Source organism: Bactrocera oleae, chromosome 2, assembly GCF_042242935.1.
Source record: "Bactrocera oleae isolate idBacOlea1 chromosome 2, idBacOlea1, whole genome shotgun sequence".
Classification (NCBI taxonomy): domain Eukaryota; kingdom Metazoa; phylum Arthropoda; class Insecta; order Diptera; family Tephritidae; genus Bactrocera; species Bactrocera oleae.
Genome location: NC_091536.1, coordinates 60,444,442 through 60,514,864, shown reverse-complemented (window position 1 = coordinate 60,514,864; position 70,423 = coordinate 60,444,442). Strand labels below are relative to the sequence as shown.

The 70,423-nt window shown below is 35.0% G+C and overlaps 9 protein-coding genes and 2 long non-coding RNA genes across 16 annotated transcripts; 4 read left to right on the top strand and 7 right to left on the bottom strand.

Annotated features, from left to right (window-relative positions):
- The first annotated feature begins 15,020 nt into the window (after positions 1-15,020).
- On the top strand, positions 15,021-15,856 carry LOC138855717 (uncharacterized). The gene is made up of 2 exons (XR_011394790.1): positions 15,021-15,251; positions 15,324-15,856. It is a non-coding gene; the product is annotated as an uncharacterized lncRNA (long non-coding RNA).
- A 352-nt stretch (positions 15,857-16,208) lies between these two features.
- dmt (dalmatian) lies at positions 16,209-21,717 on the bottom strand. Its single transcript, XM_036378468.2, has 7 exons — positions 21,294-21,717; positions 20,999-21,223; positions 20,851-20,928; positions 20,457-20,792; positions 19,715-20,397; positions 18,612-19,643; positions 16,209-18,276 (listed from the first exon to the last, which is right to left on the bottom strand). Exons 1-7 carry the CDS (start codon positions 21,307-21,309, stop codon positions 18,022-18,024), a joined length of 2,625 nt encoding a protein of 874 aa, XP_036234361.2. The 5' UTR covers positions 21,310-21,717; the 3' UTR covers positions 16,209-18,021.
- A 1,230-nt stretch (positions 21,718-22,947) lies between these two features.
- On the bottom strand, positions 22,948-23,673 carry LOC118683894 (uncharacterized). Of its 2 annotated transcripts, XR_004979709.2 has the most exons (3): positions 23,533-23,673; positions 23,337-23,463; positions 22,948-23,273 (listed from the first exon to the last, which is right to left on the bottom strand). It is a non-coding gene; the product is annotated as an uncharacterized lncRNA (long non-coding RNA). The 2 variants fall into 2 exon arrangements; XR_004979708.2 differs by having other exon boundaries at positions 22,948-23,463.
- On the top strand, positions 23,484-26,535 carry Ada2b (Transcriptional adapter 2B). Of its 2 annotated transcripts, none has more exons than XM_014236544.3 (4): positions 23,484-23,697; positions 23,895-24,767; positions 25,160-25,309; positions 25,401-25,667. In XM_014236544.3, the coding sequence occupies exons 1-4, from the start codon at positions 23,584-23,586 to the stop codon at positions 25,515-25,517; spliced, it is 1,254 nt and encodes a 417-aa protein (XP_014092019.1). In that variant the 5' UTR covers positions 23,484-23,583; the 3' UTR covers positions 25,518-25,667. The 2 variants fall into 2 exon arrangements, with proteins under 2 accessions (XP_014092019.1, XP_036234266.1); XM_036378373.2 differs by having other exon boundaries at positions 23,489-23,697; positions 25,230-25,309; positions 25,401-26,535.
- A 1,107-nt stretch (positions 26,536-27,642) lies between these two features.
- On the bottom strand, positions 27,643-32,297 carry PolI (DNA polymerase iota). 4 transcript variants are annotated; one of them, XR_011394789.1, is made up of 4 exons: positions 32,135-32,297; positions 29,427-30,434; positions 27,867-29,366; positions 27,643-27,789 (listed from the first exon to the last, which is right to left on the bottom strand). XR_011394789.1 is itself a non-coding variant. In XM_070105457.1 (3 exons), exons 2-3 carry the CDS (start codon positions 30,411-30,413, stop codon positions 27,924-27,926), a joined length of 2,430 nt encoding a protein of 809 aa, XP_069961558.1. In that variant the 5' UTR covers positions 30,414-30,434; positions 32,135-32,297; the 3' UTR covers positions 27,643-27,923. The 4 variants fall into 4 exon arrangements, 3 of the variants coding, with proteins under 3 accessions (XP_069961558.1, XP_069961559.1, XP_069961560.1); XM_070105457.1 differs by having other exon boundaries at positions 27,643-29,366; XM_070105458.1 differs by lacking the exon at positions 32,135-32,297 and adding an exon at positions 31,281-31,390 and having other exon boundaries at positions 27,643-29,366.
- A 915-nt stretch (positions 32,298-33,212) lies between these two features.
- ncd (non-claret disjunctional) lies at positions 33,213-35,843 on the top strand. Its single transcript, XM_014236528.3, has 3 exons — positions 33,213-33,546; positions 33,659-34,410; positions 34,475-35,843. Exons 1-3 carry the CDS (start codon positions 33,348-33,350, stop codon positions 35,675-35,677), a joined length of 2,154 nt encoding a protein of 717 aa, XP_014092003.2. The 5' UTR covers positions 33,213-33,347; the 3' UTR covers positions 35,678-35,843.
- A 553-nt stretch (positions 35,844-36,396) lies between these two features.
- On the bottom strand, positions 36,397-38,453 carry LOC106618686 (3'(2'),5'-bisphosphate nucleotidase 1). Its single transcript, XM_014236529.3, has 4 exons — positions 38,211-38,453; positions 37,890-38,087; positions 37,580-37,838; positions 36,397-37,522 (listed from the first exon to the last, which is right to left on the bottom strand). The coding sequence occupies exons 2-4, from the start codon at positions 38,004-38,006 to the stop codon at positions 36,981-36,983; spliced, it is 918 nt and encodes a 305-aa protein (XP_014092004.1). The 5' UTR covers positions 38,007-38,087; positions 38,211-38,453; the 3' UTR covers positions 36,397-36,980.
- A 2,509-nt stretch (positions 38,454-40,962) lies between these two features.
- SmD2 (small ribonucleoprotein particle protein SmD2) lies at positions 40,963-41,611 on the top strand. Its single transcript, XM_014236549.3, has 2 exons — positions 40,963-41,107; positions 41,166-41,611. Coding segments are annotated over exons 1-2 (360 nt in total). The 5' UTR covers positions 40,963-41,105; the 3' UTR covers positions 41,524-41,611.
- On the bottom strand, positions 41,600-42,545 carry LOC106618702 (protein D3). Its single transcript, XM_014236547.3, has 2 exons — positions 42,225-42,545; positions 41,600-42,151 (listed from the first exon to the last, which is right to left on the bottom strand). Exons 1-2 carry the CDS (start codon positions 42,375-42,377, stop codon positions 41,672-41,674), a joined length of 633 nt encoding a protein of 210 aa, XP_014092022.2. The 5' UTR covers positions 42,378-42,545; the 3' UTR covers positions 41,600-41,671.
- Positions 42,546-46,066: 3,521 nt separating this feature from the next.
- LOC106618687 (protein D2) lies at positions 46,067-48,019 on the bottom strand. The gene is made up of 4 exons (XM_036378375.2): positions 46,992-48,019; positions 46,804-46,913; positions 46,253-46,751; positions 46,067-46,199 (listed from the first exon to the last, which is right to left on the bottom strand). Exons 2-3 carry the CDS (start codon positions 46,900-46,902, stop codon positions 46,260-46,262), a joined length of 591 nt encoding a protein of 196 aa, XP_036234268.2. The 5' UTR covers positions 46,903-46,913; positions 46,992-48,019; the 3' UTR covers positions 46,067-46,199; positions 46,253-46,259.
- A 21,037-nt stretch (positions 48,020-69,056) lies between these two features.
- Positions 69,057-69,957, bottom strand: LOC106618692 (protein D3). Its single transcript, XM_014236537.3, has 2 exons — positions 69,660-69,957; positions 69,057-69,592 (listed from the first exon to the last, which is right to left on the bottom strand). Exons 1-2 carry the CDS (start codon positions 69,795-69,797, stop codon positions 69,113-69,115), a joined length of 618 nt encoding a protein of 205 aa, XP_014092012.3. The 5' UTR covers positions 69,798-69,957; the 3' UTR covers positions 69,057-69,112.
- Positions 69,958-70,423: the final 466 nt, after the last annotated feature.

Below are 70,423 nucleotides of genomic sequence, written 5' to 3'. Positions count from 1 at the left end.
ATTTTAATAATCAGGGAAAGAGAATAACAGAAAAATCAGCGAAAATGAGAGAGTCTTGCATCATGTCATCCTTGCTCTGGCTAGTCCTAGTGCCTTAAGTTGTGAACGCCGTTCGTTAAGGGTGAGCTCGGTAGTGAGTTGATCCTCTGGCCGACTCAACCCTTAACTTTCGGTCGCCAACACAGTCTCCTGTGGTCCGGGATTATTTTTCACGGCTATACACGAGCGCCGGCAGAAACATCCGGGCGTCGTCGTCGTAGCACCCACGAGTGACAACGCACGCAGCAGGACATCGTCGTCTAAGCCTACACGAGCGCCGGCAGAAACATCTGGCTGTCGTCGTCGGTGCACCCACGAGCGTCAACGCAAGCAGCAGCACATCGTCATCCAGCGGTAGAATCGCCGCCGAAGCCATCATCACCACAGGACACAAAACGTAAGTCATCCTAAGTCGCTTAGCACACAAATTGTACGGAAATTTAGTAAAATACGATTTGTAAATAGAGCCCCACAGTTTACAAATTTATTGTAACGAACCCTGGACACGGCGAGTATACCTCAGCAAATCTCAAGAAGCAAGGGCAGCAAAAAAGCTTCGTTACAAAACAAAACTGTATTTTTGCACTTAGCAATTAGACAGCAATTAATAAGCGTCTTGGCTTATTTGAGTAATTGATATTCTTTTTCGTTCAGCTAAGACCACCCACAAAATGTAAACAATAGCAAATATTATATAAAACCAATTACTGAATAATCTAATATTGTAACTGACACTCCCTTTATTGTAAGAATTAAGCAAATAAGAAAAAATTTATAAATAGGAGTAAATTGAAATAAAGAGTTCAGTTATCCATCAGGACCACTCAAACTATCTTTTTTATTTCTTCCGCGCTTTTGTGGAAACTATATATTTTTTTTAACACTTCCTAATCGAAGGAAGTTAATTGGCGCTCAACAACGTGGGGCATGTGTTGCATGTGATAGTGATATCCTCGGCAAAAAAAGAACGAGAATATAACAAGTATCCCTAGCCGAAAGCAATAATACAGTGACGAAAACCCAAATTTCAACAAACAAGTATCCTCTTGGGAGGAAAAAAGGAAAAAAAAACACAAAAACAAAAGAAATGTGAAATGTGTGTTGCAAAAATAACTTTAAAAATGAAAAACAAACTGTAACGAATTCAAAACTAGCAGTCAACAAAGTGAAAAATTTAAATAAATAAAACATAAAAAAAATAAGAATTAAGTCGATTAAACGAGGGACAAAATTCCAAGGTGGCTACAACAAGTCTGTAAGTTGCATTTCTCTTATTATTAATTCAATATAAATAAAAAAAAGCATGTTCTAAATAAAGGCTCTGCCAGCCATATAACAAAAAATTGTGAAACCGCGATTCACCATCGTAAGAGGGACCCTCCGGTTTATAACATAAACTCAATTCTGCGATTTTGAACTCCAAACCCTCCAGAATAAAAGAGTTTCCTTTCCTAGAAAGGATAAAAAAAAGATAAAAATAAAAATAAACAAGTAATGAAGGGCTAAGTTCGGATGTAACCGAACATTTTATACTTTCGCAAAGTCAAATGGTATACTCGTTTTAGATTTCTTTGTGGATCTTGCCGCCTTGTTCTATGTTGACCGATATTTTCGATAAAAAGTCAACTATAGGCATTGGGGTCCACATATTCAGTACCTAGGGGCTTGAACAGTTTTGGTTCAATTTAGATAATTTTTGGTCACAAGGGAGCGTACTTTAAACGTATTATTCATGCAAAGTTTTATGCCGATATAATCATTGTTGCTTGATTTGCATACTGGAAAGTGAAAAAATCAGATGGAATTTAAAATGATGTTTTATGGGAAATAGGCGTGGTTGTAATCCGATTTCGTCCATTTTCGTAATATAACATAGAAATATGAGAAGAATATTATGTACCGAAATCGGTTAAGCAGATGCCAAGATATGGGTTTTCACCTAAAAGTGGGCGGTGTCACGCCCACTATCTAATTTTTAACTTGGTTCCTATAAAATCATCTTCTACCATCCCAGAGATAAAAATTTCAGTGAATTTTGTTATTATAGCTTCAGTGGTATAGGAAATATGCACATTAAACTTATTAGGAGCGGGACCACGCCCACTTTGAAAAAAATGTTAACTGCGGATGCCCCTCCCTAATGTGATCCTGTATACCAAATAAGAATCCTTTATCTTATTGTGAAGCTTAGTTATGGCAATTTATTTGTTTTTGATGAATGGCGTTTTGTGGGCGTGGCAGTGGTCCGATTACGCCCATCTGCAATACCAACCGTCTTACGGTACCAAGAAACATGTCTACCAAGTTTCATAAAGATATCTCAATTTTTACTCAAGTTACAGCTTGCACAGACGGATGGACGGGCAGACAGTCACCCGGATTTCAACTCATCTCTTCATTCTGATCATTTATATATATGTAACCCTATATCTAACTCGATTAGTTGTAGGTGAAACAAACAACCGTTAGGTGAACAAAACTATTATACTCTGTAGCAACAGGTTGCGAGAGTATACAAAGTAAGGAAGATCTAAGTTCGGATGCAACCGAACATTTTATACTCTCGCATAGTCAAATGGTATACTCGTTTGATATTTCTTTCTATATTTTAATAATTAGAGTAATCATTCTTGTGTTTTTTTGTATACGCTTATAATTTATTTTATATAGAATGAATTACAACTGTATTGAGGAGTATGAAAATAAATCGTTTTTTGACAATGAATAACATTTTTTATTTATTTTATCGATATTATTATACTATAGCTTATTATTATATAGCTTAAAAATAATAAATATTAACAACTTTAAATATTATATTATTATATTAATTTGTATATAATGTTTACAATATTAAACATAAATTTATATAGGTTCTTATATATATATCCAAATTGAATTTCTTTTCTCCTTATACTATTTAATTTCTATCATATATTTATACAACAATGTCTTATATAATAAAAAATTATACATATAATTTAAATTTTCTTAGTTAGATTATTTACATATTTTTCTTAAAATTGTCTAGATAGATTAAAAAAATTGCTATACCATTTCTTAATATATATTTGAAAAATATATGAAGAACTATTGCAATAAGTCTGAAAACTTTAGTTGGAAATAGAGACACAAATACTGTCATGATTGCTGTGTACTGTCTCAAAAGTAATTGCATTAACATGGGAAGGATCCATGTTTGAGAATGCCCAATCAATTTGTGTACCGGCAGGTGTAGTTGAATGTGCTACACCAAGCAGGGAACTAAAGTTTTTTTCTTGGAGCAGATTTCGAATTGAATTCCCAGTAGACATTAAAGAAATGTTGAAATCTCCAACAATTAGCACATTTTGATTGCATAACTCCGAAGTAGGGACTTCCTGAAGTTCTACAATTAAATGTCTGACAGAGAAAGCTGAATTTCTGTATAGAACCAGAATATTAATACTGAAACATTTAAACAAAACCGCTTATAAAACTTTGCGGCCTGAATAAATTTTCTTTACAGCCTTTAGTTCTATAGAGCTAGCAATACTATGCTTTGCATATATTATAATGCCCCGTTTATTTCTTTTGCTTGTTTCCGTGCTATCTATTCTCAGCTCGTTAATTGGAGTAAATCCTGGTATATCAACATTTTCGCACGGATAACTCCAAGTTTCTACAAAACATAAAATATCTGAAGATAGCATCAAACAGTCGCTTTTTATATCATTAATGTGAGCATGAATAGGAATAATATTTGATGTCCTGATGTTCGGGAATTCATAAAACTGAAACTTGTTGTCAGCTTTATTGTGTTTAATTCCTTCAGTTCTTTAAATACAAGATCCGATTCAGAAAATTTGTTAAGAGGAATAAAATTTCCTATGATGAATAGACCTTCTGCAGTAGTAGCTCGACTGCAAGCGACATATATTGAAGCTCTAGGCATTCTGGGTCGAGTATGAACTACAACTTTATTACATGTGGCACCCTGACTTTTATGAATAGTTATTCCCTCAGCCGGAACAAGTGGAAACTGATTTCTTTCAATTGAAATTTGTTCATTTCTTTTATATTGAAAAGATTTTAAAACTTTTTCAATTGGTGTCCAAGAACGTTCTAGAGGATGAGGCTCGTGCTATCAAACCAACAGAAGTTTCCAAAAATTTAATTCACAGAATTGTTGGAAAGGAACATTGGAAATCAATATGCAAAAGTTGTCCAGCTGCCCCATTAACCAAGCCATCACACGTGTTTATATTCACTGTAATCATATATTTGGCGGATGTTTTTAGTGTCAATTCATAGGGCAGTCCCTGCGTTTCAGAAGTTTTGAAAAGTTTAACTCTTTCCAAAATATTCTCATTTTCACTTATACTGAGTCTTTTGCAATTGAAAGGATAGCTTTAGTTGGGATTCGACTGAGCTTAAGGGCATTGAAATTATTTGTCTCTTCATTGGACCAAAATAAATGTATGGCATCATCAAGAACTTCTTTGAAATTAACTACTCGAGTTTCAATGAGTGATATGTCCTCATTTGCCATAGTACCAGATGCCATATGGTTTAATGCAATTGCAAAGGCCTGATCCTTTCGTTGTCTCATTATTTCTGTTAATTCAAAGTATTTAAATAACTCTCACAAAGGGGAACCAACTAAAGTGCTGTATGCATCATTGGGATTAAGTGCTTGATATATTGCAGATATCAAACGACTCTTTCCTACACCTGCACCGCCGCCAATGAACTCATAAAATGGGCGGTTTGTTTTTAGCTGGTGCGTCAAATGTGTCAAATAGGTTATTTGCTTAGTATTTAGACTTTGAACTAAAGAAAATAATTCCTCAACTGGAATTAAAGGGGGTAGTTTAATAAGTCTAATATTGCAATCAGATTCAGTGCCATTATCTGTTGAATCTTCACCATGCAAGTCCAGAAAATTTATATTTGGGTTTATTTCTGGAAGGGCCAACACTCTGAACTCATTTTCCACTATAGGTAGTTCATTTTAAGCACCTTCCTCTAAGTCTATTTCATTATAAAGACTTTCTAGAACATTTTCAAGTTCTCTTTGGTCAAAAACATCATATTTTCTTTGATTTTCCTAAATTAGAATACGATGTGTTATGCAAGTCTGCTCATTATCGTTTACAATGAGATCTTGCTGTTCATTCCGCCATGGATAGTAAGGCATTACCATTTCGCAGAAATACTCAACTCTGGCCAAATCTGTGTTAAACCTTCTATACCGAATAATATAATACAAGGTTTGGTACGTTTCTTAACAAAACCGCTACCGTCTTTAAGAGGCATGACAACCCCGCTTTCTGGTAAATTATCGTTTTCCCTCTCTTCTTCTTCATGATCACTGTCTTGTGCTCTTCTACTAGATTTAACATATAATATTTATACATAGATGCAAAATCAGCTAAGCAAAGAGTTTCTAACTGATCGGATCTTTGAACATAACGGTCTAAAATACCGGCTACGAATATTTCAGTCGAACCTGAAGGAAGGTTCTGAAGTTCTGCTCTAGGTTTCACCATTCGAACACGTTCCTTAGGTCGAGAGGTATTTATAAATATTTCTGCATTACTTGCTTCCGAAAGACGGAGCCCAATGCAGCAATATACCGTTTCTTGTGCAGATATTTCTGTGCCTGATATAAATTTGTGACCTATATGTTTAAGTTTTTGCTTAACAGTATAATTTCCAGCATTTACCTCTGATATAGCTTCATTTAAAAGCATAGAAACTCCCTGTTAGACTTGTTATATAATTATTTATATATGAACAGCAATCACATCCAGTATATATTGGATATCCATATTTGCTCTATGGAGTTCCAAAATCAGATTATTATAAGCGTTTATAAAAGATCCTGTAATTTTCTTTTTAGAAAAATTTTGGGTTTTGTTAAACTTGATCTAAGGGCTAACAAATAGTCATCAAAAGACATACTTATTCTACTATCAAATTCTCTTAAATTAGAAATGTCTTCTGTAGTCATATTTGAATTTAAAAGTTTTGAATTTTGAAAAAGTTTTCCTTGTGTCTTTCTGAGTTTTGACTTGTTTCTGTAAGAGGTAACAGTATTTACGTTGAAGGCATTGGTGGATATGGGATACCAAAACGACAAAACTGTTGTCCTCTTATTTCCCTAGTACAAGACCGACTGTGGTTATGCTTTTGAGAACCCAAATAATTTTCTAAGTGGCTAACCGAGCCATCTGTAGAAATATAATTGTCAATAAAACTAATGACATCAGGGAATGTCTGGGGATCTTGAAGATTGATCCAGGGAGCATTATTAAGCCAATATATGCCATGTACATGCGGGGAACCTCTCTGTGGAAACTCCACTCTCCAGTAGAAATTTGTGACAAAATGCTCCCCAAAAATGCGGGCATTATCTTTAAAAAGCTTAAGAATTTGTCGATAGCGGTAGTCAAAATATCTAGCACAAGTAACCGCGTCTGACCGAATTAGGCGATATCTATCTTGGGTTGTTAAACTGTTGGCTTCCTCTTCCGAAATATCTTTAGAATCAACAGTTTTAGAGAGGATGACCAAATAATGCCGATAAAGTGATAAAGAAGGTTGGAAGCTCAAATTGGCGAATCATAGCGATTGCCTTTTTCTTCTCAGCTTCCCAGTGCGCAGTGAGCCTGAAATCCAGTTGTCATTAATACATATGTATATTGTGCTCACGATACAGAGGAGTATTCACTAAGAATTGCAAAGCTTCCATAATCTTTGCGGGGCGTATGGTATCGATCATGTAATCATGATTGTACTCCGAACGTCTTCTTAAGTGAATTTGTGTCACATGAGCCTCATCAAAGGACCTTGGTAGAGATGTCACAATATTATTAACAGAAATTGGTATATTAACAACAGCACCTTTAAGAGAACTCTGACCTTGATATCCAAAGGACGGATTGTCATAAAAGGCAATCTAGGCATTATGAGACGTTCTTCAATTATGGTTAAATCTTTCAAACAATCCGGTATTTCAGGAAAGTCTAGACCGTTAGCTAAACATATTTTTGGAATGTTCTTTTTAACAATCGCATATTTGCAAGTGGCACAAAAATTATAATTTCCATCTTCCGAAGGAAAATTTTTGCATTAAATAGAAGGAGGATGCAGCATTCGGGTGACCTTGCACAATAGTTTCGAAATTTAATTTGCGAACTTGGTGTGAAAACCATAATCCGCCGCAGCAAATACATATTTCAGTGGGGTCCTTATTTATATTTTGGAAATAATTGTGCTATCACGCTCCTCTCTCCTTGTTTCAGGATTTCTTCTTGCATGTTCTCTTTGCATTTGATCACGAATGCGCTCTAAATTCCTATACTCAGGATTTCTTGCGCGAAATTCTCTATGATCTAGTCCTAGTGTTCCTACTCTGCTCGACAAGACCTACGACCTCGAGTATTTCTTATTTTCTCTTCAGAGCGAATTTGGGGAATTTGCCGTCTTGTTCTAGGTTGAACAGTATTTCTCATTTGCACAACAGATAGAACCTCGGGGTCTTGGCGCCGAGATATATGACCTCGAGTATTTCTTATTTGCTCTTCAGAGCGAATTTGTGGATCTTGCCGCCTTGTTCAATGTTGAACAATATTTACAACTTGCTTCACAGATCAAACCTCGGGGTCCTCGCGCCGAGACCTATGACCTCGAGTATTTTTTATTTGCTCTTCAGAGCGGATTTGGGGATTTAGACGTCTTGTCCTATGTTGAACAGTATTTAAATTTTGTTCAAAAGACTGTACCTCGAGATTTTCCCGCCTGGTTCTATGTTGTTTTATATTGATAATTTGTACATCGGAATCTAATCTACGATTAGCGTGACTTACAGTATCTTGTGACTGCTCACTATCTCTATATAAAGAGTTTGCACGAAGAACTCTCATACGTCTTCTATTCTGAAGACGACTTATTAATACAGATTTTCTACTTAATCTTGTCATAATTAATAAATAATAAATGGCTTAATATATAAAATACTTATATAATTCCGTCCGTCCGGGTCTGAAAAGTTGGATCCTAGGTGCTGCTCTCTTTCAATGTAATTGAATCCTTGCTATGACTCATTTCCTGTTCGGTGTATAGGTACTATGGTATACTGGTGCACATATATATATGTGTTTGCTCGCCACTGTATATAATACGGTTTTGCTTACCACTGTATATAACAATAGTTTAAACACTATATAACTAATACACTGAAATTAGTTAGAATACAGCACTTTGCTGGTCAAGAAATCTAGTCAAACTGAAACTGAAACTACAAACACAGTGTACTGATATTTATTCTACTCTTGCAACATGTTGCTACAGAGTATAATAGTTTTATAATATTATGGTATATTTTTGTACACACAGCTTACGAGAGTTTTATTTATTTATTTTATTATATGAATTTCAATTAAATGTCTTACGCATTGACCGATATTTTCGGTAAAAAGGCAACTATTGGCAGTGGGGTCAACAAATTCAGTATCTAGGGACTTGAATAGTTTTGGTTCGATTTAGACAATTTTTGGTCACAAGGTGGCATACTTTAAACGCATTAGTCACGCAAAGTTTTACCCCGATACAATCATTGTTGTTTGACTTGCATAGTGGAAAGTGAAAAAATCAGATGGAATTTAAAATGGTGTTATATGGGAAATAGGCGTGGTTGTAATCTGATTTCGCTCATTTTCGCACTATAGCATAGAAATATGAGAAGAATATAATGTACCGAATGGGGTTGAAATCGGTTAAGCAGATCCTAAGATATGGGTTTTCACCTAAATGTGGGCGGTGCCACGCCCATTGTCTAATTTCGAACGCGGCTCCCATAAAATCAGTTCATACGATCCCTGTGTTCAAATTTAATGATATCGCGCTTATAGTAGTTTTAAACAGTACCATTATATAGGGAGTGGGCGGGGTTGTCAGAGGTGTTAAAAACATTTGTTCTCAGTGAATTTTGTTATTATAGCTTTAGCAGTTTAGGAGATATGCACATTAAACATATTAGGGGCGGAACCACGCCCACACCCAAAAAAAAAAAAATTAACCGCGGATGCCCTTCCCTAATGCGATCCTGTGTGCCAAATACCAGCATTTTATCTTATTGTGGAGCTTAGTTATGACAATTTATTTGTTTTTGATTAATGGCGTTTTGTGGGCGTGGAAGTGATCCGATTACGCGCATCTGCAATACCAACCGTCTTACGGTATCAAGAAACATGTGTACCAAGTGTCATAAAGATATCTCAATTTTTACTCAAGTTACAGCTTGCACAGACGGACGGACAGACAGTCACCCGGATTTCAACTCGTCTCTTCATTCTGATCATTTATATATATATAGCCCTATATCTAACTCAATTAGTTTTAGGTGATACAAACAAACGGTGAACAAAACTATTATACTCAGTAGCAACATGATGCGAGAGTATAAAAAGAAGAACAGGAAGTTTCCAAAAATCGAGCCGAAAGTAATAACGGCAAAAAAACTAAAAAATATGTATATATTAAAAAATAAAATAAAAAACTGTATGTCTAAAACTTTGAAAGTTTTAATAAAAAAAATAAAAAAACTAAATGTCCAATACCATGACAAATGACAGGCGCCTCAGACAGCAAAAGGGAATAAAATCTTAAAAGGTAGAAACAAACAAGATAAGGAAAGTAAAAGCACAATATTTAAATAGGAACTAATTGATGCACACTAAAATACGAAAGGCTGTACTATTGTAATCATTGCAAGGGCAACCATAGAACTGAAGGGAATCAGCCAGTAACGCAATGAGCTTATATGTAAGGGGCAGCCGTAGATATAGGTTGGCCGTTATTTCTCTTCCGCTTTTTTGCTCTTCATTCAATGCTTTATAAAAAGTGTTACAGTGATCGGATTTAGTTAAAATATGCGCCGTTTTGTTCGTAAACTTGTTGCCAACGAGATGCCAACTTCATTATACCCCTCTCGTAGAAGGCTGCGTCCCTATTGGCAAAAAAACTCGGAGAGCTAATTTGCCATCTTGCCATGGACAGGAAAAGATGGTAACCACTTGGTGCCAGGTCCGGACTATAAGGTGGATGCGATAAAACCTCCCATCCGAGCTCCCGTAGCTTCTGACGAGTCATCAACGAAGTGTGTGGTCTGGCGTTGTCCTGGTGGAACACTACACCCTTCCTGTTGGCCAATTCTGGACGCTTCTGGTTGATCGCCTGCTTCAAGCGGTCCAGTTGTTCGCAGTAGATGGTAGAATTAAGCGTCTGGCCATATGGGAGCAGCTCATAGTTGATGATTCCCTTCCAATCCCACCAAACACACAGCAAAACCTTCCTGGCCGTCAATCCCGGCTTGGCCACTGTTTGGGACGATTCACCGGCCTTCGACCACGACCGTTTTCGCTTGATATTGTCGTATGTGATCCATTTTTCGTCGCCAGTCACCATCCGCTTCAAGAATGGGACGAGTTCGTTCCGTTTCAGCAGCATATCGCAGGCGTTGATTCGGTCCAGAAGGTTTTTTTGCGTCAAATTATGCGGCACCCAAACATCAAACTTTTTTTTGTATCCAGCCTTCTGCAGATGGTTCAAAATGGTTTGGTGACCAACTCCCATCTCCTGGGCGATGTCACGAGATGCCATATGCCGGTCTAACTCGATGTATTCCATGATTTGATCGGTATTTGTCGTCACAGGTCTTCCGCCGGCTGGCTTATCCATGGTGTCGTTTTCACCGGCTCTGAATCGTCGAAACCATTCCTCCGCGGTTCGAAGTGATAGAGTACCATCCCCCAAAACACCATTAATCTCACGGAACGTTTCTCTAGCGGAATTGCCTTTAACGAAGGAAAACTTTAAAATAGCGCGAATTTCGGCGTTAGTGAACTCCATGTTTACACGTCTATAGCTGTTGAACGCAATATCCAAACTAATCATGCATAGCGTTGTTTTGTAGGTTCTGTCAAGACCTTTCAAATTATGTATAGTGTTGCCAGATACGAGCTCTGTAGCGCTTTGTACATAGCCGCGAAATTCAAAAGACAAAAAAGCCGAAGGGAAATAACGGCCAACCATATTATGCTGCATTTACTATACTGAGAATTAAAATGACAAATGATGCTAACGACATTTTATCCAATCACGGAACGGTTCTTAATTTCAATGTCATTTTGGGCACAACTCGATTTTGCTTACGCGCCCATATTATCGAACAGGAGATGAGCATTTTGCGACAGGGCACTTATTCAATTATTGAATACTATAATAAGGTTAATGAAAAATTAACTTTACTAATTAATAAAACGAAAATGACTTACGGATCGGATAGTGCCGTAACTGAATAAATGCTTTGGCAAAAGCACAAGAATTATTCAGACAACGTACTAACTTCAATAGCGAAAATTTCAATAATAATTTACGTTTTCCACAAACCCAATTTCAAAAAGGGTACAATCAAAGGCCATTTCAACAAAATATTCAGCAAAGACCTATCCCAATGGATGTCGCTCCAAGTACTCGAATCCAAAACCGACCACATTATAATGTAAATAAGGAAAACTACAGATAAACGACCATATGCCAGCGCGCAACTAAGTAATCAACCATCAAATAAAACACAAAGAATAAATAATATTAAAGAGGATAATTTTTTAGATCAAAACTAACTCTGCCATATATTTTCCTACATGACAGGGTTAATGGCCAAAACTTTAAAATACTAGTAGATACGGGAGCATCAAGTTGCTATATAAAATAAGGAATTTATGAGAATAAAAACGAATTAAATATTATATATATAAAAAAGTAAAAACAATTAATGGATTTTCGATAATACGTTATTATCATTTTATTACTCTATTTGTTAAAATGCAAATTTTTAACGAAATCGAAAATTTAGAAGCAGACTTTTTAATTGGATACAAATTTTTGAAAAAAATTAATGCAGTGATCAACTTGAAAGAAAAAAAGTTGATAATAAATAATGAAAAGGAAGAAGACATAGTAAGCTGAATATTAAGGTGAATCTGAGCAACACAAGAGTAAAGGAAATTTAAAAGATGAATACATTAAAGGAAATGTAATTATTTTGGGAGCAGAACCTCCTAAAGCGCCAGCTAAAGATTTATACCAGCACAATGAAGATATTAAAAATAAAAAATGTATTGTGGAACAAAAAAGTTCTACAACGCCAGCCGATGGTAATACCGGCAACAAAAATAAAAAATATAATGTGTATAAATAAAGAAACAGTTTAATATTTGTTATGATCCTTTAGCATAAAATGCTTTTGTGAATAAAGAAATCGATAATCTTTTAAAAAACGAAGTTCTGCGACCAAGTAAAATTCAATCTGGGTGGTACCAAAAAAGGGTATCAATGATGATGGCACACCAAAATTAAGAATGGTTGTGGATTTCAAAAAACTAAATGAAATTACTATTTCGGATACATATCCAATACCAGATACAAATGTTATACTTTCAAATCTAGGAGGATCACAGTATTTCTCCACAAGCCTGAGGACATAGAGAAAACTTAGTAAACAATGGAAAATACGAATTTTTAAGAATGCCATTTGGTTTAAAGAATGCACCAAGTATTTTCCCACGAGCTATGGATAATGTATTAAGAGAATTTATTAGAAAATTCTGTTACGTCGATCATATAAAACATATGAATCGAATAATCAACATATTTAAAAAATCAAATATGTAAATATTATTAGAAATGTCAAAATTTTTTGAAAATGAAGTCGAGTTTTCGGAATATATAGTTGCAAAAGACGTAATGAAAACGGATCCGCATAAAGTTGGAGCGATTTGTAACTTTCTATTACCAAAAACAGTACGACAACTTCGAAGATTCATTGGAATGATTGGATATTATAGGAATTGATCAATAGCTAAACCATTAAACAAAAAATTTTAGTAGAAAATGGACATGTATCTCAGCATAAGTAAAAAAAATTGAAGTTTGATTAGAGCAGAACACAATTTTAGCATTTGAAAAATTAAAACAATTACTAACCAATCAAGTAGAATTAACTCTACTAACTCTAAAACCAGGCATATTATTGAATATAATACACTTGAAAATTTAATGACTATTCTAAAATTCTTACAACCAAATCTTGTAACTGCAGTACATTGTACACCTGAAGATTTATATGAGACAAAGGTTAAACTAAAAGAAACATTCACTAACAAATTTTTATTTACAAAAAATTTCCCCGTGGATATAAAAAACAAGGAAGACCAGGGAACAATAATAGAGCAAACGCATAACAGAGCGCACAGGGGTTTTGACTAAAATATTAAACAAATCTCAACTTTTTACTATTGGCCGGAAATGCATAAACAATTTAAAGAATACATTGTGAAATTTGTAATAAAAATAAATATGATAAACATCCCATAAAAATACCTATTGAAGGGGTCCATATATATAAAAAGGAGGGAATACAAATACACATATATAGATATATTTTGTGCACAATCATTAAAATTCATTACATGTATCGGTCGTTATTCAAAGTTTTTGGTTATTAAGCAAATTGAAGATAATATTAATTTAGAAGATAAAGTGTTAGAGATATTACAAAGGTTCCCTAATGTAAAGAGAATAACAATCCAGTGAACCAGGATTTACTACGGTACAATTTAAGTCCCTGATGCAGAGACTTCAGATTGAAATTTATTTCTGCAACCCAAATCATAGCACCACAAATGGTCAGATTGAGAGGGTATATTCAACAATAATTGAAATATCACGATGTATTAAACAAGAATATAATTTAATCAGCTTTCCGAAATCAATGCAATAAAACTATACACACGGTAACTGATAAGAAACCATTCGAAGTCCTATATAATAAGGTCTCTCATGACAATTTACCAGAAAAACTTTTATTAGCACAAACTAAGATGCTAGAAAGACAAAATATAAATAGATTTAACAAAACATATTTATGTGGAGAAGTTATATATGAAAAATTTACAGGGGAGAGAAATACCTAAGCTAAAGCCTAGATACAAGAAACAAGTAATAAAAGAATATTTAGGGAATAAGGTTACAATTAACTACAGAAATAGTATAGTACATAAAGATAATATTAAATCTTGAATTTATATTTTGAGAAAATGAAACCCTTAGTATTTCTTATATTAATTGTTGAAACAATGACGGACATTGTGGACTATACAAGAGAGGATTATGTCTTATTAGAGGACGGAGACGTAGCTTAATATAATGACTATGGCGACAGTTTTCACATTACTAATTTAACTAATTTTAAAGAATTATTAGTAATAAAAAATACAGATATAATAATTTACAAGGGAATAATCAAAATGAGGTAGCATATATTAATGATTTAGATATAGAACCAGAAATTGAACTTATCGAAACTTTATTAGAACAAATACAAAAGAATGATACAAGATATAAAAGAGGGATAAATGAATTAGGGACACTATGGAAGTGGATATCAGGAACATCAGATCATGACGATTTAGTGTTAATAAATAATAAGTTAAACGAACTAACTGAAAATAACAATAAACAATACACAACAAACTCTGAATTTTTTAAAATTATCAGTCAATTGTTAATTACAAATGTAAATGTTCAAATGTCTTTGAACATGCTTATTTTTAGCATCGACAATGCCAAGGGTGCGAGACATATATACAAAAAAAAATCACATAAAATGCATTAATATGCAATACGCATGCATTCTATTCAATAGTCGATAGTAAAAACCCCTTGATTTAAGATAAAAACATGCACATGTTTATATGTACAGATTATACCCAATTAGTTCTAAAAATAAATTTGGGCAATTGCTTGTGTACATCGAAAACAACCCTTTTCACATAACATAAACAATGAGTAACATACATATTCACATACACACATACACATATATTTAGTTAGTTAAGATAGTTTTAAAAATTGTATATAAAGCCTTCAAAAATAAAATAAAAATCAGAATGAATGTATTCTCAGCTCAGTGAAGATGTTTATTTCTCCCCCACCAGCGGTAAGAGTCTAAAGATTCTTCATTGATTTTATACAGTAAACGAAAAGTCACATGTTAAACTTTTAATGAAAAGGAAACTTTAATAACTGAACTACAAAATATGGTTCATACGATATCTATGGCAAAAATAGGAATTTTAAACCCTGCAATTTTACATTTAGATGAGGTAAAAAATATAATTCAAAATGAACACGGACGATTGACTATAACTGATTTAATGAACATTTCTAATTTTAAGGTATTACAAAATAAAGATGTTATTGTTATATATACATATTAAGTATCCAAAAATTATAAAAGAATGCAAATATTATGAAGTAAGAGCAATCATACAAGAAAACGGTAAATTAGTAATTGGAAAAATAATTGGAAAATGCAAAAAAGACTATATATTAATATAAAAAATTGTAAAAAGAAATGATAAACACCTATTGTAAAATTAATAACACAAATACTTGCCTATCAGATATTTTGTCCAGAAAAAGAGAAAAATCAAAGAAAAAAAATAAAGCAATAGATGTAATTAAAGAATGGGCAATATTAGTCTATGGAAATAACACAGTTGATAGCTATGCCATAAACCAAGTTTACCTTGTTACTTTTGAGAATTATACAAATATTATTAATATAATATATGAAAATGTCAATTGCAAAATTTGGAAATATTTAAAGAACAATCATACTAACAATTTTGAAATTATAGAATATATTGAAAAATAAATAAAGAAATAAAACTTAAAAAATTAATTTTTATGGTACATAATTGTAATGTTAATAATGTACATAATTTATAGGATAGTAAAATTTAAAAAATCTTATAAAACTTCCAAAATAAATAAAAAATTAGAATTTCAAGAAAAATCGTATAACGCTATTTTGGATAAAATAAATAACCTATCAAAAAATGATATTGAATCGGGGACGATTCACCTCAGAGGGGGGAGTTCACGGCAGCCTCCACACAGTAGCTTTACGCTAATTGTAAAAAAAACTGTATCTTTGCACTTAGCAATTATACAACCTCTTAATAAGCATCTTTGCTTATTTAAGTAACTGATATTATTTTTCGTTCAGCTAAGACCACCCACAAAATGTAAACAATAGCAAATATAAAACCAATTACTGAATAAGCTAATATTGTAACGACACTCTCTTTATTGTAAGAATTAAGCAAATAAGAAAAATATATAAATAATAGTAAATTTAAATAAAGAGTTCAGTTATCCATCAGGACCACTCTCACTATCTTTTTGATTTCTTCAGCGCGTTCGCGGAAAACCATATATTTTTTTAACACTTCCTAATCGAAGTTAATTTTTATTTATTGATAAGTGATAATATCAAAAACTCTATTCCTCCATATGTACGTACCAGAGAATGCAAATGAACTCCATATTGATGTACATATGTACATACATAAATTATTAATTATGTAACAATTGAAATCAGAATATTAGAAAAAAGTAAAATATATTTTTTCATCATAAAAATCACTTATACTTGCATGACAAAAAATAATTACGCATATGTGAAGTGTCATTTGTATTTTTTGTTCAAAGTATTTCATTTTTCTCTTTATGTTGGTAGATACGTATTTCTGCCAGATAACGTTGTTATAAATTCTCATTTATGTAAAATACCGGCGAATACTACAGAAAATGGTGAACTTCCTGCTCGGAATTTTTCAGTTCTGTTAGTCGTCCTATAGAGCATCATACAAAATTCAATTTGCATCTTCTCGTCCATTTACGTTCTCTGATTCACCTACAAAATGACCCAGCTCCTCCCATGAGTTTTCAAAACAATTGTTAGAAATTAGTGATGACAAATACAAATCGACAGTACCAACGGATTGATCGCTGTATCGAACAGCTTTTGTACAATTGCGCAATCGGTAGATGACTTGATTGAATGTGCATTTTAGCACCGCAGAACATTCATAGCAATGCCTTTAATTTTCAAATTCAAGCGAAACTGCCAGGTGTAGTCACGACATATAAATCAATTGACAATGTTATGAATGAAGATGAGGCAATGAATTATCCAATTGAATTTTTAAACATGCTTTTCACATGACCAACTTTATGTTGCATGTTCCAGAGTCGGTATATCCATTCGTTTGTTTATCCAAATATTTTGGATTAAGTTTTAAAATAGCTTCAGTAAATGAATTTGATATTCCAATTAAATTTTTTTATTATTTCACTTTATAAGTAGCGAAGCACGTACCGGGCCGCTAGTATAGTAATAAAATTAAGGGAGTTTATGATCTTCAAAATATGTTAATATGATACATTTGATTATAATCCATTCCCGATTTCGTCGAACAATGATGTTGAATCCTTTCATTTTTTAATATCCAACACGTGAAGGCATTTAGCCGGCTTTGATCCTTGCAAGTTACAAGAGTATGAAATGCTTGCTTACACCCAAACTTAGCCTTTCCTTACTTGTTTGTTTTATTTATGTATGGGTTTGACTTCTAACATAATTGAGATATTAACTATCCTATCTTTTAAGTCGGATCAAACTGGACACAAAGTTTTACTCAAATCGGTTGAGCAGTTTAGGATTTTGCCAACGACAAAATGTGGCACATAATTTTTATATATATAGATATCTGATTTTATTTGATCTTTTTACTTAAAATCAATCAATCAATAAAACAAATAGTTCATAAACGTAAAGTGTGTATAAGAAATTAGACGCTATCATTTTCAATATTACAAACTAAAACTTGCAAAATAATAGAAGCATACAAAACAAAAGATATCAAAAATAAATAGTATACCTTTGAAAGGCAAACTCATCAATTAATTTATCTGACATTTTTATATTAATGCTGTCTAAATAATAAGAACTAATGTTATATTATTAAAAAAAAAACAAAATTGCAAGTACGTTTATCCATATTTGTATGTGCAAAGGCGAAAAAACTATTCCACTAGCAGTTCGTAGTTTTCTACATCTTTACACATGCTGTTGAATTCGTTCACAAAGGATTCCATTTCAGTATTCATTTTGGCATTACTATGTGCTTCGTGTCGTGTGTTCTTTGGTCCATCTTTCATTTGCTTGAGTTCCTCTTCTTCGGAATCTGAATTGGATTCTTCACTATCTTCAAACATCACGAAATTTTTACGCGTTTTGCGTTTCCTCTTGGCAGGGCGGACATATGTTCGCAGTGTCTTCTGTAAAAGATAGCGATTTGTCTGATGTATAATAATAAAATGAATGCATTTGCGTATGTTAAAATATAACTGTATATATAAAATTTGAATAACAAATTTTAATGCTAATGTAGGAGCTTCATACTACCAATAAAGATGTTCTTTACTCTTTGAGGCCCTGTGAGCTCCAATTGCTTAGCAAAGTATTTTATTAGCAAAATATTTCGTTAGCAAAATTTCATACTATAGCGAATGACACAGCAAGGATTTCATATCAAGAAGTGAAATTCAATATGCATGATCTTCGCTAAAAAATTATACTAATTTCTGTAAAAATAAACCTTAAAATTTAATACCTTTTTGTGGAAAGTAGGTTCAGGTTCATAGTCATTAAAAAAATCTGTTCCCGGTGATTGCATATTACGATCATCATTGTCACACATCGAAACATCATTAAAAGTTTCATTATTTTGTTGCACCTTTGTTTTACCATTATTCAAATTATTAATCATGGTAGAGCAAAGCATTTCATTAATAAGCCGTTGTTTCGGGCCATTATTGCCGAAAACATCATCGGTTTTTGGTGGAACACTATTATTATTATGAGCAGAGATTTTGGGTCGCCATTTTTGTAGATCCTTGAGTTTCGAGTGTAAATTGTGATTAAGCGGCTTTACATTAGTTTTATTTGGCTCTTCATCGCCGTCAGAGTTGTGATCTAAAAATTCTTCAAAACCGAATAAATCTTCTTCATGGTTATTAGCACATTGTGTAACATCACCAGTAACCGTTGTAACTGCTTCTTTAATTACTTCATCATTCACAGTTTTTTTCCATGATGGCAGACTTACAACTTCTATTATATTTATGGCTTTTAGAGGACTTCGCTTTCTAAGTGTACGTCGCGGATTATGCAACTGACGCAAATTGAATATGGAGGCATTCTCGTCGTTATTCGGCACAGTTAAAGCTGTCGGTGGCATATTTTCTACATTCGAATCATTTTTGGACTCTAGCGAGTTCGGCAATTGACCGCTTGGAACACTGTTAGACGTATTTCTTGTTACGTTGGAGCAATTGTCTTTTATAGTTATATTGGAGACAGTACATATTTGTGAGTCATTAGATTTGTTTTTCTTCGGTGTAGGAGGAATATAATCACTGGAAAATGTTGGCAGGCATGACGTATTTTTGGTGAAATTAAATACTGACGGTAGGTGCGAATCATCGTTTATCCTCCAAGGCGAGGGACACACTGGACGATTTTGTGGACTGGGAAATTTAATGGGCGATAAATCGGATGTCGGTAAATCTCTACTTTGACTATTCACGGCCGGAGTACTAACAAATTTACGTGCAACTTCTAGCAGTCGACGTTGCTCAGTAAGCTAAAAGAAAAGCAGGAACATGTTTTTTTAGAGGCAACTAAAAATATTATAGAAAAAAAAATTGTTCATACATTTTTTTTGTAAGTGTTTTCGACTTTCCTTGTTTCTTTCAACAGCACTGAGCGTGCTAATCGGCTAAAGCCTTTATCGCGTATATGTTCATCCGTTCCTGAAATGACATTTGTAAGAATATTCTGTTGTTGCTCGTTATTAACCACAGAATTATCCTCTACAATAAAACCAGGAGGTGCGGGTAATATGGTTCCAACATCATAATTGTCAAATGTTTCTAATAATTTTGATGGCTTATTGTTAACAGTGTTAACTGATTTGTTCCCTTTTTCCTTAGAGGTCTTATTTTTATTAGCTTCTTTTTTTTTTCTTCCAGATATTAAACGTCGTCGTTTTAAAATAGGTCGTCCTGTTCCTTTATGATTAGTTGCCACTCTTACCTTTCCCTCAGATATTAATTTTTTTATTACATCCGCTGCAGGATCTTGGTGCTTTGCAACCTCAGATTCTGAAGTGTCGGATTGGGACAAAAAATCGAATATGTTTTGTGACGTTGTACTTTTTGTTCTTAAGAGTACTTTTTGCTCCGGTGTCCGCTGAAAAAATTTATGGCTTGACTTATAATTTTTTTTTAACTGGACTTGGCTAGATGTGTCGCGCCCCTCTTCGGAATCATCATTGGAACAAATTACTTGCTCTATTAAATCAGAGTTATTAATTAAATTTTTTGAAGACCTTACCCCTGTAATATGGAATTGCGGAAATATTAGCATTAAAATAATTGATGTTCTAGATTATTACCTTTGGAGTTGGAATGTGGCAAATTTTCTTTATGTTTAGTAAAACGAGAAATGTTACGGTTTTTCATAGAATTGTGGTTTATTGTGGTCCGGTCACTTGAAGACTTCGATAGACTAAGCTTATTTAAACTTTTACGAAGATGCGGAGTAAGTACAACATTTGCTATAATTATGTTTTCTTTGGCGGTTTGAATTTTTGATGGCATTATTCCATTCGGTTTTACATTGTGTTTTGGAAAAGTACCAGACTCTTTGCAAGTCTTCTCATGAATACTTTTCTTCATTGTAGTTCTGGTTTTCATCTCTTCGTCGTTTCTGGAAACTTTCGTTTTTTGAACTAAAAAAAAATTAAGGTTTTCACTTTTATTGTAACTATATTTTTATAAGAGACATACCAATTTCTCGCTCAAGGTTTTCTATTTGATGTGTTACTACGTTAATTCTTTTTACCCTAACTCTTAATGGCTTACAACCTATAAATGAATAAAATATTTTATATATAATATATATATATCAACTGCTACATCTACAATATATCAAAACCTTTTGGCAAACTATTTATTACTGGCTCAGTTAAGTTTTGACGTTCACAACATTTCAGATTAGCTGCCTTTTTAAAAGCTGTAGGTATTTGCAATTGCTTTTTGGAAGCCGAATTAGATAAGCATTGTTCCTGCAATGCCACATTATTCAGACTGAACGGGGGAAATATTTTGGAGTATTTATCAACGGGCAGTCGTTTTAACTTTACAACAAAGTTTCTGCATTCTAAAAGTTGATAGATAGAAATACATGCAAATATTAAGAAGTTTAATAGATCTTAAATATATATTCAAACCTTGATCATTCTGCATTGGATGTACAATAGCTGGTGGGTTTTGAGTACTGAGAAGGTTTGGTGTCGTCAATAATGCGTGGTTTCTATTGTTACACTAACTCTTATGTGGGTTTTGTCTATATATCTTTGCTAAAAACCCGGGTTCTTGAAAATATTTTTACACACTCTACATGCTAGCAATTGCTTCAATACAACGATTTTATTCATTCAAGGCTCCCAAAGAATTATATGTAGTCAAATGATTTTTGTTTTTTTGTAATTGGTAGTCAAATCTGCGATAAAAATATATTATATGCACAAACCGTGTATACGATATTAAAATAGAGCTAAACAAAATTTAAGTTTCCAGGATCAACAAACTTAATACGTATTATTTTCGCTTCTTCTTGGTAAATCCAATTGTACAAATATTCGCTGTTTTTGTTCATACCCAAAGCTGTATTACGAACTAGTGTTGCCATATCTATCTCAACTATAAAAATGTCTTCAGTATGTTACTTTTACCAGAGAATGTAAAAAGTAGAGAAGGTCCAACTACGGACCAGCGTGTGAATTGTCAAACCTAACAAAATACGATGAGCGTGTTTCACCACAGCTAGCTCGGAAGGAGAAATTTTAACAGTGACATGTGAACATAGCAGCAAATTATGCTCAGAAGTTTGCATAGATATTTTCAGTACCCCTCTCAAAAGTGATGAAACACGCTCATCGTTTTTAGTTCCCCTGCGAAAAGTGAAATATTTTGATAAAGGCCGCACTTTGAACCTTCTCTATAATCTACATTCTCTGCGCCTATATCACATTATATATTTGTATATAATATAAGTTCTCTGCCAAGAACACAAAGCGTGTCACCCGAGCAAGTGTGTCCCTTCGTCTTTCCTCGTAATTTCTCGCCCACAATAAACCGGCTTGGGACAGAGAACGTATGATATACGTTCTCTGCTTGGGATACAAAAGAATCTGTGTATGAACTGTCACTTGCTAGCAATTCAGATTTTTAGCAATCTTTAATTGCCTGTCGAGATGTTCAGTAACTGTAATAAAAGGTTCATTTCATAACTGGTAGTAGCTGCTAGCTATCAGGAAGAACATGAATGCACGTTATTGTCATAATGATCAAAATAACGATGAGTATTATCTGTTTCTTGTACCTGTGCTCTCTTCTGCTGGTTTTTTGGATTAAGAAATGCTTTTCCAGCAGAAACTGGCTAGCTAGTGATAGCAGTAATAAAACAAACGTATTTCAGTAAATCATTTGAAAAATAAATTCTAATGGCTGAATCTGCAAAATTATGATAAAAAATATTCGCACATATATCCACCTCACATTTAGAGCTTTCGAGATATTTGTATTTAAAGTTCAAAAATTGTAACAGTAATGCACTCTATTTCACAATGTTTAACACACAAAGTAAAATAGTGATTATTGAACTTAAAAAAACAAATATCTCGAAAACTATAAGTCTGAGGCGGGTATATGTGTATACATCTTATAATCCTGAGGATCTTCTCTATTCGTCCGTACTATCAAATTGCGGCGCCAAAGAAGCCGCTCATTCACATAAAACGTTTGCTTCGCTTCAGACATCTGCTTTGACAGAAAAGTTCGAAGTATGCTTTATCGTTCCCTGCATGGAAATTAAAGCGTTCATTCTGACATCCCTTTGCAGAGAACTTAGCAAATTGTATTTTTTATTCAAAGTATTTCATTTTTATCTTTATGTTGGTAGATACGTATTTCTGCCAGAGAACGTAGATATAAATTCTCATTTCTGTTAAATAGGAGCGAATACCACAGAAAATGGTAAATTTCCTGCTCGGAATTTTTCAGCTCTATTAGCCGTCCAATCGAGCATCATCGAAAATTCAATTTTCACCTTTTTGTTCTTCTAAGTTCTCTGGTTAAAGTATAAATTGTCAAGCAAAGCGAGGAAAGTTGTTTGTTGTTGAATTTTGTAGAAGTTCACTGGCATGCACCTATTTCGATTATATATATATATAAGTATACCATATATATACGACTATAACTGTACCGCATACTTTGTATAGACTTTTGAAAGAACAACTTCTCTTTAAATAGAACATTAATATTTCTGTATTAAAGGTGAGAACACATTTTTTTTAGAAGTTTGCTAGGAAATTCTTTGGAGACATAAGCTGTGAATAACTAAACAAAGAAATTAAACAAACTGGCATCCTTGTTGATATAACGCCATTTGTAAAACATAATACTTACACATTAAAGCAGTTTCGAGTACCAAATAAATTATTTTGTGATTTGCCAAGAATGACAAGTATTGGGGATCTTTTCACAAAATATAATTGTACAAATTGCCAGGACGATATCTCCGGTATTCGTGTACATTGTGCAGAATGTGAAAATTTTGATTTATGTCTTCAGGTGAGTAATTAATTTATATGGAATGTATTCATTGTACTCGTTGAGAATTCGGAAGCGTTCGTTCGTCGAAAGTAGCGAATGACTTGAGCATCCTCTTCGGTATTTCTCATATGACATTTCCATTCTACATATTCCATGGATTGGAAGATTTACAAAAAACAGCTGAAAATGTTTATAATATGAAATTTGGTTCGTAGTGTTTTGCCTCCGGGGCGGAGATTGGCACACATCAAAATAATCATGCTTATCAATTTATGGATACCGGCACCGCAATATTGTCTGTATTTCGAGGCAAGGGCGCTTGGACTGCAAGAGAAGAAATACGACTACTTGATGCTATAGAACAATATGGATTTGGAAATTGGGAAGATATAAGTAAACACATTGAGACGAAGTCAGCAGAGGACGCCAAAGAAGAATATGTGAAACGATTCGTTAATGGCGCAATTGGTCTTCACACTTGGACACCTGCCCAATCACAACGACCCTTGTTAGTTGATCACACTTCTGAGGACAGTGGACCTTTGGGCGCCACAGCTTTACAACGCCTGCCTCCTTTGGACATTACGAATGAAGAAGCTGCTCAGTTAGGTTATATGCCAAATCGGGATGGGTTTGAACGTGAATATGATCCCACAGCTGAACAGTTAATATCGACAATGTCGCTCAGCACAGAAGACACCGAAGCTGATTATTTATTAAAATTGGCTCACGTCGACATGTATACACGTCGTTTACGTGAACGAGTACGACGTAAAAGGCTGGTTCGTGATTATCAACTTGTAGCTAACTTCTTTCGCAATCGTAATTATGCACAACATCCAGGCATGACACGTGAGCAAAAAGAGTTCCGTGACCGTTTTCGTGTCTTTGCTCAATTTTACACATCAAATGAGTACGAGCGACTACTGATGTCCCTCGAACGGGAAAAAGAGTTGCGTATACGTTTGGCTGAGCTATGTCGCTATAGATTCAACGGATTAACTAAAATTGACGAGTGTCGACACTTTGAACAACATGCAGCTATGTCTTTGAATCGTTCCACTGGGCCCTATGGTCATGGAAAAACTGTAAGTCCTTGCTTAAATCTAGGATTAAATTGCATTTACTGCTAATATAAAGGAGTAAAAATTGATATTTTACTATTACACAATATACGAGGACTTGTTGTCATGACGTTATAGTATGCATATGTATGTATATACAAGTATTATTTGCATGTGATAAATAAGATAATTAAGATGATATTTACATATAATGTGTATGTATGTACATCTATTTAAATGTAGTTGGTAGTACTTTTTTCATTTTATATATATACATATGTAGTTATCGCTTAAACTGACAATACACGAAAGATTGAATATCGTGTCGTATTTAGAAGAATTCTAACGACTTGCCTTGAAACATATGCTAGTTTAGCTAGGCTCATTATATTCCATTCCATTTTCACGATATTCAGTTTGCGTGTATTATCGGCACACCAAGCGGCGAACGTTTGAACGGATGTATAAGACAATGTTTAACCACAGGACAACACGCACCTCAGCATTGGAAGTCGTCGGCAGCTAGGCTCTTCCTTACACTCTCCACAACACAGCAGCAGAAAACCGTAAGCCGTAACCATTACACTTCATATATTAATGAAAAAAGCTTTGTTAATAATCATATGATTTCTATATGTATATATAAATATTTCACAGCGAGCTGTCAAACGGAGGCGAGGCAAATCTAAATTCAATCGCGTCAAGAAACACGCTCCACACCGGCGACCTGACCTCCTCCGGCGCATTATTGCACAACAGAAATTACTTGGATAGCTGTCGGGAATCGTCGGTTCATACGACGATATCGCAAGCGGGGATGATAGTGGGAGCGGGCACGATGACTACAACCAAGTTAACGAACGGAAATCTACAGTCATTGATACCAATTCAGCAGTATACGACGACGATGGGAATAAAAAATCAACAAACACCACAATTACAAATAAACGACGTCGCCGTAAGCGGAAAACAACATCTACAACAACTGCTGTTGCAAGAAAATAATAATTTTGACGTTAAGACACTTCCAATGAGTAGTATTTTGCGTGCACAGTTAGATGAATTAAAGCACTTGCAACAACCGTTGGGCACCGATTTATTATCTACAAATGAACAGCAATTTTGTAAAGACTTCAACCTTCCTCCTACGACATATTTATCCCTAAAGACTTGTTTGCTTAGCGGCGCTCCCATTGTTAATCATTTGTCACCCGTTGAAAACTCTCTAAGAAAGTACTTTATAAAAGTAGGTTGGCTAAGTCATTAGACTCACTGAGGTTATGATATTTGTACGCGCATATGTGTGATTTGTTAACAAACTAATGGAAACTCAACTATTTCTGCTTAAGCCGCCAGCTAATATCACGCATCAACAACATAAGGTGACAAGGTGTTTATATTAAAGTAATTTATAATTGGTATAATTCATAATCAAATTATATATATAACATTAGATACATAAATTTCACATATATTTGAAGATCTATGAAAACTCAATATATAATATTTATTTAGCTTAAAATTTAGCAATAATTAGCAATTATCTAAATGCTTACTTGTATCAAGTCTTCATTTTTGGTTTTCTGTAACCATGTTTTTCTAAGAATGGTTAATCCCTAAGAAACGGCCTAGTTTTAAAATGTCAAAATCATTTATGTAATGGTATAAAATTTATTTATTCTTACATGCAGTAGTTCGCTGTTCGTTTAGTGTGAATATAAAAATAGACATATACTATTAGAATTTAGATCTGAAAATAAATTATAATATGAAATTTATGCTATATACATAATGACTTTCTAATAAGCGATAATATCCGTCACAGGGGCTTAATCTTAAAAAGTAAATGGCCAAATTCCAACGGAATGTAGTTGTTTGCAGGCTACGTAATAAGGAAAATATATGGTTTATGGAGATTTTTATTTTGATCAGTATGAATGGCAGCTATATGCTACAGTGGTCCGATCTTAACCATTTGAGGTTGTAGTGTTGCCTTGGACAATAATATATGCTAAATTTCCTGAATTTTAATTTGTCAAATTAAAAGTTTTCCAATCTAAAACTTCATGTTGGTCGGTTGTTGTTGTTGTTGTTGTAGCGACAGAATTCTGTCGAGTTGACAGTCCTTGGCCGGAATAAATCCGGGTCCGTTCCGGTTACGTAGACCCGACTGTCGTGGGAACGGTCATATTGGTCGGTCAGTTTGTATGACAGTTTTATGCAATAATGGGCCGATATGAATTATTTATTATGGCAGCTATATGCTATAGTGGTCCGATATCGACGGTTCCAATAAATGGGATAAAAAGGACGTGTGGAAATTTCAGATCAATATCTCAAAAACTGCGGTACTAGACAGACGGACATGACTTAATGGACTCAGCTCTTTATGTACCCTATTCAGGGTATAAAATTTACTCCAGTAAATAAAACTGCGGATGGGTATACGCATCGATCACTTAAAGTTGGAATTAGAAGCATAATAAAAAGTATTCTATGAATAACGAGCATGAATACAAATAAAAAGAAATAAAACAACAATACGCCAGGGGCAGTCAGCGGACAAAGGTTCCATTTTATAAAAATCCCCTCGGTGTCAGACAGACAGTCCTTTGAAGAACACGTGAGGTACGAAGTGCTATTTTTCATTGATATTACCGTAGGCGAGACACTACCAGGTAATTACACCGAGTCAAGCACAGCTAAAGCTCTTCAGACAAGAAAAACGATGAACTCCACAATACCTCGCTTTAACAGGTCGAGTCGGGATATTCACACCTGGCTGGAACAGGTTGGTTGCTTTGAGACATTCTTTCCTAATGTGCAGTTCAAGACGTCTGGATAACACTTTTTTTAAATTGTCAAAATACTGTCCATTTTAATATTAGCAAAGCAATAATTTCGACATTTACTTGTATTTTTTATTAAAAAAAGTGTTTTTAATTTTCTATGTTTAACAAATGCTTGTTTAGCTTTACAACAATTAATGCAAACAGTTTTAAAAAAATTTAAATGTATGTTGTCAACCTGCGCCAAATTAAGAACCCTGTAAAATAACATTAAGGTTTTATATTAGGTGGAACTATAGGCATATTTCATATGCCATATGGTATATGTAAATACCTAGCCAATCCTTGGATAAATAAGCGTTTCACCAATAAGTAACAACAATCCAGAATATCACTTATTTCTAAGGAAATACCGATATAGGGTATTTTTCTGGGCACCACTGCTATTGGTAGCCGCACCACCAGCTTTAGCTGTGACAGCACTTGCTGATTGATTCGTATGAGCTGTACCAGAGGAGATATTAGTACTCGTTGATCTAATATTGCCATTAGCCACGGCAACTGCAGCAGCAGCTAGAGAACTGCGCCAAGATTCAATCAATTCATTTTGAACATCCAATGGTAACTCATTGAATACAGTTGTATCCACACCAGCCGGGCATGGAATATTGGAGACATTTCCAGTGATGGTAGTAGTGTTCGTAGTTGTTGGAACTGCCTCAGATGCTGTTGATATATCCTCAAGATATCCCAACATTAAGTGAGTAGATTGAATTGAGTCAGAAGTCTGTGTTATTGTAGGAATGTCACAACTTGTCGGTGTACTAGCTGTACTACCCGTTTCGTCCATTGGTGATGGTAATGGCGATGAGGTTGTTGATGATGGCGTCGATGATATTTGTCTTTGCGTTGTAAAAGAACGATTTCCTGCCGACAATCGATTAACTTTCATAAGTAATGACGAAGGAGGTTGTATCGTTCGAAATCGTTGCAGGGGTGTACATGTAGTCGATGCTGTTGTTGCAGTGGAGGATACTACCGAAGGCGCTGAGCTGATAGTACTTGTTGGAATGTTTGATGGACTTGTAATCAAATCTTTTTCACTATCTCGTGAATTTAAACGCAAATCACAAACACGAAGTTTACTTGGGGATGCGACGTCAGCAGTGTCAGTACACATGGATGAATTTCCTAAACATCGTCGTTTTGCCATTAATAAACGACCAATACGACTCTTTTTTGGAGAAGGTTCAATTTCAGTTTCAGAGAAATCTGAGAAATCCGAATTAGTTGCTGCAGATTCAGAACCATTGTCAATAAGCATTGGTATAGGTGAAGCAGCAGTTGCTCGTCGACGATAAAACTGATCACTTGGCTGAAATGTTGTGGGTGACGAACGAAATGCTTCGTCGTTATTTGGTGAAGGTATTGGGGCAGCTGGACTCTCTGATGATGTGGGTACATCAATGTTTGTCAGTGAAGTTATGGACTGTACTTCTAAATCAGTTTTTTTAATTAGGAAATTTGCAATGGACGATGAACCAAGTTTTCTTTGTTGAAACTTTGAAAACGCCAGACCGATAAGAGTAATATTAAAGGGTTTAGTAAGATCAACAACGCGTTCGAACAGGCGTAATATAATCTTCAGCAACTTTTCTTGTGCGCCTTCTGCGAGTACCACCTTTGGTCCACCACTTTCCGTTCCTGTTTGTGATCTAAATAGCGAAGGCAAAATGTTAACTTGTTTAGTTTCTCGATGACTTGTTTTTTTCTGAGGATCGAATTTACGTAAAATCACTTTAATGGCAATTGGTATACGGCCATCCTCTGCAACCTGTTCAAATTTATAAAATCTTTTGTTAAAAACTAAGGTCGGTTAAAAATACACGCGTACCTGTTCCACCAAACGCATAAGCAATAAGCGAAAACGATCTTCAACGTCTCTTCGCACGGATATCGGTCGGCAAGAATCTTCGAGCCCTATTGTTTTAGGTCTGCCGGATGGACGCACTGAACTCATATCTTTTCCAAATGATAAGTCTTTCAATTTTGTAGCCGTTTCAAAGCCAAATTTTTTTCGAAGCGACTCCATGTTACATATTTGCAATTCAGTAATGTTAGCAATACCACTTTCAAGAAGCAGTGATTCGGTTTTTTGTCCGATACCAGTAACTTTATGCAAACTGTTCAAATAACGCATAAACTCGTCCGCATAGTTTGAACATAGAACAGTCTGTTGGTTGGGTTTATGTTGAGAACCTACTAATTTTGCCAACAGTTTGTTATACGATACCCCAGCACAACATGTGACATTTAGTTGTTTATGCAAAGCAAAACGTATTTCTTTAGCAATTTGTGTACCCACTGCTAATCGCTGTGCGCAACCACATTCACAGCTTTGCGAAAGGTTAGCACTTTCCGGATATATATGACCTTCGATTTTGGGAAATATGCTGGAGGCAATAGCAGAACTTTCGACATGTTCATATTGGTTTTTTTCTATACGATTACACACTTGGGCTGTTACGTCCAAATAATTTTCATCGAAACCCAATTTCTCCACCAATGGTGTAAAAGTCAAAAGTGCATCAAAAATACGCTGAGATATTTGTTTATATGGTGTCAAATCTTCGCCATTGACCAATGTTAGTGTAGGACATAGACGTTGTGCTTCCTCAACGGTCATCAATTTGTTGACACCGAATTCACGAGCTAGATAATTGCAAGTAACCACAAGATTTTTTTGTTGAATTCCCAGGGGTCGTGAGCGCAAAGTGGGATCACGTATTTCTTCAACCTGGGCATAGAAACAATCCATGTCTATGTGAATTATAGTGCGCTGATGCGGTTCACTGCGGTTAATAACATTTGAAAATTCCATTTTAGGCTATAAGGCGATTATCTGAAAAAGATTTCGTTTCTTTGTTTAAAACTTCTTCTATTACAAATTATGTACATATGCATATTATTTTTGATAATCACTATATATAACCCAAGAAAGATTAATTTATAAATATTTTGGGAAACCAATATTGAACAAAATATGCATTTCAATCCGTATGGTACGCCGCAGAGTTACCATTAAACAACAACAAATCTGTGGTCCGTTCCCACGACAGTCGGGTCTACGTAACCGGAACGGACCCAACTTTTATCCAGTCGAGGAGTATCAGCTCGGTAGAATTCTGCCGCTACAACAACAAATTTGTGGTAGAGCCCTCCATTTGATTTTATCAATTTTTAAAATTAAATATTCAATATTTATATAAAGGTTTTATACATGATTACTTTCCCGTCATCAGCTACACCCAAAGCCTTTTGCGAGCGAGGTAGAAGACACTAATAGTTTATGTTACACTAACAGACCGTCACGCCATACCTAGAACTACCAGATGTAGTTTCTCTATTAATACGAGCTAAGGTTAACGTCGTGCAGCACGTCAAGGCATTTATCAAAGTTTAACAGATACTAATATCTAATCCTGCTACTTCATCTAAGATATCTAAACCGAGTTCTAGATAAGGTTGGACATAAGCAGAGATGTGCCAGCGTCTCGCATGCCTTATTCCCTGAACTCTCTGCCCATACGGCTCGAATATGATGCTAGTAAGTTATGACCTGTGACTAGGGCACTAGCTGCCCTGCGGTCTATTCGAGACCGTGTGAGTAGAAAGCTTACTATTTTCCCTCTGCTCTCTTGCACATAATTTTAGCGATCCGGCATGCCCCTAAGGCATTCCATCTTACCCTGATCCGTCTGTCAGTCGTTTCGGAAATTTCATTCCATCGCAAACCGTTGATCAAAACAAAATAGCAACAGTTACTCCGTTACTAATTCGCCATTGAATGTTTTGTACTTTCTCTCTTTCATTTTCCGACGTTTGTACGACACAATCTTTCTACACTTCTATTCAATTTCGTAATTTCGGGAAGGAAATAATAACATAAAGAATAGTCAAAGTTAAAACCATAACAATGAGTTTTGCCAAAAAAAAGAACTACCATGTTTCTCAATCTCCTAAAAAATATGACTTGGATAAGAGAGATAACAAATCGCATCTCATAAATATTACTGTTTGCTCATGTTTCCTTCTTAAACAATTATTAACGGAGGAAATCTAACGATTGCGTATATGGTAATGCTGTAATTACTATCTCAATGATTTCAGATAAATTAATTAAACAAAGTCTAATCCAAAACCATTATGAAAAGCACATTTTCAATTTCCCGTTAGCTGATATATAAATATATCTTATATAAAAAAAATAATATAAACATGGGGAAAGTTTGTTAGTGTGTTAGCGAATGTCAGGAATTGTAAGCCCACAAAAGCCGATTTGAAAAAACATTGAAGCAATGTGTGTAACAGATTTAGGTGATTCCTTGGTATTTGAAGTAATTCAATATTAACTTTAATTTACTTTTATAATACCCTCTCCAAAGTATAACATGCGAATGACAAGACGACGGCGATGTATGGAAGACAAAGACGAAGGTCATGGCGATAGCAAGAACGTAATAAATGGCGACAAAGCCCCAATTGTACGAAGTTTGAAAGGAGCTTCACTAGCTTTCACTTTTGTTTTGCTAAGTTTCTTACCTTGGAATACTCTTATTTTTCTATTGACAGGTGCTATTGGTTTTCGTCGCCGTCTTTCCTTACATTAATCACTTTTACGACACCTCAAAAATCTATATTTTGTATTTTTCATCTAACAAAAATTCCAGCTGTGAATATCTGTCTACTTGTGATTAACCGTTCTACTTACTTTATCATTTTTTATATTTCTCCAGCTGTACGTATAATTCAGCTATTCAGCGCGAGTTCAAAAAGCTTAAGTGCGTCATACACAACGAAATTTACAGGTTTGACGATTAAAGTAATATCTTATCTTATTGTGAACCAAATGTAGCAACAGAAACCATTGAGAAATACTACAATGCTTTTTAAAAGTCATGTAAGTGGCTCAAAATTATGAATTTTGATGACATATTATATTTAAACACAATAACATGCAAATCAGAACTTAAAAGTGAGTCAGAGAATATGAAGCGGTTGTTTACAATTAAGGCAATTCATTGTGAATGGAAAATGTCTGTCTAAAATAAAGTAATTTTTGAAGAAAATATGCTATATATAGAACTTAAAAGAACCAGAAGGTGTAGGTTCGACAGCGACATTTGTAAAATGCCGTCGGCATTTCACATTCATGCTACATGTTGCTTTTCTCAACCAGGGACATTGTATAAATCTAGGCTTATAAAATGACCAGGGATTTCCTAGCATATGTAACGTATGAATGTAAAGAATTTTGTATTGCCGTCGGCATTTTCTTATGTATCTAATTACTTATTTGTACATGTAAAAATATGAATGAGAAATATTTGTAATTTGTCTACAATCAACATATGTATGTATGTACACTCATTACTTCATGTGAAATCTCCGTTTACACGGTCAACCAATGACCGAAGCTCGCGTTTTTACTTTCATGTCAAAGAGAAACCACTAAAATGACAGTACATTGGTCATAATTGTCAAGATAAGTATTTAGACAATTATAGCTAAACATAATGCAGGTTTCATTGGCAATATAGCTAGCAATAAGTTTCTTAATCTAGTTCTCGTCAACTCTGTTGTTGACATTTCCGAATCATCCCTATTTGTTCAAATTGTACTAACTTTTGGTAAAGTTTAACGGCGGATTTTCTTTATTGGTTTAGATATACAATTGGTAATTTTTATTTCATTACAAGGTTGATATAAAATTTGCAAATAATAAGTCCTAGCATATCAAGAAGAAGTATTGAAAATGGAGTCAAAGTTACCAAAGCCTTCGGGAATAAAACGTCCAACAGCGCTTACGAGAAATATTTTGCCTATGGACCGAATAAAAACAGCAACGCTTGGTTTGCGTTCAAAATCGTCGAATTTGTCTATATGTACGTTGGATAATTTTCAGCCTCTTTCTCGTGATCTTACTAATTTACCAAATGGATTTCAACGCAGAGGTATTTAAATTAAAGCCTTTAATATGTAGTGTGATATTCTATGAAGTTTGTACGGAAAATATATTATTATTTGGTTTTTTATTTCAAAACAAACACTCATTTAATTTTCCAGAACGTGCAGGATCCCCAGATATAAGGCGGCCAAACGACACAAATAGTATTGGTGTTTCTCGTTCAAAATTACGACGTAGCCGATCGGCTTGTGATATTCGAGATATGAGACCTATTAAGCGTCCCGAATTAACTCTTGCACCTATACCCGCCAAGACAACGCGCCTTGCCAGTGCATGCGTGACTAATAATTCGGCAGTATCAATACAACCATTTTCTTCAAACAGTGCAACTTCCAAACCACCCCGAATAGGCCATGTTGCAGTCTCATCTACCGCAACTGCAAAAAAAATGTGCGCAACAAAATCTCAAAATACTGCAGGTGTAGGGCACAATGGCCCTGGAAGAATTGCCAGTACAAGTAAAGCAACGTCAACAACAGTAACTAAGAAAGGAATAGGGGCGAGTACCACTACCTCTATTTCAACTACTGGAGCTGGAAAATCTATTAATAAACGCATACCGCCTTACGATTTTAAAGCACGATATAATGATTTATTAGAAAAATTCAAAGTACTAAAGGCAAAGTTTGAAGAAAAGTGTGAGCAAATGGGTGCAATGGAAGGTGTACCAGAACAGCTAGAGGAGTCACAGGATCAGTTATTCAAAACAAAAGAGGAGCTAAAAAATATCTATACCGAGAGGGATTGTTTAGGCCAACAAATTAAGTCATTAAAAATGAAAATAGATTCTATTTCGGCATTATGCGTAAAGACGAAAGACGAATTGGACTTTGTAACAAACGAACATAAAGTAGGTATTGATTATTTAAAAAAAATTTGGTTTTTAGTAGTTAAGTGTATATATTTTCTTATAGATCTTGAAAGAAACACACATGACCATTAGTAATGAAGTACTTGAGCTTCGAGAGCGATCAACACGTTTAACAGAAGAAAATATTTTATTACAAGAAGATTTAACTGTTTGTAAGGAACAATTGTTTCGTGCCAATTTAGAACGAAAAGAATTGCATAACACAATTATGGATTTGCGTGGAAATATAAGGGTTTTTTGTCGTGTTAGACCACCACTAGACTATGAACAAGAAAAATTACTATGTGGATGGAATTATATTGATGAATCTACAGTAGAAATTCAAAACTATGAGAACAAGAACAAAAGTGGCGCACATACTTTTTCATTCGATCATGTATTTCACCCTAATTCAAAACAGGAGGATATATTTGAAATGGTATCACCATTAATACAATCGGCGCTAGATGGCTACAATATTTGCATATTTGCCTATGGACAAACAGGCAGCGGGAAAACATATACAATGGATGGTATACCAACCAAGGTCGGTGTAATACCAAGAACAGTAGATTTGCTTTTTGACTCTATTAAGAATTATAAACGCCTTGGATGGGAATATGAGATACGCGTTACATTTCTGGAAATCTACAACGAAGTGCTCTATGATCTTTTGAGCAATGAACAAAAAGACATGGAAATACGCATGGCCAAACATAATAAGAATGACATATATGTTTCCAACATAACACAAGAGACAGTTACGTCAGCGTCGCGGTTACGGGATCTTATGCATGTGGCTAAAATGAATCGAGCTACGGCTTCAACTGCGGGAAACGAGCGATCATCGAGATCACATGCAGTTACTAAAATAGAACTTATTGGCTATCACGCTGAGAAAAATGAAACGTCGGTCGGTACAATCAATCTCGTTGACCTTGCCGGTTCCGAGTCGCCGAAAACAAGCACACGCATGAACGAAACGAAAAACATTAATCGATCCCTTTCTGAGCTTACCAATGTTATCTTAGCATTGTTGCAGAAACAAGACCATATACCATATCGTAATTCGAAGCTAACACATTTATTAATGCCATCATTGGGTGGAAACTCGAAAACATTAATGTTTATAAATGTGGCACCATTTCTAGACTGTTTTGTGGAGTCGGTTAAGTCTTTGCGTTTCGCAGCATCCGTTAATTCATGTAAAATGACGAAAGCGAAACGCAACAGATTTTTAAATACTTCTAGCAATAATTCACTCTAAAATTAGTGCCATGCTGTGGTTAGATTAGATAATGATTTTTCTATTTTTGTACAAATTTTCGTTGCCTGCTTGTATTTTTTGTGCTTTTCTAAAAATCATTAATTCCTTCTATTAGTTTTGTATTTTGTGTTATTATTTTTTAATAAAAAAAATGAGCTCACATAAACTTCTTATATTTGTATACCCTCGCAACATGTTGGTACAGAGAATTATAGATTTTTTCACCTAACAGTTGTTTGTTACACCTAAAACTAATCGGGTTAGATATGGAATTATAATTATTGTACATATATGTGTATATATAACTGATCAGGATGACGAGTCGAGTTGAATTCTGGTTGACTGTTCGTTCGCCTGTCCGTAAAAATTGAAATATCTTTGTGAAACTTGTTTCAAGTATTGGTACCGGCGTAATCGGAACACTGCTACGCTCACAAAACGCCATTAAATAACAACTTATAAAAAGTGCTATAACTAAGCCGAAAATTAAGATACAAAACTGTGGATTGTAGTAGGAAAGGATATCTATGGAGTGAAACTTTTATAAAGTGAAGTGAGTATTAACCCCTTAATTATCAGTGGCAGGTCCAGAACTTCTTGAACCCGAATCAAATGTTTTGTTACAACTGAACTTAGCCTTCCTTACTTCTTTGATGTTGTATTAATTTTTGAAAATAACATTTTTGCAATTGCGATCCCTTGTCGAGTAAAATTACAGATTTCAAATACGTATAGTTATCACTATATAGGGTATTAGCCTTTTTATTTCAAATCGCTGTTTTTCTTAAAACAATGAAATCAAAAATAAATACATTTCATATCCCGAGAACTTGATTTTGATCGTTGTTTTTCTATGCCATGGTAGTGCCAGGGCAAACAAAATGATCATAAACACATCCCAACACGTGAAAAATCTGGTTGCAAAGCAACTCGTGATTTCATCCGAATTCCGTATTTGGGATATCGATAGTACGAAAATAAATAGGGAATCAGGTAAATTACATTTTGGCGCTAAGATCATATATATTTAATGCTTTAATTAGTATTCCATGCCCAAAAAAACAAAACGGATTTGTTTACTTAGTTTACTCAACTGAATTTTGAATTGCTATTAATTATTTTATTTTATGTGAAACCTATGAAATCCGAAAAATTAACAACAATTACAATTGTTTTTTATCAAGTGATTATAAACCGATTCAAAACATTTTCAAAAAAATAGCACTTTCTGAAAACGTACTTAGGGTAATATGGAAATACACACTAGCAGTTATTTTCTTAAAGACATCATAAAGAAAATGTTTTATGCGCGCAAAGTCGCTATAATATCACTAGGTACCTGGCGAGCGATTTCGGAATGTGATATTTCAGGAATTGTTGCTAAGACACCCATCCGATTTTTATAATCTACATCAGCTGCATATGAGTAGTGAACGCCTGTTAAGTCGGTAAGGGTGCCGCCGTATGCTTCTAATACCGCTTCCGGTGCACAAGTGTCCCACCGTTTGCAACCCGGACTAGCAAATACATATGCGTGTGCCTTGCCTTCAAGTAATTGTAATACTTTGTAACCAGCGCCCCCAACTTTAATTACTTTGGTTGGTGAAAGAGCATCTAATGCTTGTTGTACCAGTGGTGTTAAATGTGAACGTGTAGTCGTAATAATCATTTGCCCTTTGGGTGGACTTATATGTTCAAATCCCCCTGTGCCTAATCCTTTAAGGCCCCATATAGTTCTGCCTATATCGCCATTAGAGTGTTTGTAGTAGGGTTGATAAATGACGCCCCCAATAGCACGATCTTTAATTGCTATCCCAATTAGCACCGTGACATGCTCTAATAAACCTTAATAAAGATAAACTTTGAATTGATAAATTACACTTGTTTTTAAATATGTTGTACCTTTAGTGTATTCTGATGTGCCGTCTAAAGGATCAACCCATATCACGAATTCCTCCTCTTTAATCTCAAGCAATTCCTCTGGGCAATTACGTGTAAGGAATTCTTCGCTTTCCTCTGTTACCAACCACTCCCCTTTGACATTTAAGTTTGAGTCGCCCTCCTCACCAATGATTGTAATATTAGGAAATTTTCTCGATAGAGAAGCAATAATACATTGTTGAGCTGATCGGTCGGCCTCTGTTTGTAAGTCGTCTTTGCCCTAATAAATGTATCGGTCATGAATTTTTATATGTATGTGCAGTGCTAATACCTCTTTCTCCACAATACCTAGATTGCCGCGATGCATCACTTCTCGAATGATTGAGCCTGCACGGATCGCAGTGTTGATGGACAAAGCCATGATACGCATCACTTTAGGAGTTGTCATTGTCTGCTATAAATATACTTTTATATTATTTCACAAAAATTTCTGCTTTTGTAACGTAGAGCGTCTGAGGGAACTGTAAGCCTATACAAATAAAAATTATCGTGTTATCGAATGTCATGATTTGATACAATACTCGACTCATTCTAATTCACTATCAGTACTAATTGAAATACTAAAACCTAATATAATTTTAAATGTATTTACAATTTTGGGATTTTAGGTTTGGTATAGGATTATTTTCATCGTGGTATCCAAAAATTTTATAGTTTAACACCAATGTCTCCATAAAATCGTTAATATTGTGAAGACCACGGATGATAGAACAAAATCGAATCGACGATAAATTGCCAGAATCAACTAGGCAGCGATTTCGTAGTTGACAGAATGTTTTTGAGGCGAAGTTTTGTTCAAGATCTACTATATAAGCAGAGAATTTTAATGAATAGAGAAGGCGCAGATGTTAAATGAAATCTTTTTGAGTACTAATTTGTAATTCCAGATGAGGGAACATCGAAAAATATAACACAATGTGCGAAATGTTATAAATAGACACAACGAATATTCCTATATGCACATTGTAATTCACTCTTGAGTTCGATAACTGGATTGTTGAATAAAAGTCTCAATTAAATGGTTATACACTTATCTTTATTTCTAATCCAAACAACTTAACGCTTTACTACTCATTATCCGAATTCACAACTTCTTACTTATATCTTAATTGCTCTTTACACGGTGACAATATAAATGAGTTATAATTTAATGAGAAATCCGTAACAATATTATTGATCAATGCATATAATTATTATTTTGTAGAGGGTGATTGGGTTTTTTATTTATTTTGATTGCTTTGATTCGTTTGGATATGTCAACACTTATTATCTGACAACATGGAACCCATTTGTTATTGTTCAAATTACGAAAATTGTGTAAAAATAAAATGCTTATTTAAAGCAAATATTTAAATATTTAATATAAAATAAATATGTAGAAACATTGTAGTGAAGTGTTAGTGTGTAATAAGTGCATAATATAAAACAAAAGTTAACCATAAATCGAGAAATTGTAAAATAAAATTTGTGAAATTTTCAACTTAAAATGCAAATATCTCGAAAACTATCAGTTTTCGGCGGCAATAATTATATATATTCGTGATCTGGAAAATCTCCTCTATTTAACCATACCCCTCTTAACCCTGAAATCGTGGGATGCTAAACTAAAGTTTCCCCATAAAAAAAATAAATCGTTATGTTTTTGTAGGGGGTCGGCTTTAGAATAACGTCCCAGGCTTTCTGGGATAAAATGGGTATGGGCGGATAGAGGAGATCCTCCAGTTCAAAAATATATATAGCCGCGGGAAACTTATAGTTTTCGAGATATTTACGTTTAAAGTTGAAAATTTCAACTATTTAAAGTACGTATTTTTGCGATTTAAAATGAATTATACACTCATATTTTTCACTTTTATATCCACTAACACTTGACTAATTCGTTTTTAGAAATTTTTTTATATTAGATGCTGCAAAAATAGTGTGACGAACACGGATGATAGAACAAACGACGATAAATTGCCAGAAGCAACTAGACAGCGAATTCGTAGTTGCCAGAATGTTCTAGTAGTAAAGTAGTTAGCGAATTCATAGTTGCCAGAATGTTCTAGAAGCAATGTTTTGTTACAGATTTACTATATAAGGGCTGCCGGATTGTGCAGCAAACACAGTTCTAGTTAGAGTGTTGTCGTGATAAGAGCAATCAAGCTATTAGCAAGAAGTTGTAAGCTCGAATAATGAGCAATAAGTGTTAAGTTGTTGGAATTAGAAATAAAGATAAGTGTGTAGCCATTAAATTGGGACTTTTATTTAACAATCCAGTGATCGAACTCAAGAGTGAGTTACAGGTAGACGATTTATCGAGAAATCCGTTACAATAGCTTTATTTCAATATTTAAATCATTCTTCAATTTTAATAATTTTGACAATAACAAAATGGTTGTGAATGTCAAAACATCAGTGTTGCCATACTAATATATTTTGTAAACAAAGAAAAATAAAATAAACAGAGAGATTGTACCCTAGATACAGGAAACAACGCAAAAAGAATTTCTGCGCGTAAAAACTTTGGTACACCCCGGTGTTGGACCGACGTTATTTTTTTTTTTGAAGCGCGGCCGAAGGCCTCCAACGCAAAAAGAAGTTCTACAAGAAATAAGTAATATTGTCATAGAGGGTATAACATAATACTTAACATCAATGCTTTATAATAGTTTATTTCTCTAGGTTTTGGATTCCTGTTTTGGGGGTATTATCTGTTTTAATTTCTTTCAGTTCAATTACAAAAGATGTCGATAAGGTAACACTGGTTATTTGAAATTTTGCAACCCTTTTGTTATTGTCAGAACTAATAGAATTTAACAATAATTTAATTATTGAATTAAACTATTTTTGCATTATATAATGTAAAATAAATGTGTACAAACGAATTAGGGAAGTGTTAGTGGATATAAAAGTGTAAAATATAATTGTATAACTCATTTGAAATGGAAAAAATGCGTACTTTAAATAGTCGAAATTTTGAACTTTAAACCCAAATATCTTGAAAACTATAAGTTTCCCGCGGCTATATCTATATTCTTTATGTTGTTGTTGTTGTTGTTATAGCGGCAGAATTCTACCGAGTTGACAGTCCTTGGCCGGAATAAATCCGGGTCCGTTCCGGTTACGTAGACCCGACTGTCGTGGGAACGGTCTATATTCTTTATCTGGAGGATCTCCTCTATCCGCCCATACCCATTTTATCCCCGAGAGCCTGGGACGTTATACTAAAGTTTTCCCTTTGTAGGTGCTGAGTTGTACAAAAGATTGAGTTGAATTGAAAAATAATAATCCTATCCCCTTAGACACACCCTGTTTTGAAAAATAATAATCCTATCCCTTTAGACACACCCTGTTTTGCAAAAATTTTGTTTCGTTTCGTTACGTTCCTCGAATGTGGTTAGTCAAAAAGACCGCGTCCTCACTAAATTGGATGAAATTTGCAATCGTTTAACAAAAAACTCTGTGTGGGAGAACTTTTTGTAACTTTTTTACAATCTTTTAAAAAATGTAAGTACTTAATCAATGTTGTAATATTTGCGTTACTTAACTTTAAATTTATTTGTAGGGCTCTTGTAAAACCAAAATCTGAACTGACACCTGAGGAACTTGCACGCCAAGAGGAAGAAGAATTCAACACTGGCCCCCTTTCCGTTCTAACTCAATCCGTGAAAAACAATACACAAGTTTTAATTAACTGTCGCAATAACAAGAAGCTTCTTGGTCGTGTAAAGGCTTTCGATCGCCACTGTAATATGGTTCTGGAAAGTGTTAAGGAAATGTGGACTGAATTGCCTCGTACTGGAAAAGGCAAGAAGAAAGTTAAACCAGTTAACAAAGATCGCTTTATATCGAAAATGTTTTTACGCGGCGATTCAGTGATTTTGGTATTGAGAAATCCTTTGGCGACAGCAGCAGGGAAATGAGATATTTTCTGCGTTCACATTAGTTTATACAATATATATGTAGGCATTATGGTAATCAAGACAGAATAATACAATATTTTTGAAAGAAGACGAACTAGTATTATTTAATTACGAAAATGATTTACAATTGATTGCAAAAATAAATACCTCAGTTGCCTGAAAGCTGTTTGTGAACGAAGGGAACATAATCATCCCATTGCGCTAGATAAAAGTTGCCTGCTACAGGATAACCAAGGCCATAATTTGAAGCAAAATTAGCTACACGGAATTTAGGACGTTCTTCTCTGCTGTTATTTCCAACTCGTGCCTCATGGAATTCTAACTTCCCATTTTGTTTATACAGCAGGAATACATAACGATGCAGTCCTGTATTTTTGGGGGGTCCTGCGCCAACATAAGCGCTTAAAACTTCACCTTTGGAAATGTCATTGACTGGAATGTTAACCACTAACCAGTGTTTGAACTCGCGTAATTTGGGTGCATTGCGACATGGTGCGTCTGGATCTGTCATTATAAGTGTGTAAAATAAGTATTGATCCGCCTCCCATTCTACCAAAGGTTGTGACTTTACTTGAGTTGGTGTGAGTTCTACGCCCGCTTTCACTTCCAAGCCGTCGGTATATGTGACCTGTATGTTTCATAATTATTGAAGTTTAAAGTTTACATACATATGTATTTCAATTTAAAGTTTTTGGCAAGACCTTTAAAAACCGGTTTGGTGCATATGGTACAACATCTGGAACTATTTCATGTTGCTCAAATATTGTCTTTACGTCATTTGTTTCGTTTGCATTTATGTTGGCCCCGATCAGCAAAAGCCAAAATATTTTCATCATCTTTGAGTTCATCATCATAAACGTCCTGTGATGGGTTGACTATATTTTATAATCGATAGAATTAGTTTGTGAAATCTAACAGTAATATACTGTATTTTAAGCGATTGTATTAGGCGTAACTAACAAGTACAGCAGTGAACAAAAAATAATTATACGAGAGCTTTTAAGGTAAAGTTGAGGTAAGCTTTTACTTGGTACGGGGCATTCCATTATCACGGAGGGCGATTTTATATATAATATTGATAACGATCTTACTAATTAACTTATGATTAATATATTGCTCAATCTTGGGTTTTTTGTGGGTTTACATATCTGGTTTGTAGTAACTGCAGATGTATTTTTTAAATGGACATATTAACTACCTGCCAGATTTTCTATCAGTTTAATCTGCCTCACGCCATCCAGAATATAAGAGTGGAGATCCTCTTCACTGACAGCCGGTTCTTCGTTACCGGAACTGACCCGGATTTTATCCGGCCAAGGGCTGTTATTTCGGTGATTTAATCCTGTTTGGATCGGTAAGTGTTGTTAGTGTTAGTGTGGGGACCGAAAGCTAGAGGGGCTCTGTTACAGCGGCTGAGATCGGCTCATTCCTATTCGATTATGTATAATACTTCTCCGCTAGATTATGTGCTGAACAATTTAATTTTATATAGCTTACTGATTTAATAAATAACAACCCTTCGTCGGTTAAAATCGGTGTTGATTCCGGTATTCATGGATCGTGGGGAAAAAATGAGGCTGCCGAATGTTATGTCTAGGTTGAATTTCACTGTTATCGTCCAAAAAGTAAAAAGATGTACTATTTGAATTGTGCAGCTTGAGTGCAAAGTGAAGTCCTCTGCCTGATTGCAATAAATTTGCTTTCAATTTTATAAGGGGCAACTGTACGTAGCTGAAAGTCAGGTTGGTAATGATCGTAATTAAATATATTCTTGAAATAGCTCATAACAGGTACTGAGGAATTTTGATTTCATCTTAACTCACACGGTCTGAATATACATAGAATAGGATAGATAAAAAATGAGGTCTGCACCGCAACCTAAGGACTATTGTGCCCTGCCCTAAGTCACAACGACTTACATAGCCCCAGCACATTGATGAATTCCAAAATACTGCTAGGTGCTATTGAAGCGAAGTGATTTTGGAAACATAGTTCCAAAGGCCTTAATTCTGCGCCTGCAGACTGCTGTGTTTCCGGTTCTATGTCGTAGAACTCGCAAATTGCACAAGAGGCTAGGTTAAATAGGTACTTCTTGAACTTAGTCAGTGTAGAATGAGACAAGCAGCCGGAATTTGTTTCTTGAGAGATTAATTACACTTTTAAACCTGCTGGGCTTGTAACCACCTATTAGCAACCTGGTATGGGGCAGGCCTTGGAGTTGCTGCCAATACTTCTCCCTGCCTACTTTTTCATTCTTGCGGAGCAGCCCCTTAATGGTATGAGGACCAACCTTAATATAGGATTTCAGTTCCTACGATTCTGGTGGAAGCTGCTGAGCGGGCAAGCTCCTCAGCGAGTTCATTCCCGGCTATACCCTTGTGACCGGACACCCAGATAAGATGCACTTAGCAGCTCAGCAGTAGGGATTTAATATCATAAGCAGAGATCGCTTTAAGTGCCGATTGACTTTCGCTGAGTATGACGATACTTTCGTTGCAGATTTATTTCTATACACCGGCTCATAAAAAAGATGGAAAAACTTTCCATAGGTACGTAGAGTTTGGTACGTGGTCCTGCAACTCCTGCACCAATTCCCTCCGACGTTTTCAAGCCGTCGATGAACCACTTGTTTGTGTTTTCCTTTAGCAGTAGATCGTGCATGGAAGCATTCAACTTCAACTTTAAATTTCTTAGTGAAGTTTACCATTTTGCTAATGCTGTCCTTTGGGAAAAGAGTATTTCATCACTTGAGGCCTTCATTTGCTGGGACGAGATTACCTTCCCTCTGCCAAACCCTTCTGTTGCCATTTGAAACGTTGTATGTTTGCCTGCTTGATTAATTACTATGTGAAGCGATGTCAGTTCTTCCAGTGCTGCTGTCTTGCACGTACGCACTGCACTCGACGCGCAGATGTAGACAGATAGTTGATGTCACAACATGAGTGCTTTCGTAGTTTTGACTACGGTCAGGTTCACATGCTGCTTCTACCGAAGAGTGGAATCCAAAGCAATTCCCGCATTTAACCGCAATGGTCATCTCTAACCCTCTGCCTCCAAAAAAAAAAATTCTTGAGGCCGGGACCTTCCAACCTGTCACAGAAAGTGTCTACAATTTATCCCTAGCTAATATAACAATGTCATTCACATATCCCTGGCAGCGAATCCCATTGTTAGTTAGCAATTAAATTAGGTCATCTACCACTATGCTCCATAATAAGGGGGTAGTACTCCACGCTATGGGAAGTCTCCTGTTGTATATCCTACTGTGGTTTCAGCTATCTTAGTGCACAGTACGGCCTCTATCCATCTGCTTACCTCTGCTGCCACATTAATTTTCTGCATGCGTGGAATGTCCTCTCCCCTTTGCGCAGAGGACGGGACCCTTCCAGCCAAACATCTTGGGGGCGATATCCCTTAGCCAGTTGTCGGACCTCTCGTTCTTGCAGTCTGCCTGTAGCATACCTCCCTTGAAGTACACCTAATGGGAGGATACTGGGTAACCACACTCCGTATACACCTCCTCAATGAGAAAATCTTGATAAGCTCCTCTGACCTCAGAGTCTCCGCCGGGTAGTTGAGAGGCGGCACAGTCATCCGTATACTTTTTAAAGCATCCGCTTATCTGCGCTGCCCCTCCACCACCCAAGGGTGAATTCGGGGCGGAGTGTTGGCTTCCGGCCACCTGTGCGTAATTGCCCTTTTGTCTTTTGGAGTTTGGTGGCTTCTGTGATGTTATCTGACCGCTCTTGCATATTGTGTTTTGGGTGGTCGGAGGCGCCGCTTTGGCTACCTCAGGAGTTCTTCTCGTCTACAGATGCCTCAGGTACCACTTTACGCTGTCACCGCTCAAACTCTTTTTTGAAGGATCGTCGTATCCGCTACGACAACCTACTGGTGGTAGAGGGGGCAATCTGCGTCTCCTTTTCCTTCTCTTTCTACAAGAACCCCCTGTACAAGCCCTTGCGACGACCCGAAAACGAGGAGCTGAGCCTGCTGGGAATAGATTTTTGGTGCTGTTCGCTTCAACAACAACGGTTGAGTAGATGTCGCCTGAGCGCTGCTGCATTAGGGCATGTCATCGTCCTCAGGCGATAGGGCATCCAGGAAACTGAACTTTCGTTTTGCTCCTGAACACCCCTTACCTGCAACGATGCTGTCGTTGTTGCCATTGTCCTTTGTCGTTTGCCGTGGTTGTTGTCTTGACATAGTTGTTGTTGTTGTGGTTTTATTTGTGCTCTCCATCTTTGTTGGGAGGTGCCGAGTATGCCGTGCAACTTAAACCTTTGCACCACAACAAGGAGCCTGCTATTCGCAGAAAGATATACAGTGAACAAAAAAGAACTTGTATAGGGAGATGGACTGACTTTGAAGTGACTTCTCTTCTAAACTATTAAAACTTTTGAGTTGTATCCAAAAGAGAGAAAAAAGTCGTTTTATAAATTTCCATAATGAAATTGAAATTTCTTTTCAAAAATCCAGTTTTTTCCAAAAAATAAAAATGCAAAATAACAACATTTTCGAAGACTAAAAAAAACTTGTACAGTTTGCATAATATAAATAATATTTATTCATAGAAATGAAAGATAATGGTAATTGATAAAAGTTGTATCCGGGTGCCTGATAATTATCAAGTTCCATAATTGGAAATCCAGGTGTCTTTGGTGATTCATGGAGCACTAAAAAGTAAGCTTATTTATACACTTGTAAACTTTTATTATTTTAAAGAGACATTCAAACTACACTAAAGGTGACTTCTTTCCAGATAATTGCCTATGCACAGAAGGAACATACTCGTCCCACTGCGCTTGAAAGAAATTTCCTGCAACGGGGTCACCCAATTTATATTTCTTCGCAAATTTGGTTGCACTGAAGTTCGGTCGATTTTGACTACTATTCTTTGGTACGTGAGACTCCTGAAAACGTATTTCGGCTGGTTGTTTGTATACTAAGAAAACATATCGATGGAGACCAGTCCCCTCTGGTGGTCCAGACCCTACATACGCGGTTAACACATCGCCACTACTTATATCCATTCCGTGAATATTGGTAACCAACCAGTGATTAAATTCACGAAATTTCGGATTGCTGCGGCTTGGTGCATCCGGATCTGTCATAATTATCGTATAAAAGGCATCGCTTTCGGCATTCCATTCGATTGAGGGCTGTGCTGCTACCTGTGTCGGTGTTAGTTCCTTTCCATTTTCAGCCAACACGTTCTTGTAATTGACCTGAGCAAATTCTTTTGTTATTTGCAAAGCCATATGCTATTATTTTTCCAACCTTTAAAAATTGCTTTGGGGCCACAGGTATGACGTCAGGCACAACTTTGTGTTGCTTGAAAATATCTTCCGTAGTACCAGATGTTGTAGCTGCAGCCATTGCGTTGCATTCTGAAGTTTGTTTTAAGACACATTAGAGATACAATTTCGAAGCAAGATTATGATTAATAAAATCTTTGGCTACCATACCAAGTCTTTCATTAAGTTTAAGTTCTTCGGCGAGATCAAAATATTATTTATGATTGATAGCTTGATGTAAAAATTTTCGATTTTGTTATTATTTTATTATTATTATTATCTACATTTCAATGATTGAATCTGATGTATGTAAGCATAAATAGAGTTTCCCCAAGGCTTATATTGTATAATACAATATTATGTCACTCGCCATCCTGGGACGAAGATGAACCAATCCGGGTTGTTACCAGAATTTAAAAAAAGTTAAAAATGTTTTTGAATACCATGTAGACAAAGAAAAATAGGTAGTTGGGGCAATCGACAAATATCTCGGGATTATTCTAGATAAAAAACATAGCACATTGAAAGTAGGGCTTCTAAAGCCCTTTGAATATGGACTTTCTGCAGTAGGGTCATTTCCCCAAAGTGGGGTTTACGACCTCACATGGTCTATTAGCTTTACTGCTTGCTGGGGATTACGGGCGAAATAAAAACTATATCAACAAAGGCTCTGGATGTGATATCCGCTGATTATATATTCAAGTGAAGTATGATGCAATGCTTACGGCCAGCCGGCTCATAATTTTAGGCCATTGGAACCATCACTGTGGCCATGTGATTATGCTCGACCTTGTTAGCAATGTTTTCATTCCCCAGTAGAGAAGAATGCACCCATTGTTCTGTGATCGACAGTTTCAACGTCGGAATCCACATATTCACCAACGGATTAAAGGTGAAATAGCAAGAGGATTAAGCTTCTGTAGTAATACATTCGCTGAAGGTAGCTTTAAACTAAATGATTGCAATTGTTTCTTTCAGACCAAATAACGGGCCAAGTGGGCTTCTAATTAGTAAATCCATAAATCTTCAGCAAGCAGCCAATTAGGCTTATCCGTATCGCCTATACTAAATTTGACTGCGTTAGGTTATGCAAGGAGGCAATAACTAGATTCTCAGAGGGTCTATCGTTAAATATCATCCCAGTCATATATTTAGAAACAGTAGGGAACGAAAGGCAGTCGAGTTGGCCCGCTCAGGGGCAGCCAGGAAAAAAATTCCCCTAAGCTGCCCTAGACCACTCAGCTCCTTCAAGAGTTGTTTGTAACGATTGGCCCTAGAGGAACACCTCAGGTCTTGGAACGCTAGCAACGTATGGCATACCACAAAGGTACTTTTGGGTAGTGTTTATAGTACACAGACTTCTATTTCTAGGCAAAATGGATCTTAGTAACATTGTAGGGGTCCTCACAGGGCATCTACCCTTAAGATCCTACTCTCCGAAAGATTTCAGTTCGATTGCGAAAAACTGAGGGGCTAGTTTGTATATATGCAGACAGACGGACAGACAGACAGACGGACATGGCTAAATCAACTCAGCTCATCATTCTGATCATTTATGTATATATTTTATAGGGTCTTCGACAATTCCTTCTGGGTGTTACAAACTTCGTAGCAAACTTAATATACCCTGTTCAGGGTATAAAAATGATGTCAAGTAGAGGTCGCAAAAGATATGATTGATTAAGTGTTGGAATACCATACTTGTATTGGCCCAAAAGAATTTTTTTTGTCACTCCGGGTCAAAATTGCTTTGGTATAAACAAGGTTTGCTATCGCTTTAAAACTCTGTAGCTCCTCTGTTTTTTCTTGCACGAGTGTTTAAAACTAAAACGCGGGGGTAATTTGTTTGTATAATTTATTATTTATTTTCAAATGTCTTTCCTTCTACTTGTATTTGGTACAATAAATTAAGTTTGGAAAACGATTCGCTAATCGTAATCTCGTACGCTGTCCAGTGGAATCAGGAACCGAATTCGAATCAAATATTATATATAATATTAATTGTATTGCGAAGGATCGCTGACACAAAAATATATAAGCGAATGTGAACGGTTGATGTGGCGCTCAGGCTCGTAGACGAAAACGAATGTGTTGAATTGAAGATCCAATCCCTTTAACTTGTGTGGTGACATCCTGTGTAGTGTGGTCGTGTATGTTGTGAGTGTGAGTTGTGTTTCAAGGTGTGGTGTGAGGTATTAGGGTGTGTCATTATTTACCTGGATGGAGCGGTGTACTTGGAGGGGGGTTTATAGTCATTTAAACATCCTGGGCCCCCTAGGGGAATATTTTGCCTAGTATTACATATATGCTGTAAATGCAGTATTGGTATATCCATATTTATCTGTAGGCGATTTTGGTTTTATATCAAAATTTGTATTTTTATGTTGGTACTAGTGCTTAGATAAGATAAGCACTAGTTTATTGTGCGCGACGGTATCATATTGATATACCCTTAATATGAGTTTTCTGGCTTGACGACTAATTATTATGTGAAACTTGTATATTTGTTATTTTTATTGGCGATTATTTATTATTTCTTTATTATCGGCCTATAGGCTAACGACTCCACGTCTGGCTCAGGTATGGCCACATTGGGTGCTCCATTGAAACCTTTGAAGAGGGATTTTGCGAGAATACAGTGATTAGCCGTGAATTGAGAATGCATTTTTTGGAGGTAGTAATGTGGTAAATTCGATATATTTATATTTGTAATATCCATCTACTTTTTTGAAGAACCATTATATAACCATTCTGTTATATGTTATGTTAAGTACGTATGCGGGGTCGAAAAGTTACATATTTGGATTTTTAAAACTAATCTTCTCAAAAGAGACTCTGACTTTGTTTTTTCTACAAATTCGTGGAGTGTTGGAACAATGGGAATTTAATGGCAGTCGTATGCCATACCGACCATTATTTGTTCTAGTTGTTGTGGCTTTGTAAAAGTCTTCACAATACTGATCTTCTGGGGTTGTAATTAATATAAGGGGGAGTTTTCTAAATCCCGAAATTTCCTTAAATGTAAATTAAAATATTCTGCATTTCTGCAAGTTTCAGGTTTGAAACCTTTTGCCAATGCTTGCTATTTGGCTGATAGCTTGGAAGCATATTTGTAAGTCGAGGTAAGACTATAGCTTCTTCTTGAATGTGCTTATCTGCTTTGGGGAAATTTGGGTAATAGGGCGACTCTTCCGTCCATTCCCGTAATGTCAAAATTTTATTGTTTTGATGGCAGTTTGAGCCTATTTTGTGCCCTTGTTCCTAGCTAAGAAGGATCGTTGTGATCCTTGGATCAAAGTTGGTAGAGTTCTCCTCGATGTTCGATGGAGCCACTGCCGTGGGCAGGGTAATACCCTATTTTGTATTTCGCTGTGAAGCGTCTAAGTTTTTTGTTTGTGAACTTGAGCAGCATAGTGTTTCTTGCCAATTTTTAAGATTTTGTTTTATGGGAGTTGTTGTTACAACTATAAACGTGTTTTTTTTGTATAAGCGCTTCTTTGGGGTGAAATAGAAATTTGCTGTAATGATGCATTGAGTGGTGTCTTTGGTGACAATATAAGCAATTTAACGTTGGTGTGTGGCTGCTTGCATCGAGTATGGCAAGCGAAAATGGGCAAACCTCCTGGGTACTTATGGTTGTTCCAAAGTTTAGAATTCCTGAAGCTCTTAACGTGCAGTACAAAGGTCCAAGAGGAGGGCACTTGAGAATGACGAAAACTTTGGAGAAATTGAAGCAAAGGTTTTATGGGACTGGTTGTCGTCAATCAGCTATGGAGAGGATGGCCAAATATGCTGAGTGCATTGTAGCTGAAGGATCAAGGTCCAGGAGTCATGGCCAGATGAAACAGCACAATTCGGGTGCGCCGGTTGAGTAAATAGGCATGGATGAAGATCTTCCATTTCCCACCAATAAATTAGAAATAGTCATGTTTTGGTACTCAAGGACCATTTCAACGAATGGCCAGAAGTATACACAATTCCTAATGAAGAGTCTGAACCATTGGCGGACGCATTCATCAACAAGTGGGTAACGAGATTCGGTATTCCAATGGAGTTAAGTTCTAATCAAGAATGGAATCTTAAGTCAGATTTAAGTCAAAGGATGTACCAGAAACTGGGTATCCAGAAAACGGATGGAATTAATTCCAAACAGAAAAGGACGGCTAAGGAAGTTAACACTCGCCTAAATGACGAGATGAGAGACATAAAAGCTTAGTGTTTTGCACCGAAAATATGTCTAATCGGGACGATGAGCTTTAGGTGGAGGGCAGTGTGACGAAAATGGATGATAGAACAAAATCGAACCGACTTGCCAGAAGCAGCTAGACAGAGAATTCGTAGTTGCCAGAATGTTCTAGAGGCGAAGTTTTATTAAAGATGTACTATATAAGGGCTGTCATATTGTGCAGCACATACAGTTCTAGTTAGAGTGTTGCCGTTTAAAGAGCAATTAAGCTAAAAGCAATAAGTTGTAAACTAGAATAACGAGCAATAAGTGCTAAGTTCTTGGAATTAGAAATAAAGACAAGTGTATAGTCATTAAATTGGGACTTTTATTTAACAATCCAGTGATCGAACTCAAGAGTGAGTTACAAGTTAGACAATTTATCGAGAAATCCTTCTCCTACAACAGTAATGGCACAAACAGTCATCGACGCAAAACCGTGGACCGAATCAGCTGATGTGACCTATCTTATGAGAGCGTAATGTAAATGAAGAGTCACCAACACTTCTACTGTCCGCTTCAACAGACCGTACGGTAGGATATCCGGGAGAAACGAGTGAGCTGAGAGTGAGAGAGCAATCTCCTGCAACGCAGGGTTGCCAATCTCGACATTTTATAGTAATTTAGAAGTGAACTTGAATAATTTGAAATATTCTTAAAATAACTCAAAATTACAGTCGAATTCACTTATTTATAAATAGGTAAACTATTATATGCATTGCAACTACGGGCATAACTTTTGACAAATTTGGTTTAATACGGGCGGTAAGTACGGAAGGGAGGAATGTCGGTGACTGTTTGTGCTATAAGCAGGATCACAATAAAAAAATAAGCAAAGGCAAATTATAAAATACAAAAAAAAAAACCCAGAGAAAAAAAAAATATATATGCAAACTGACATAACATATATAATGTATATGTAGTAGTTGAGGCGCAAATAATAAAACCACGTTCAACTCGTTACTTATATTTTACTTAAATATATAAATTTAACTTACGCTAGAACACGTCTTATCACGTTGATTATCACGGATGATCAATAGAGAAGAAGGCATGGATAAAATCATGGATAAAATGATCCGAAACTCTTGGATTTGAGAGAGCGCTGTCAGAGAATGTTGAAGAGTAGAGAAGGAGCAAATGTTAGCAGTACTAAAATGTTAATTGCTAAGAAGGAACATCGAAAAAGCACAGATGTTTTCTGATATGCGCATAAACAAAAATTGAAATAATAAAAACGAAAGAAATTGACTTCTGACAGGAAAATTTAATAATCAGGGAAATAATATTAAAATAGAATTCAAATATCATTTCATAAAAAAGGGTTATAAAAATAAAAAAGGACTATATAAAATATGATAGGATTTGAACTTAGGCAAAATATTTCACGTTGCAATAAACAAGTCTGCTATACAAGCAGCACCACAGACAATATTAGAACATATTTGTCTAATCTGTGAACTCAAACAGCTATTGTTGTTTACTTGCTTCAATGTTCATATGCCTATATGTGAATATTCTTGAAATTGCCTTCCTTCATTCGCATGTCCAAATATATTTGCATATATGTACACATATGTACATATGTATGTACCTCAATATGTCTTTCGCAAAAAATCAAACATTCGCGCAAGTGACAAAAAAACGTAGACGCACCATCATCGACCAATAATATTCAAGCGAACTCGCGGCATATTTTCTAAGTATTTTATATTACAACGACAACAAATTCATTCATAAGGAACGTGCGTCTGCTTCAAAGCAAAGTGCGCTCGTTCATAACTCTGCGCCGCGCTATTTTTTCTGTGCGCCTGGTAAACCACATTTGGTTTTCATATAGAATTCCTATCGCAAATGCGCGAAAATAAAAATGAATGAAATTGAATTTGAATGTCTTCAGTAAAATTTAAGAATCAGCAAAATTTCAATTTTACAATTTGTATCACTGAAAATCCTACCATCCCCCTCGCATTTGTATGTCCACAAGCTGCTTCCTCACAACATTTGCTAAAAATCAGAAATTGAAGAATTTGTCTGATGTTCAGTTCAGAAAGGAGAATTGGCAACATGACCTATTCGAGTTTAAATAATATTTATATTTTTTCATATCATGCACTATTTATGGCATTAAATTATAAAATTTATATCAAATTGACATTCATATGAAATCATTAACTACTTCTATATATTCTAAGCACAGTTTTATATGTTTACTTATTATCATTGTTTCATAGTTTTTCGATTTAGCCCATTTTATCTAAATACGACGCTATGAAAATGCAGCCCAATTGGTAATCGCAATATTTCAAAAGAGCATAAGCAGAGAATGTAAATGGATAGAGAAGGAGCAAATGTTAACTGAAAACTTTTTGAGTACTAATTTGTAATTCCACATGAAGGAACATCGAAAAATATAACTTCGAAAAAGAAAAATACACCACACAATATGCGAAATGCTATAAATAGACACAACGAATATTTCTATATGAAAAATCGTTGCGCATACCTATTTTGATTTATGTTTTCAATTTCTATGATATGACAAATTTATAATTATGAAAAGCCTTCTGAATTAAAAATCTGTATTACCGGTAAAAACCCCAGAATTCATAATAAAATAAACATTTAATAGGCTATTTTTCCAACTTATGTATGTGCGTTATGTGAGCAATTGCTTATTAAACAAAGGATAACAATAAAACGGTGGCTAAGCGGCCACGTTTCCACTTTTGTGGTGGCTTAGGTCGTAGACGTGGAGGAGTTAAGCTTATTTATTATTTATAAATAAAATATATATTTGAAATAATTATGTGGCGGTGCGCCCCAATCCCTCCTTGCCTGCGATCGTTCAACTCGCAAAAAGCAAAAAGCGTAGACAAAAGTCATTGCTTGTGCGGGGCAAGAAGAAGCAAGCATCAGCGTACGTGTATTTAAGAATGTATGTGTGATTATCACATTTGTGTAAATACGCATAAAAAGGAAATATTCAATAAACCTAAACATATGAACATATTATATTTTCCTGATATATTTTAATTATCTCAGGAAGTAAAATATGCTATTAAAGAAATTGAATTATGATATGCTTAGACTCCAATTAATAAAATAAAAAAATTAAATAAAATTCGTTTTAGGATTCGAACGTATAGGCTCGTATTCGGATTGTGCTTAACCCCTTCGCGCTTACGACCTAAGCCACCACAAAAGTGGAAACGTGGCCGCTTAGCCACCGTTTTATTGTTATCCTTTGTTTAATAAGCAATTGCTCACATAACGCACATACATAAGTTGGAAAAATAGCCTATTAAATGTTTATTTTATTATGAATTCTGGGGTTTTTACCGGTAATACAGATTTTTAATTCAGAAGGCTTTTCATAATTATAAATTTGTCATATCATAGAAATTGAAAACATAAATCTAAATAGGTATGCGCAACGATTTTTCATATAGGAATATTCGTTGTGTCTATTTATAGCATTTCGCATATTGTGTGGTGTATTTTTCTTTTTCGAAGTTATACTTTTCGATGTTCCCTCTTGTGGAATTACAAATTAGTACTCAAAAAGTTTTCATTTAACATTTGCTCCTTCTCTATTCATATACGTTCTCTGCCTAAACATATGAACATATTTTCCTGAAATATTTTAATTATCTCTGAAAGTAAAATATGCAATTTAAGTAATTGAATTGAGATATGCTAATTAATTCCAATTAATAAAATAAAAAAATTAAATACAATTTCAATTTTACGTATTTTACGATTCGAACGTATATGCTCGTATTCGGATTGAGCTTAACTCCTCCACGTCTACGACCTAAGCCACCACAAAAGTGAAAACGCGGCCGCTTAGCCACTGTTTTATTGTTATCTTTTGTTCAATAAGCAATTACTCACTCAACGCACATACATAAGTTGGAAAAATTGCCTATTAAATGTTTATTTTATTATGAATTCTGGGGTTTTTACCGATAATACAGATTTGTAATTCAGAAGGCTTTTCATAATTATAAATTTGTCATATCATAGAAATTGAAAACATAAATCTAAATAGGTATGCGCAACGATTTTTCATATAGGAATATTCGTTGTGTCTATTTATAGCATTTCGCATATTGTGTGGTGTATTTTTCTTTTTCGAAGTTATACTTTTCGATGTTCCCTCTTGTGGAATTACAAATTAGTACTCAAAAAGTTTTCATTTAACATTTGCTCCTTCTCTATTCATATACGTTCTCTGCCTAAACATATGAACATATTTTCCTGAAATATTTTAATTATCTCTGAAAGTAAAATATGCAATTTAAGTAATTGAATTGAGATATGCTAATTAATTCCAATTAATAAAATAAAAAAATTAAATACAATTTCAATTTTACGTATTTTACGATTCGAACGTATATGCTCGTATTCGGATTGAGCTTAACTCCTCCACGTCTACGACCTAAGCCACCACAAAAGTGAAAACGCGGCCGCTTAGCCACTGTTTTATTGTTATCTTTTGTTCAATAAGCAATTACTCACTCAACGCACATACATAAGTTGGAAAAATTGCCTATTAAATGTTTATTTTATTATGAATTCTGGGGTTTTTACCGATAATACAGATTTGTAATTCAGAAGGCTTTTCATAATTATAAATTTGTCATATCATAGAAATTGAAAACATAAATCTAAATAGGTATGCGCAACGATTTTTCATATAGAAATATTCGTTGTGTCTATTTATAGCATTTCGCATATTGTGTGGTGTATTTTTCTTTTTCGAAGTTATATTTTTCGATGTTCCTTCATGTGGAATTACAAATTAGTACTCAAAAAGTTTTCAGTTAACATTTGCTCCTTCTCTATTCATTAACATTCTCTGGTACTAGTTCATTGTTTTGCTTGTCATCTGTTCAGTAGCTCATGAACTCATTGTTTTTTTGGCAGCACTGAAAGTTCATGAGCTCTCTCAGAAGGCAAAGAGAGGAGTTTCGGATAATTTTATCTATGGAAAAAGGAATAAGGAGATGTAAAATACTGCTATTAATATTGTAACGGGATAATATAATTTAGTTGCTGAATTCGGTATTGTCATGTTTAAAGAAATAAGTACAATAATTTAGTTGCTGAATTTGGTGTTACCAGATTATAAGAATTAAGAACAATATTAAGAATAGTTTTTTACATACATAGATCTTTTACAATTAGGTGTGATGCTAGTCGCTACAATACTCTCTTCTTAAAAAAAATTTAACGTTTTTAAGAAGAATTTTAAATTTTACAAGTTAGAATTGAATACAGGTGATCTTATTTTTGAATCTTACTTTTAAAGTTTTATATTGTGTTGCCATTCCTGCTGTGCAAGATACTGGTTTATTAACGTCGCTGTCAGCTACGTAGACTGGTTTTAATCTGTCTATTGAAATAGAAGTTACGTTCCCTCGGTAATCTATGACGAAATATTATTCATGGCGCGCGATAACTTTGAACGGTCCTTCGTAGGGCGATGAGAATGAAATTTCGATATGGCCATTTCGTACCAAAACGTGTGAACAGGTGTTGAGTTCCTTAAAATAAAAAAATAGATCTCTTCCCATGTCGTGACATTTCTACAGGAGCAAGATTTTTAAAATGATTTTTTAAATTCACCAAAAGGTCGGCGGTGGTTATTATTTTGTTTTAAGGAACAATGAATTCTCCTGGTAAACGTATTGGCTCTCCATAAACAAGTTCGGCTGGCGTTGTGCCCATGTCTTACTTCCATGCTGCTCGTAGACCAAGTAGTACAACTGGTAGTGCGTCCAGCCAAGTTTCGCGATGACAAAGAAATGCTGATTTAAATTGGCGCTGAAAGCGTTCGACTAATCCGTTTGACTGTGGATGATATGGAGAAGTTCTTAGATGTTTGATGCCTAGAATCTGTGACAGTGAGTTAAAAAGTTTCGACTCAATTTGTCGTCCTTGGTCGGAAGTAATTCGTTTTGGTACTCCGTATCGAGCTATCCAGTGGTTTACTAGTGCCCGTTTTCCAAAGGTATAGTTACAATATAATAAATTGTTACATTTTCAGTCATTAAGAGAAAACAATAAAGTCTTTTTAATTTTGAAAAGTGAGTCAGATAAGTCAAATGTGATGGAATGAGAATAAAAATCATGACATATACGGTGGAATGGCTCGTTTAGTTCAAAATTTGATCTGCAGGATTTTAACAGTAAAGGTCTAAACTGCCTCGAAAAGCGAATCGGGATATTAAATTTAATTTCAGACAGGAGAAAAGAACTGCAAACTGTTCCATTCAAGATTTTCATTAAGAATATTATGCCAAGCATGTCCCTACGACTAGGAGAGAGGTTTACTTTATTGAAAGCTTTGCTAAAGTCTGTGTATATAACATCCGTATGCTTATGTTCCCTAAAACCCAATGATACATGGTTTACAAATTCAAGCAAGTTTGTTTGAGTCGATTGCCCTTTACGAAATCTATGCTGAGATGAGAAAATTAACGGAGAAATCGAAAAGGTTATATGGTCAGTGATGATAGCTTCAAAAAGTTTCGGTATAACTGATAGTTTTGCGATACCTCTATAGTTTTCAATTTTGGATCTAAATCCACTTTTATGCAAAGGAATTATAAATGACTGTTTCCATATTGAAGGAAATATACCGTGTTTAAGAGAGGAATTAAATATCCTTGTCAAAGGAAAGTAAATATATTTGGCACTGTTTTTTAGGAAGCATGAGGGTATCATGTCTGGGCCGTAACTAAAATATGGTTTTATCTTATTTTAATTAAGTAGGACGTCTTCTTCAGAAATAATTGGAGCGTTAATTAAAGTATTCGAACACAGCACGTGCTGATAAGAAAAAGTTTTGGAAGAATTATTACAGTAGTTTGACTTGAAAAATTCTGCAAACATATTGGATATATTGAATAACATTGTCAGTTGAAATGATATATTTGTATTTCATCGCGGACGGAAATTTGGAAATCCTGTGTTTGGAGTTGACAAAATTATAAAACGATTTTGGATTACTTACAACATTCTTTTTTACTTTATTTAAGTAATTATTATAACATTTTTTGTTTAGGTCAAAATATTGTCGACGCAATACAAAATATTTAGAATAGTCGACAAGTGAACCGGTTTTTTTTAAATGTTTAAAGGCTCGAGTTTTCTGTATTTCAATTTATGTGACTCTTTCGAAAACCACGGACTTCTACTTTTACTTTTATTAACAATTACTATTGGAACATATTTTTCAAATAATTGCGTAATAATGTTATTAAAATGAGAGACACTCAATTCAATATCACCATTATAATTAGGCCATGATATTGTAGAAAGTTCTATATTTAACTTTTTAAAATTAGCTTTTTCAAAGTTGAACCGAGTACGGAAGCACGAAGTTTGATAATTGTTATTACGTACATTGTTTAGGATTTCGACAGATATTTCCAAAGCAGGATGATACGAGTCCTCTGGGACAAGAGGATTACTCTGAATAACAGAACACTTTGAAGAGGTATCAACGTATACTAAATCTAAGCATTTACCAAATTTATTCGGAATCAAATTAATTTGGTTCAGACCCAACTCGGCCATTTTTTCGAAAAACTCTTGAAAACATGACCGATTGCAAATCGGTGCGATATAGTCATCGAAAGCTTTCCATGAAGCAAAAGGTAAATTGAAATCTCCTAATACGGTTATTGAATCTGCATTATTTGCCATCGAAGTAGCACTATTTATTAAAGAAGCATGCTGCATGTATACAGCTAAGTCCGAATGGGGTGGTATATAAGACAGGGTTAAATAAATAAAGCAACTATTAACATAGACTCTAATACATTTAAATTCAAATGAGTCGGTTCCTGGAACACAAGCATCTTCAGATGGGATAGAGAAATGGCAATAGAACACCTCCACCGAGTCTGTTCAGTCGATCACATCTAAATATTTGAAATTCGCTGTTTAAGATCTCATTATCAAAAATGTGAGGTTTTAACCATGTTTCTCTAAGTCCAATTATATGGAAATTAAAATTAAATATTTAATAAATGCTTAGCGAATTTTTACCAATCAGTTTTTTATATCAGTGGTTGCTTTTGGTAATTTAGCAATGTTTTCCTCAGTTTGACTTCTAAGTTTAGGCTTAAATTCGCGTACAAAAGCCCCAGGTGGCCAGAATGAACTATCTAAGAGATTTTTGAGTGTTTCAAGAGATACGTCTATTTTAAACGATGATATACTTTTATCATAATTGAAGTTAAATTTACGGATATTGATATCATCGATTTTTAAACGTGACGAAATGTAAGATTTAATGTCTTCCACCAAGGTATCTTTGGCAAGTCAAGAAATAAATATAGACTTTTTAGGTGGAATAACTATCAAATTATTAACTGATGCTACTAAGTTATTAGGGGGGGCCTCTGGAATTGTGAGACACTTATTACTATTAGATAGAGCTTTTGGGGAATTGAACTCTTTCAAAGTTGACGGCTTATCACCTTGAGGGCAAGGAGAAGAGAGTTTATTAAGTCATTGGGAGGAGACGTTCTTTTCTGTACAGAAGAACTAAGTGTTACTTCATCGGAAGGACGTTTACGCTTAGGAGCAGGTTTAGAGGATTCGTGAGAATCATTCAGGCACTTAAAAGATTTGAACAATTTTTCATAGTGCCTAAATTTTTCAGTGAGGGTTACAAAATCTCGACCGATTTCGTTAAAGCCATTGCGTGTCTCCCTATAAACTTTAAATCGATCGATTTCAATAGATCTACAATTTAAACAGGACCAACGCAATCCCTTATAGTCGAGAATAGAATCTAAGATTCTACCTGTCAGTCCAGCACATTTAATATGGGCAAGCCCATCACAAAGCCAGCATGAAATGTAGCGATCTGACTCGCCTTTAATGTTACAGTTGGGGAAGACATAATAAACAACAAGAATGAAGATCAAATAAAAGAGTAAGTAGAACAAATAATAGATATATAATAAATTAGTGTGTTAATAAAATATTAATAATAATAAATTCAATTAAGAACAAACGCAAACATAAAAGCAATTTTTTTATCAAAGTTTAAAACCAAGACAGTTTAGACGCAACACAGCTGTGAATAAAGAAGTAAATGAGATAAATAATGAGAGAAAATAGAATAAAATAAAACAAAATGAAATAAAAAGCTGACTCGGCACCAAAAATTCGAAAATTTAAACTTTTTAATAATGCACAAAACTTAAGAACATTTAATAGTTAGCTTGCAACTCAGAGTTAAATCTCTAAATATTGTATTAAATCACTAAAAAATCAATTAAGGTTTAAGAATTTTGCAAAATTAAACACAAAAGTTCACAGCAAAAAAATTACAGCTTTACAGCTTGAAGTGTTGCCACCTTTTTGATGTTGACGGATTGCTGAGCAATTCTTGTAATTCTGTGTCGTTTTGCTGTGCTGTGAGATTTTGTGTAGTGACTGATTCAGAAATCGCGTCGACGCGTAGAAGCGTATCTGCAACGATGTTCTGGTGTCCTGAAATGTGTCTGATATCCGAAGTAAATTGACCAATGAAATCCAGACGACGGAACTGCCAAGGAGAGGCTTGTTTTGTGCGTTGGTGAATAGCGTGTTGTAGTGGCTTATGGTCTGTAAAGATGATTACGTTGCGTCCTTCGAAAATGTGCCAAAAATACTTCAAGGCTCCAAATATTGCATGTAACTCACCATCGTAAGTGGACAGTTTCTGTATAGACGGTGAAAGCTTTTTGTTGAAGAATGCTAAAGGTTGCCAAGTGTTGCTGACACGTTGCTGTAAGACAGCGCCTATGCCTTGTCCGGAAGCGTCTGTAAAAATAGCCCATGTGTGGTTATATCTAGATGAATCAATATTGTTGCCTGAGCTAGTGCTTGTTTTGCTTTGTTGAACGACGCTTAAAGCTCTTTTATGCTCTCAATTTTTTGCAAATTCTTAACGTTTGGTCGTTCCGTTTACATACTTATATATTGTATATATTTTCGAAACCCACATTGGCAAATATTCAGCTACCCCTTGTTCTTTGTCAAACAAAAATTGCGATTGCATATAAAAATATAAAAACATATGCAATGAACATAAACATACGCACAAACAATTCGTGCCTACTTATACTGTGCTTACATGGGAACTCTTTTGACGCTCATTATCGGCAAATTCTCTTTTGGTGTCGCTCTGTGAATTCACACGAGCAAAAAGAGTCCAGCAACTCAAATCTAGTTTTTCTATCTTTCATAAAATTTTCGCAAATGTTTGTGCGGTTCGGCTACGCGACACATTTTGCTTGCAATGAACTACAATGAATGTGTTAGAACAATACCTACCCGCTTAATAGTTTCAAAGAAACACTTAAGTCGGGAATTCCCTAATCCACCAAAACGTATTGAATACCCGCTATTAATATTTTCAAGGCCAAATTTATAACAGGAATTTCCTAATCTTTAAGTATTAAAAATCCATTATTTTTTTTCCCATATTTTTTTTTATTTATTATAAAACATCAAAAAAATTAATTACAATTCTTGTTTTAAATAAAATGATATTCGAACTAAATTTTTTGCGGTTGAAAAAAATAAATATGAAAGCATCTTAATATTGTATGTAAATATAAAAAAGTGAAGTTACCATTTTTATTAGAATCCTTTTATGTATACCCGTATATTATTACATTTAATACCGCTATATGTTTTTAACGCTTTAAATTGAATTTTGAGTATCTTAAATTTCTCCTTATTTACAATTTTTCAAAAATATTTCTATGATTCTATGCATACATATTTGCATATTACATACAAAAAATAGATAACAGAATATATATATTCATTTGAAAGTGAAAAGAAATGCTGGAAAGGGTAACAGCGAGCTGTTACGAACAAGATCACAAAGCTTGCCATCCGAGCATGAGTGGCACGGTTCCTTCGTCTTTCCTCGTCGTCCACTCGCCCACAAAAATCCGGTTTGGGTTACAAAAGAGTCTGTGTATGAACTGGGATTATATACAAAGCGCATAGATTTCTTCAACGAGTTCTCAAAAAAGGAGCAGAACACTCAAAACAGGTTGCTAAATTTATTTCAGAAAGTGACAGTTTATTAAGATACTACATTAGATTTTTATAATCGCCAATTCAAAAAATTCTTAATCGCTCTTAGAAACAATTAGACGCTCTTAGAGAGAGGCTCATGACATTTCAATAAAAACTGGTGACTCAGGTGTACCAGAAAATTTTAAAATCTCGGCTTACGGAATGCGTATATTACTATATACTGCTTAGACCAGTGCGAAGAAACAAGAGCTAAGATTTCTGATCAATTAGAGCTAATAAATGCAATTGCACCTACTCCACAACCGAGAGTAGAGCTCATCCACCTCAAGGTGCCCGCATGTGACACAGAAACATTTAATGGAGGATATGAAGAATGGCAATTCTTCCGGGACATGTTTTCAGCCATGTACATCAGCCATCCAAAATTAAAAAATTGTAAAACCTCCGATACAAAACAAAAGATCAAGCAGGCGTAATAGTAAAACAGTTCGCATTAAGGGGGTATTCTAGTCTAGAGACATGAATTTTAGGTAATTTATAAAGTGTCGAAAAAAAGGCAATCAATATTTATACTCTCGCAACCTGTTGCTACAGAGTATAATAGTTTTGTTCACCTAACGGTTGTTTGTATCACCTAAAACTAATCGAGTTAGATATAGGGTTATATATATATAAATGATCAGGATGAAGAGACGAGTTGAAATCCGGGTGACTGTCTGTCCGTCCGTCCGTCCGTCCGTCCGTCCGTGCAAGCTCTAACTTGAGTAAAAATTGAGATATCTTTATGAAACTTGGTAGACATGTTTCTTGGTACCGTGAGACGGTTGGTATTGCAGATGGGCGTAATCGGACCACTGCCACGCCCACAAAACGCCATTAATCCAAAACAAATAACTTGCCATAACTAAGCTCCGCAATAAGATACAAGACTGTTATTTGGTACACAGGATCACATTAGGAAGGGGCATCTGCAGTTAAAACTTTTTTTAAAAAGTGGGCGTGGTCCCGCCTCTAATAGGTTTAATGTGCATATCTCCTAAACCGCTAATGCTATAATAACAAAATTCACTAGAAGCAAATTTTTTTAGCACTTCTATTGACGGTGTGAAAATAGTTGAAATCGGGTGGCAACTCCGCCCACTCCCCATATAACGTTACTGTTTAAAACTACTAAAAGCGCGATAAATCAAGCACTAAACACGCCAGAGACATTAAATTTTATCTCTGAGATGTTATAAGATGACTTTATAGGAACCGCGTTCAAAATTAGACAGTGGGCGTGGCACAGCCCACTTTTAGGTGAAAACCCATATCTTGAGATCTGCTTAATCGATTTCAACCAAATTCGGTGCGTAACGTTCTTTTCATGTTTCTATGTCATAGTGCGAAAATGGGCGAAATCGGATTACAACCACGCCTATTTTCCATATGACACCATTTTAAATACCACTTGATTCTTTCACTTTCCACTATGCAAATCAAGCAACAATGATTATATCGGCGTAAAACTTTGCGTGAATAATACGTTTAAAGTATGCCACCTTGTGACCAAAAATTCTCTAAATCGAACCAAAACTGTTCAAGCCCCTAGGTACTGAATATGTGGACCCCAGTACCTATAGTTGACTTTTTACCGTAAATATCAGTCAATCCACAAAGAAATCTCAAACGAGTATACCATTTGATTTTGCGAGAGTATAAAATGTTCGGTTACATCCGAACTTAGCCCTTCCTTACTTGTTTTACTATAGATTTTTTTATATCAGTTTTTTTATTAATGTTACAAGAGTACAGAAAAAAATTTAAGAAAAATACGTTGAAAATTTAATAAACTTGAACCTGATAAAGGGGGGGGATCTCAAAAAATTGGCACATGAGCATATCCATGATTTCAACCCTCCCAGTCATCTAAAATATGTATATGTCAACATCTCCGAAAATAATTTAAATTTTTAGAAATCCTTTCGTAAATATATTATTAAATAGTTAAACTTTGAAAATATGAATAAAAATCGATTTTTTTGATATTCTACACTAGAATATCCGCTTAATTGATGATAATGTCAATTTCGCTAGGGAAGCTCTAAAAGCAAGATATGCAAATGAAAGAATATTGGCCCATATACAAGTATTAATAAACCTGCTTAAAATTTAAAGGAAATCAAAGTGAAGAATTTTTAAACTATTATCCCCTCTTTCCAGTTTTTTGACGGTTCTTTCGACACAATATATTCTCACCGACAATTAAGACTCTTTCTGGTAAATATATGCACTGCAGCATTGGTACTTTTGTGGAGCAATCGCTCTCATCGCGAAGAAAATACCCAACGTGGCAACAAATGAAAGATTTTCTAACTACCCAGCACGAAATCGCTGAAAGGGTATACACAAAAATTATTATAACCAAAAGCTATCAAAACGACCTCAATATCCTATCAGCCAAATAGCAAGCATTGGCAAAAGGTTTCAAACCTGAAGCTTGCAGATCCCAACTGAAATACCCCCGCTCAAATAGATATAATAGTAGGCGGCGACCTTACACCGCAAGTAATACTTAAAGGTGTTGAAAAAATGTCAACCACCCTTCTAGCCCAAAATACTACAAGGTGCAATTCAAAAGTTTCATGACTTTTATTTAAAAACGAATATTATTATTTTTTTTTTTTATTGGTCGCCTTCAAAATAGTCTCCTTCCGCCTGAATATAACGTTTTGCATGTTCAAGAAGGTTATCGAATGACTTTTTTAGGTCATTTGTCGGTATAGCGTTGAGGATGGCATCAACGTCAGCATAGCGGTTTCTTTTCATGGCCATATGGCTCATATTCAAAGCACCATGTTTCGTCACCAGTCACAATCGATTACAAAAAGTTTGGGTCCTTTTTGGCCTCTTTAATGATGTCTCTTGAATGTTGAATTCTGAGGTCTTTTTCGTGTTGTTTCAAAGTGTGCGGGACAAATCGAGCACAAACCTTTCTGAGGCCCAAATTTTCTGTCAAAATACGATAAATCGACGCTGCGGATATTGATAATTCCGATTCCATATATTTAAGCGATGATTTCGGCTCTTTTTTAATGAGTTCACGCACAATTTCCGTGTTTTTTTCGTTCACAACATCTTTTGGCCGCCCCGAACGTTCGTCGTCTTCCAAGTCTTCCCGTTCTTCTTGAAAACGTTTAAACCACTCGTGAATACGGCTACGGGATAGACAATCATCGCCATAAACTTGTTTCATCATTTGATGAGTTTTGGTAAAAGTTTTACCAAGTTTAAAACAAAACTTAATGTTGGCTCTTTGTTCGATGCTCATTTTCCGACTGACACTACAAATGTAATGTCACATGAAGCGCGATATCTCAATTGTTATACAAGTCAGCTGTTATATAAATTTCATACGACAACACTGCAGAATACACGATTGAGGGATAACAATTTCAGACAAATGGCGCCACTAGAAGCCACGTTGTTTAAAAAGTCCTGGAACTTTTGAATTGTACCTTGTATATTCGGTTGGATTCTAAGTGATCTAGTCATTGAACCAGTTTCCATATCAACAACTTAAGTTGACGAAAATTCATTTACATTTAAGCAAATTTCGGGACATAGAAAACTCCCCCTCAATTTTTTACAACCCCAGAAGATCAGTATTGTAAGACTTTTACAAAGCCACAACTACTAGAACAAATAATGGTCGGTATGGCATACGACTGCCATTAAATTCACATTGTTCCAACACTCCACGAATTTGTAGAAAAAACAAAATCAGAGTCTCTTCTGAGAAGATTAGTTTTAAAAATCCAAATATGTAACTTTTCGACCCCGCATACGTACTTAACATAACATACAGCGACTGCCATTAAATTCACATTGTTTCAACACTCCACGAATTTGTAGAAAAAACAAGTCAGAGTCTCTTCTGAGAAGATTAGTTTTAAAAATCCAAATATGTAACTTTTCGACCCCGCATACGCACTTAACATAACATATAACAGAATGGTCCGAAAAAACTCAATTATAAAATTATTCAAAAATTAAACTAAAAAGGTGGCACTTATCGCATCTATCTAAGCGCTCCTCATATGGGTGGATTATGGGAATCAGATATAAACATCTTCCAATCCTTCTTCACAAAAGTAGATGGATATTACAAATATAAATATATCGAATTTACCACATTACTACCTCGAAAAAATCCATTCTCAATTCACGGCTAATCACTGTACACTCGCAAAATCCCTCTTCAAAGGTTTCAATGGAGCACCCAATGTGGCCATACCTGAGCCAGGCGTGGAGTCGCTAGCCTATAAGCCGATAATAAAGAAATAATAAATAATCGCCAATAAAAATAACAAATATACAAGTATCACATAATAATTAGTCGTCAAGTCAGAAAACTCATATTAAGGGTATATCAATATGACATCGTCGCGCACAATAAAGTTGCTTATCTAATCTAAGCACTAGTACCAACATAAAAATACAAATTTTGATATAAAACCAAAATCGCCTACAAATAAATATGGATATACCACTACTGCATTATCACGCATGCCTCGCTCTCTGCTAATCCAATAGCAGTACGCCGTGATACCTGGGACATTTACAGCATATATGTAATACAAGCCAAAATATTCCCCTAGGGGGCCCAGGATGTTTAAATGACTATAAACTCCCCCCTCCAAGTACACCGCTCCATCCGGGGAAATAATGACACACCCTAATACATCACACCACACTTTGAAACACAACTCACACTCACAACATACACGACCACTCTACACAGGATGTTACCACACAAATTACCACCACATACGATGACACCCCATACATTAACAATAAATAAATATAGTTTAAAAAAACTAAAGACACACGCTTTTAAAGAATATCGAACTGAAAAGTTGAAAATAATTTTAAAAATTAACTTAAACAAATAATATATAAAAAATACTAGTATAATTGAGGAAAGGGCTTAAGGCGCTTTGTGTCATAATTTTCGTATATCGAGCGCTCCACGCTTTTTCCTCAATTATACTATTATTTTTTATATATAATTTGTTTGAGTTAATTTTTAAAATTATTTTCAACTTTTTAGTTTGATATTCTTTAAAAGCGTGCTTTTTTAATTTTTTTATTTTAAACTATATTTGTTGTATATTAATTGATAGTTGTTCGATAGCCATCGCAACACTAATCTTACTTTCAGTAAATATTGAAAACAAAGTATTTTGCATAAAAATTTTTATTTTCATGTTATGATTCTTTCAAACAATTTTTTTTAAGCTATTGAATAGCTTTCATCGCGGGCTTTGAGCGCGGTACCGAATCAAAAAATTCCGCAACCAAACTAAACCCAACACGATTACAAAGTATGCGCAAAATGTTTGCATACTTTTAGGCATATTTTGACATCTCAAACGGAACAAATCAACTGAACAGTCTTGTTTATTTTTTATTAAATTCCATATTTTGATCTGCCATTAAAAAATTTTATCCTAAATATTTTAATTTTTGTTCTGTTTGTTGAGTTGATTTGTTCCGTTTGTTTGTTAAGTGAAACTAATATAAGCGTGTTAAAAAGGGGATTGGATCTTCAATTCAACACATTCGTTTTTCGTCTACGAGCCTGAGCCCCATCAACCGTTCACATTCGCTTATATATTTTTGCGTCAGCGATCTTTCGCGCTACAATTAATATATCTGATTCGAATTCGGTTGCTGATTCCACTGGACACCGTACGGGATTACGATTAGCGAATCGTATTCCAAACATAATTTATTGTACTAAATAGGAAGAAAGATGGCTCGTGAAAGTGGTGGTGCGGATTTTGGAAAGGACAAAGGAACTACAGAGAGTTTTAACGCGATAGCAAACTTTATTACATAATTTATTGTAATTTAGCGTAGTATGCGTGGTGTGTGATGTCGGAATGGGTGGTGTTTGTTGTGTCTTATAGTGGATTGTTTTGATGTGGTTTGTTGGCGTTCAGTGGCGTGCGTTGAGGGAGAGGCGTAACTGATCTAGACACCTTAATTATTATATTATGACTCCGGGAAGGAAATAATATACAAATTGGCGGAGGCCCCACATACACCTCCCATAATCCTCAAAAACGTCAAATTTATCTGAGAGCATTGGTACCTAAAACATGTCCCTCAGTGCATTTTTGCCAGTAAAATAATATCACCAAACCACTTGACTAATTTTACTAAACTTGGTGTATGATTTTCAAACGATTATTTTGGCAAAGGTGGGAGAAGAATTGGATAATATTATGTTTTCCACCAAAACAGTAGTATTAATAGGGAATATCAACCAAGTATGCAAAATTCAATGTGAATATAACAAATTTCACTTTCTAACCGATGAATTATTGCGTAAACAATAAGTCCAGCAAATACAACTAGTCTAGATTTACCTTATATAAATTATATTATATAATATATAGTCTGCCTATTTGCATTTTGCGTTTTTTAAATTGTTTTTATTTTTCTGGAGATAGTGAATTAGTACAATATGTCTACACTAAAAATATATGTACATATGTCATATATATGTATATGGGCTTATAAGATCTATTACGTTATGAACCAGTTTCGCAAATAATAGCCGCTTAAGTAACTCTTTGGTTTGCTCATTAATAGTCATCTACCGCCTTGCTGACCTTGTCTAATAAGCCAGCACTCTGTATCCAACCAGCCAATCTTTGTTTTCACTTTCATCATTACTTACTTTCATAAATATTCAAATTATGATTTATGCACTACTTTGGAAACTGTTAATCAATGTAAATGTGCAGCTAAATATAATATAAACCTACACGCATACGTGTATATTTGTTTATACGTATAATTGTCGAGTATGTACATAAAATAAGATTTGCATGTTTGTGTTTGATACTTGCTTAACGGTTCGAATCGATAGAAGAAACAAAAAAAAAAAACTATTTCTAATCAAGTTTTCTTCTTTAATCGGTTGACTTGGACCATTTGAATTGCAACTTTAAAATCCTAATTGCTTATACAATTCTGGTACATAGTCATCATATTGAGCTTGGAAGAAGTTTCCAGCCACTGGTACACCAAGTACATATTTCTCTGCGAAATTTTTTGTTGAAAATTTCTCACGACCCTTTGCACTTGTATTCGTGAGGTGAGTTTCACTGAATTCCAGTTTCTTTGGTTGTTTGTAGAGCAAGAATACGTAACGATGCAGTCCTGTATCCTTCGGTGCGCCAGAACCAATATATGCCGATAGAACTTCACCCTTCTCCAAAGTATTGCCGGGAATATTGACCACCAACCAATGATGCCATTCGCGCATATCAGGCTTAGCACGGCTAGGTGCATCCGGATCGGTCATGATTAGTGTATAGTAAGTATCAGCCGTTTCAGGATTCCATTCCACCTTCGGTTGGTGCTTCACTTGTGTCGGCGTCAGCTCTACGCCCTTATCAGCGACTACACCACTGTCATAGCTCACCTACCAAAAAATAAAATCGAATTGAACTTCATGAAATTAACTTAGCATACTATGTTAATAGCCATACTTTTAAAAAGTTTTTTGGTCCTTCCGCGATTACATCAGGTATTACTTCCAGGTGCTTCATAAATTTTGTTATATCCGAATCCGTACCGTGTGCCATATAAACCAGACTCAATAAAAACAAATGTTTTAAGTTCAACATTTTACCGTTGTTTCGGTGTATTCGTCGTTATCGTCCGCAACCGTTGAGCTTCTAGTTGTGAATAAGCTGTGACGATCTCTGATCTAAACTGCTGCTATTGTTGGATTAAAGCTGCGCTTTATTTAGTTGAGCTTTTGGTCGCTCTCAGCGTTGTCTATGAATAAGCAACTGTTTATATAGGTAGTGCTGCTAAAGTTATCAATTTATGCATGCCTACATATGTATAATTTGTACGTCTATAATGATAATTAACTTTATTATAACTTTTATCTCGATGGCTGTGGGGTACTTTTCTTAAAGCAACTTTTGACTGATATGTAATTAAAGTAGTAAGTGTGTGTATGTGACTTTGATATAATTATATACTTGTACACTAAACAGCTGTTTGTCGCTTAACTCTTCAAAACTTACACAATACACAAAACTTTCAATACAACCTCTAGCCGATTACATAGTTCCCCATGCATATGTACAAGTATGTACGTATTTTATTTGTGGAATTATCAACCTGCATTCGTTAAAGCTTCACAAGGTTCAAACAAAAAAGGGCTACAATATATTTTATGCTTTATCCTTACTGTCCAGAAAATTGGAGGGTAATGAGAAAGATTGGTTTCATAATTTCA

Coding starts and splice junctions, on each gene's coding strand:
- LOC106618692 (XM_014236537.3), bottom strand. CDS start 69,797: ATGTTGAACTTAAAACATTTGTTTTTATTGAGTCTGGTTTATATGGCA. Junction 69,593..69,659: donor GACCAAAAAACTTTTTAAAA/GTATGGCTATTA, acceptor ATTTTTTGGTAG/GTGAGCTATGACAGTGGTGT.
- LOC106618702 (XM_014236547.3), bottom strand. CDS start 42,377: ATGATGATGAACTCAAAGATGATGAAAATATTTTGGCTTTTGCTGATC. Junction 42,152..42,224: donor CACCAAACCGGTTTTTAAAG/GTCTTGCCAAAA, acceptor TGAAACATACAG/GTCACATATACCGACGGCTT.
- dmt (XM_036378468.2), bottom strand. Junction 20,929..20,998: donor AATAAATAGTTTGCCAAAAG/GTTTTGATATAT, acceptor ATTCATTTATAG/GTTGTAAGCCATTAAGAGTT. Junction 20,398..20,456: donor GCCACATTCCAACTCCAAAG/GTAATAATCTAG, acceptor TCCATATTACAG/GGGTAAGGTCTTCAAAAAAT.
- LOC106618686 (XM_014236529.3), bottom strand. CDS start 38,006: ATGACAACTCCTAAAGTGATGCGTATCATGGCTTTGTCCATCAACACT. Junction 37,839..37,889: donor TAGGTATTGTGGAGAAAGAG/GTATTAGCACTG, acceptor TACATTTATTAG/GGCAAAGACGACTTACAAAC. Junction 37,523..37,579: donor CACATCAGAATACACTAAAG/GTACAACATATT, acceptor ATCTTTATTAAG/GTTTATTAGAGCATGTCACG.
- PolI (XM_070105457.1), bottom strand. CDS start 30,413: ATGGAATTTTCAAATGTTATTAACCGCAGTGAACCGCATCAGCGCACT. Junction 29,367..29,426: donor TTATGCGTTTGGTGGAACAG/GTACGCGTGTAT, acceptor AAATTTGAACAG/GTTGCAGAGGATGGCCGTAT.
- LOC106618687 (XM_036378375.2), bottom strand. CDS start 46,902: ATGGCTGCAGCTACAACATCTGGTACTACGGAAGATATTTTCAAGCAA. Junction 46,752..46,803: donor CCCCAAAGCAATTTTTAAAG/GTTGGAAAAATA, acceptor GAATTTGCTCAG/GTCAATTACAAGAACGTGTT.
- Ada2b (XM_036378373.2), top strand. CDS start 23,584: ATGACAAGTATTGGGGATCTTTTCACAAAATATAATTGTACAAATTGC. Junction 23,698..23,894: donor ATTTTGATTTATGTCTTCAG/GTGAGTAATTAA, acceptor TTTGGTTCGTAG/TGTTTTGCCTCCGGGGCGGA. Junction 25,310..25,400: donor CAACACAGCAGCAGAAAACC/GTAAGCCGTAAC, acceptor AATATTTCACAG/CGAGCTGTCAAACGGAGGCG.
- ncd (XM_014236528.3), top strand. CDS start 33,348: ATGGAGTCAAAGTTACCAAAGCCTTCGGGAATAAAACGTCCAACAGCG. Junction 33,547..33,658: donor AAATGGATTTCAACGCAGAG/GTATTTAAATTA, acceptor TTAATTTTCCAG/AACGTGCAGGATCCCCAGAT. Junction 34,411..34,474: donor TTGTAACAAACGAACATAAA/GTAGGTATTGAT, acceptor ATTTTCTTATAG/ATCTTGAAAGAAACACACAT.